Source organism: Uloborus diversus, chromosome 3 (genome assembly GCF_026930045.1).
Source record: "Uloborus diversus isolate 005 chromosome 3, Udiv.v.3.1, whole genome shotgun sequence".
In the NCBI taxonomy this organism is placed as follows: domain Eukaryota; kingdom Metazoa; phylum Arthropoda; class Arachnida; order Araneae; family Uloboridae; genus Uloborus; species Uloborus diversus.
Window position 1 is genome coordinate 158527571 of NC_072733.1, and position 72089 is coordinate 158599659.

The following is a 72089-nucleotide window of genomic DNA, read 5'->3' on the forward strand; positions in this document are numbered from 1 at the left end:
TATCCACCAGTACACTAAGCATAAAGATTATTTACAGCGTGTAACATTAATTTCTTATCAAACTTAAAGATGGGTATTAGTAATCTGTAAATATTAAAGACGATTAGATGACGTTTCACTCTTTAAGTTAATCTATATAGGCGTTTTTTAATGTAAAAACATAATTTTACACAAAAAAAAAATCTTTTTTTTAAATATCAAGTTTGCTTGAGTTAACGCCTGAAATAATAAAATCAAACCGCAGAAGATTTGTAACTATGACGAAGAAAATTTCACCCTCTAAATAAATATTAAAAACAATTGTCGTCACAGAAATCTAAAAACCCAGAGCAGCATCAGTTTTGGTGAAATGAGGATAATATGCTATTCGTGATTGCTCAATAACCCTATGATAAACCACAGGACTACTGCAAACACAAGGAGTGTGCATAATGACAATATGTTATTTATTCGATGCTATGTCTAAACGTAATATTTAGATGGGATACCAAAATAAGGTGTAAGGCACAAAATTGCAAAAGCAAAACACATTAAAAAAAAAATGCAATACAACCTACCTATCATTTTTGGAGCGCGTTGAATTTTTTTCTTCTGTATTTCGATTTTTTGAAAGATTTTTTGACTAATTTAAGGAAGAAAACGTTTGCTATGGACACCAATAATATATATGCGTTGTGCAACCACAGAGACTCACAAGCTTTCTGTAGGAGCCCCTGCCCCTGGCACCTTCTAAAAATATGGTGCTGTCTACAATGGCTCCGCTGCGAACAGCCCCTTCCCTGATTATGGCCCAGGGTCTTGATATGGCCTTCCCTCAAAACCATTCCTACAAATGAGAGTGGGACGATTTCGAGAAAGGTTTATAATGGCTAACTCATCATTGTCGACGAATGAAACTTTCCCGAGGTTCCCTCTGGTGTTGCATGGCTTTCTCCGATGCAGTCTGCTTCCCTCAGGGGAGCAGACAGATCGGAGAAAGCCATGGGTCTTGAGAAAAAAATAAGCAAACTAAACCAGGGCCTGAAACCAAACTAGCAAGGAGGATGGAGGTCCCAAGTCAGCGTTCCTGTACACAGGCGCGAATAGCTTATCGGCTGGGAAGCGCTTATGAGGTGGGGTGCTAATCGATTGTTTAATCTGTCGCCTAGTGCGAGGTGACCCGGTGGCCCGTCTACGGGCAAGGTCTTTCCGCGAGGAAAAAAAGCTTTCTTTCGGCAAGTACGAGTCAGCGGTTTTAAAGAAGATGGGGGGCTTCCTAGGGTTTTACAATGATTTGAAAACCGTTTACAAAAATGAGTGAACCAATCTTGGATTTTCCTATGTTGCCCAGTGGTTTGATTTTGCATCTTCTAGGCGACAGAATTTTTTCACTACGCGACATTGGTGTCGCGTAGTCCCTATGTTAAAAAATGCTCTGGGTGGTAAGCAACCCTTGGTCTCCTGGTGGGAATAAGGGAGTTTGGTCGCGGTGGGTGGAAGTGGGTGGTTGTGGGTGGCAAAAATGTAAAAAAGTATATGTCTGTCCTTTTCTAACTTATAAGAACTACGGGAAAGATCATAAAATTTTATGAATAGTCTAGAAAACTCCAGAATGTGTGCAACTGTTACAATCGATCTAGATTGTTCTAGAAGATTCTCAATATTTCTAGAATGATCTAGAAAGTTCTAAAAGGTTCTAGAATGATCTAGAAAGTTCCAAAACGTCTGTGAACGTTATAATCGACTTCGAATGTTCTAGAAAGTACTAGAAATTTCCAGAATGATCTAGAAAGTTCTAAAAGGTTCTAGAATGATGTAGAAAGTTCCAAAACGTCTATGAACGTTATAATCGACTTAGAATGTTCTAGAAAGTTCTAAAAATATTCAGAATGATCTAGAACGTTTAAAAAAAATTTAGAATGATCTAGATAGTTCTAAAACGTGGACAACTGCTAAGATCTATTTGTAATCTTCTAGACTGTTCTGGTACTAGAAATTTCGATATTCGATGGTATATAAATCGAAAGTCAGTAGCTTTTCGTCAGTTGAATCGTGCTTACAGTCGCGCAAAGATTAATTGAGTGAACAGTGATCATATAAGTTCAAGTGATTTTGACAAGTGAGAAAGAACAGACTATTTCATTATTCCAGATTGTTCTGGTACTAGAAATTTCGATATTCGATTGTATATAAACCAAAAGTCAGTGATTTTTCGTCAGTTGAATCGTGCTTACAGTCGCGCAAAGATTAATTGAGTGAACAGTGATCATATAAATTCAAGTGATTTTGACAAGTGAGGACGAACAAACTATTTGATTATTCCAGAATGTTCTGGCACTAGAAATTTCAATATTCGATGGTATATAAACCAAAAGTCAGTGACTTTTTGGTAGCTTTATCTTCGAGTACCAATCCAGATATGAGTTTTGAGTAATCATATTACACTGTTTATATTTACAATGCCAAGACGAAAGAAAGTATTTTCAAAACCTAAACTGGACTCAAAAAGAAGAAAAGTAGTACGTCAAACTGAAACAGGAGAACAAAGAGAACAACGTCTTTCGACTATTCGCAAAGGAGTAAAAATAATTAGAGAAAATTTAACTGAAGAGGAAAGAGCACATACTAATGAAGAAACCTGATCTCGAGTGAGATCACTAAGAAATCGTCAATCTGCCGACCAACGTGAACTGTAAAATAGAAGAAAAAACGAAAGAATGTCTGCTTTACGCCAACGACGAGCTGCTACACATCAATTAGGGAGTTTAGAACTCCAGGCTTTCAGTTATGATTGCAAAAAACAGTACAGTGAACATCCAAACATTGTGATCGAAAAAAATGAATACGATATGTGAGTATTGTCATGCTCAGAAATTAAAGGCGAAACTGCTGGTATGTGCTGCTCGAGTGGTAAGGTCAATTTATCTCATCAAAAACAACCCTGTTGTAAAAATTTCCCCGCCAAGAAAACCTTTAACTTTTCCGCAAAAAAAAGAAAACCTGCATCCTAAAACCAAAAACCTTCAGCCATAAAAAGTTATGATATCTAGTTTGCCCACCAAGTATCAGTCAAACTATCATCCTCCCTCTTCTCCTTTTTCATCACAGCTACTTCCATTAGAACCTCCTCCCACCTTCAACTCCTCAGAAATATGGATATATCTTTTAAATTGTTTATCTTGTTTGGCGAGCAGCTTTTTGCTCACCAAGCAACCACTTCACTTTGAAAAGCTTCCCGCCAGACAAGATACACAATTTCAAAGATCTATCCATATTTCTGAGGAGTTGAAGGTGGGAGGAGGTTCTAATGGAAGTAGCTGTGATGAAAAAGGAGAAGAGGGAGGATGAGAGTTTGACTGATACTTGGTGGGCAAACTACATATCATAACTTTTTATGGCTGAAGGTTTTTGGGTTTAGGATGCAGGTTTTCTTTTTTGTGCGGAAAAGTTAAAGGTTTTCTTGGCGGGGAAATTTTTACAACAGGGTTGTTTTTGATGAGATATCACATCTTTTTGCATTGATATTATTACTTTGTCTGTATAATTAGAATTGAGAACATCAAGTCAAAAAACAACTGAAATTTTCAATTGAAATTTCAACAACGCTGTTTTGTGTTTTTAAGGAACAATAATGGCTACCCTAATTTTACGTCAAGTTATTTTCTGACTATAAAGATTCTATGTTCATTTTGTGAGAATTGGGCGGTTTAAATTTTATTACAATTCTTGTATCCTCTCTCTGTTGCAAAGAAAATTTCTTGCATAATAAAATACTATATTTTAAATTATATTGCTTTCGAGTATTTTACATCTTCGCAATAAATTCTATTAGTTTCTTTATTTGACAGATTATTCAACATTTTCATGAAGGTTTCTTTAAATGTTTTACAGCTTGAGGGCTATTTTAATCTAGCTTTTCACTTTTTGTTTAATTGCATTTTTTCTTAAATCGTGGATTATTTTACGTTTTATGGGATAATTTTAATTGTTTGGTGATTTATGTTTTTCTTGATAGAAGTCTTTGTCTTGTTTAATACCTAGTTTTGTTTAAAAGTTCATTTAAAAAACGAAATAACGCATGTAATCACCAAGCAAACAAACAAACAAAAAAAAAAAAAAAAAAAAAAAAACTAAGCCATTAAATATTTTAAATTTGAATGTGTCAGAAGATCTATAAAACTTTACTCGATGTCAAATCGCGGATATCTCAAATTTGCCATTGCGAACGCGCATGTTGCGTGCGGACTAAGCTCATTAAAAGTCTTGCTTAAAATAATTGCAAAAAAATTTGCAGCTAACAAATTACTGCAAAGCACGGACATCCATACACGTATTTCATATATTTTCAATTCATTATGTATTGTTTGTGAAAAATCCATTAATTTAGAAAATAAGCAAACCAATAAAAAAGTGCTATTTTTCGCTTTCAATGAAAAAGATATATGTGCCGTATTCATATGCGTACAGTTTCATATAATTTGTCACTTAAAATATTGTAATGGTTTAACCCCAGTTTCGCGCCGACATTTAAAATTTCTTCCCTCCATAAATATATCAAAACTGAAAAACAGAAAGAAAAGAAATTTTGTATCGGCGAAACTGGGGGGGGGGGGAGGACAGCATTCTAATATCATTCATTAATTTGTTTCTCTGCTTAAATATAAACAAACAACATAGAATCTGAAAACAGGAAGCCCAATGAGCTAAGTCTGCGCGCATGCGCAGTCGCTGTGGCAAATTTGTGATATCCGCGATTTAAAGTCTAGTTGCAACTGTTGGATATGTTTTAGTCTTGATTAATTTCATTTCCTAAGACAACTTTGAAATAACTGTTAGCTCTGTTCTAACCTTGCAATTGCAGTCAGAGATTAACAAACCCTATGAGCTGAGAGTAATAAGTACATAAGAATTTAGGAAAAACTAGTGATTTTCAAACTTCAATTACTCCAGCCCATGATGTCTCAGGGGGTTGAATTTTTGTATATTTACTCAAATGCCCCCCAAGAATATGTATACAAAAAATCATTACCGTAGCCCCCGGGGGGGCTGTGATAGAACCATGGGAAGGTACGATTTCGGGGGTATAAACGAGGGGGGAAGGGGAGGGGGGGTCAAATGGCACAAAAGGCACATCAGTAGGGCACAAGGAATGTGTGTGCGAAATTTCAGCTTGATTCCTTTTTTCGTCTGGGCTGTAGCCCTGTCAAAGAAAGCGAAAACTTTTTTGAACAGCGATTTTATAACTTTAATACCTCCTCCCCCTGAGGGTCCAGGGGATTGTATTTTGGTTTACGGCGTCAGGGGCCACTAGAGATTGAGTGTACCAAAAATCAACTCCGGGGGTCTTCATGGGGCTGGGATACAGAGGGGTGAAAAACCCAAAAAACCCCAATTCGTTCTGTCGCGTAATCTTGATCTTGGTCGCTTTTATTTCCTTTCGTCTTTGGCGGTGGATTTGCTTCTGTTGGCTGCTGACGTTTGGTTTCCTTGGCGGGGCGGGGCGCTCCCGCGCCCCGTGATCGGCATTAGATGCACCACCACCACAACTATTCGAATATATGACTGGAAAAACATCAGATTCTAATCATTTTCTACAAAATATACGTCGATACAACTGTTGTTTTCAAATGACTTCATTTGGATGTTCATTAATATGCCATGAAGAAAATTTCAGTCCGGTTTTAAAGGTTCAAGGTCAAATTTATCACCCAGTAGGCTCACTTCTGTCAATGTCCGATGAAACTCCAAAATTTCTTCAAATATATTTTATTGGAGATGAAAAAACTTGAAACAGATCAACGTTGCTCTAATATTCAAGGACTACGAAGCGATATTATTCAAAAATTACAACGTTTACTTCATAATCATAATCAACTAATCAATGTGTTTAAGACTTCTTTAGACCAAATCGTAGCAGATAATTATAAGATTGTCATTCGCGCAGATAAAAAACCAGCCGGTCAGCATGAAAGAAGGTTCAATGCACCCCAAACGAACGAAGTTGCCGTTGTAATTGTTGATAATGAATATAGTCATCGTGATATTATTATTCAACGTCGAAGTAATAAATTGCAACGTATTGCTGAAACACATCGCAGTTATGATGCTCTACAGTATCCGCTAATTTTTTGGCAAGGGGAGGATGGTTATCATTTTAATATTCGACAAATGAATCCAGCGACAGGTGTCGAAACTACCAAAAAAGTATCAGCTATGCAATTTTATGCGTATCGAATTATGATTAGAAATGGTGAATATAATCATATTTTAAACTGTCGGCAATTATTTCAGCAATTTATTGTAGATATGTATGCGAAAATTGAGACGGAAAGATTACAATTTATTCGCCATAATCAACGTAAGTTGCGTTCAGATGAATACATCCATTTGAGAGATGCAATAATAAACGATGGTAACGTCGATAACATGGGAAAACTGGTCATCTTGCCATCGACATTCACTGGAAGTCCACGTCACATGCAGGAATATGCTCAGGATGCGATAACTTATGTCAGAAAACATGGCAGACCAGATATATTTATAACATTTACATGTAATTCTTCATGGACGGAAATCAAAGCAGAATTACAATATGGACAGACGGCCAGTGATCGGCATGATATTGTTGCTCAAGTTTTCCGTCAAAAACAAATTAAGTTTATTGACGCTGTCGTGAAAAATCAAATATTTGGTGCTGTTATCTGCTGGATGTTTTCAATTGAATGGCAGAAACGAGGACTGCCACATTCTCACAATTTAATTTGATTCCAAAATAAAATTCAACCGAATCAAATAGATGATATCATTAAGGCTGAATTTCCAAATCGGAAGAAGATCCTGATCTCTATAGCATAATTGTAAAAAATATGGTTCACGGCCCGTGTGGTGAGCTAAATAAAAGTTCTCCGCGTATGAAAGATGGAAAATGTACAAAACGTTACCTGAAACCATTTTTGAATGAAACAGTTACAGGTGAAGACGGTTATCCGAAATATAGACGTCGATCTCCAGAACAAGGCGGATTTACAGCTAAAATTAAAATTCGAAGTAATGAGGAAATTCAAGTAAATAATCAATGGGTAGTACCATATAATCCACTTTTTTTCTAAAATGTTCAATGCCCATATTAATGTTAAATATTGCAGTTCTGTTAAATCGATAAAATACGTATGCAAATATATTAATAAAGGCAGTGATATGGCTGTTTTTACGGTAACTAATGAAAACCAGCATGATGAAATAGCACAGTATCAAATGGGTCGTTACATTAATACCAACGAAGCAATTTGGCGAATTTTAAGTTTTCCAATACACGATCGAGATCCACCTGTTCTCCATCTATCCCTACACCTGGAAAATGGACAACGTGTCTTTTTCACAACAGAAACTGCACAAAAAGTTGCAACGGAACCACCAACTCGAACAACTTTAACAGCGTTTTTTGAATTGTGCCAGAAAGACCAATTCGCTAAGACTATACTTTACTCAGATTTTATGTACCATTAAACATGCAATGTATTTTAACCCGAGCAACGCCGGGTGTTGCAGCTAGTACTTTATAAATGAAGAAGGAAATAGGATTATTTTCCTTACGCATGAGTAATTGCTGTTATTTTGGAAAGAAAGAGCATAAAACAGTCCAAAAGTCGTTGTTCTACGAAGGAGATTTTCTACCAAAATTTGTAAGTAGAACTTTTCTCTTTGATTGAAGTTTTGTTGATGTACTAACAAACATGTTGAGATCTTTCTTATCTAAATTTTAAAAAGAATGGTTCAAATATTACCTTAAAACTAGAAACCGATTTGTTTCTAAAAATTGTATTTTGTAGATACTATGAAACACTGGAAGTGGCCCGGTAGCCTCCTTTCAGATTTCAAATTAGATACAAATTTCTATTTAGGTTATGCAATGAATTTTGCTTTACCACGGAATATGCAACCTTCATTTTCCTAATAGCTCAGCGATCGAAAAATCTATTGGTAAACTAGAGTTATTGTTGATTATCGAAGTAACGATGGTAACCATCTTAGCCGCTTATTGTACACTTTGATTTTTGAAAAGACATACACAGGTACTACCATGGAGAATTTCACGTTTTCCCTAAATCTTCTCTTATTCTGAAAAAGTATACTTTAAGTCTAATTTGGTAAGTATCTTACTTTGAAACATTGTTTAAATTTGAAAATGTTCCCAAGTGATGTATTCGGATAGCCCTTTTTTTTCCTAAAAAAGAAATATTAGTTCAAAAAAGCATTTTAGATAGATTTAAAATGTAAATAGAGCGTTTTTACAAAAATATATAACATTTATGAGAGATTAAGTGGAAGATAATTTATAGCACAAAAAAACTATTTTGAAAAATATTTATAATAATAAGGGGAAAATAAAAGGGAAATAAATAAATATTTAAATAAAAAGGAAAAATATAATGTTGAAAAAAGCTCCAGAATCGGTCTCAAAACATCTTGGAATCAGCAACTCATTCTCCCATGTTTTTAATAAGTACTTAACAGGAAGTGTCATTTTTAACAGTGGTTTTTTTATTACAAATTAACTAAATATTTTGTAATGCGCATGACCATATTTTAACTTTAATTTTGACGTTATAAATGAAATCTATATATTGTAAACTATTGTAATGCTGATTTCAAGATACATGAGTTATTTCCTATATCTTCAGCATTTTATAATCAATCCTCTTTATGATCACGAGACTAAATGAAATTAAATTGTATGTTTTACTCGGAAGTTATTTTATATACGAGCAGCCAAAGAGGGAAAATGGTTCGCCAATTTATGCCAAGAATACCACTTTCGACAGCTGCTTAAAGAAATTTGACGGTGGTGTAAAAACTACTTTAATCATCATATTTCTATATATATATATATATCTATTTATATCTATTAAATTCATCTACAGCTTTATCTTGATAACATTTCTAAATTAAAATATATTTAGATCCCCCACCTGCCTTTGAAAGTATGCCAAACATGTAAAAACTGATGTTTTAATTTAAAAAAAAATAGGTTGTTATGTATATATATATTTTAATCGCCTGTGGTGAGAATAATTGTGTATTGACACCAAATGTTCGTGTAAAATTTTTTTGGTAATTAAAATACATTTAGATCCCCGCCAAAGCCCTTAAAATTTCGCCAAATATGTAAAAATTGACGTGAATTTTTTTTTTTTCATTTCTTAAATTATTTTTGAAATCGCCTGCAGTGTACACAGTCGAGTAGCAAGAATCTTTGCTTGTGAAGAAAATAATTGTTATATTATTTTTACTGCCCCCGTTAGGCTTTTGAAATTTGCATAATTTGCTATTTTTTTGTTCTCTTTCTGCTCAATTTTGGCGACAGATTTTGCGGTTCCGCAGAATATACTCGATTCCGGTTAATAGGACCACATTGAGACAGGAACATTTTCGTCCTAACAACCACCTGGTTCGATTAAGGGAATAGGACCTGTCTAACTAGACCGAACATGCTACAACCCAAATTCAAAATAATAGAATATCAGAACTGTTTAAACAAAACTTTTCCTTGAGTCGGAAAAATGAACGCATGCAAATTTAAAAAAGTAAAACTCGTTATTCATGAATGAGTGAATCAACTTAAACTATTTAACTAAACTAACTTATTTTAACAACTTATGGATCATTAACACATTGGAAAAACAGATAGATTTTTTATACGGATCAAAAAATTAGAATAATCTATTCATTCAATGTGAATTTTAAAAAGTCGCGAAAATACATTGCATACCTGTTAACCAATAGTTTGTCACAGGTATGGAGCTTGGCGCCCGGATAATTTTACGCTCTTTTAAAAGCCTTTTATTGCTCAAAATGGGTCGTCAAGGTGATAAATAAGAAAAAAACGAAGTTACATATTGTATCATTTCTTATAAGTGTTGGAAATAATGTATAGTTATCTTGTCCACGCTAACTACACTTGGACGGTTGCTTAAACTGCAGTTTCAATTGCGGATCTACGAAGTAAGACCAAAGATAAACATGAAGCAGAAATGTGCACTACTCTCCTGAAGCAAAGAGAAGCTCATACAGGGGTAACAAAGTTGAAAAAGTATTATATTGTGTGATGAATATTTTTTTGAAATATCTATGAACAAAAAAAAGGTGTCCGTGTTTAACGTTTAAAAAGAAAAGCATATTAGAAATCTTGTGTAAGACGTTCTCTCCAATTTTGAAGGCTGCTGGAATTGGGAAATTATATGTATCTTAAAATAAAACAATGCGTGACTTCTGCTGTTTATCAATAAACTGCATGATACTTCATCTGAGGCACAGCTGTTACACATTTAGTGACACATTTAATCTTTCAGCGAGATTCTACTCCGTATCATGTCTCTAAATCAACTCATATATTTCAAACAAAAAGTGGAATTTCGGTATTAGACTAGTCAAGCAACTCTACTAATCTCAATACGAAAGAATTTGAGGTAACGTGAAATCTAAAGAAAGCGGTCCAAGACCTGGTACCCGCCAAGAAAATTGAGCAAATTAACTGTACTGCGTTTTTTAATACAAGAAAATTAAGAACTACAATACTAATGAAAATATGCATTTAATATAGATTGTAAGTACTTATTCATGTTTTACAAGAAAAGATAGCTAAGGAGCCATTCAGTTTTTTCGTAACGGCCCCGATGGGAGGGGGGTTTGGAAAAATCTCTACATAACCTTAATTTGGTTCTGGTCTGTGTGGGTGTGTGGGGGGGGGGGGAGAGGGAGGGTTCAAACCAATTCTTACGCAATATTTTACAGGTCAATATTTTATATTAGAATTCGCGCAGTCAAATTGTTTGGCAATGATCACCTTTCTTTGGCGTCAGGAAAAAAAAAAAAAAGAAAAATATGATGTGCCTTTTTTTTTAAAACTTGTTTTACTAAGAATGAATGAATAGTGTAAAATATAATAAAAGAATTGCACTATGTATGGCATGTTTTAATTTTAATTAGCATCGCATCATATACAAATAAAATGTCTATAAAACATTCAGTCTGGAATTTGAATTGATCTCGTTTTAACTGTTTTAATTTATTTTCTTTGGAATTTATTAAAAACTAGTCGCCCTTATTTTAAAAGTGTTATTGGTTTGTAGATTGTTTAACTGATTTTTGTTTAATATTATTTAAAAACTTACTTTTAGTTATTGTATGGTATTCCAAACACTAGATATAATGTAATGGTACTATGTAGTTGACAGCAATAAAATAATATAACTTATCTGTTGAACAACAAAAATATTTTGATTTACGTCCCGTTGGGAGTAGTTTTAGTAGTAAGCTTACGTAAGAACGGGGGGGGGGGGGTTGAAAAAATTTTACGTACCCTTACATGGGAGTAGAGGGGGGGGGGGGTCAAAATGAGCAAAATCTTCCTTACGTAATTAATGAATGGCCACTAATTAGTTTTCATATTTATGTTTTAGGACTTTCTCCCACTGTCTCAAAATTACATCTGTCGAGCTATTTTCATCGAACATTCATTATGCTGCATTTCATGGATTAGTTCCGGCTTGAGTCAAGTAAATCAACTTGATGATGCTTGCTTTATTCTAGAACCGATATGGGAATCAAGATTTATGGACGCGATATCTCGTTTGCCCCCTCCAGGTGGAACGGACATCTTGGATATTTTTCGCCTCCTCATGGTGACATGCTATCATTTGTCAGAGAAGCTGAGCAAAGAATTCGAAAGTCTTCCCTTCTTTTCATTACGCATTAATATTATACTCGATGCAGAGTACGAGGCTGTGATTGGCAACTCCTTAGATATTCATGATATTTTGCTGTGGAAACTACAAAAAGTGTTTCGGAGGAGTAATTTTAATGTAGATTTGCTGGAGATTGAAAAAGGTGAGGCATTTTTGTGTGTGTGTGTTTTTTTTTTTTTAAATCTTGAGATATGCTGTTTTAAATATTAAAGACTTACAACTCTTGCCTATAAGATGTTTAATGACTAAAAAAATGGTAGATGTTATACATTATGTTTTGTACCTGTGACTAGAACATTACAGGAAATAATATACCATATAATTATTACGGATTATACTGTGAGCGGGGGAAAAAATCTTCAAAACAATGGCTTCTGACACCATTCTTGCTGATTCTTATTTGAATTGACACCTTGAATCCAAATCTGTGTGACCACCGTTCCCCCCTCTTCATCACCTACCATTTTTTGGATATAGCTACCCCTATTTTTTTCAGTTTTCGGCAGTTTCATTATTCATAGCGAATACTTTAATTTGGAGGAGAAGGAAGCATTACATTAACCGTTAACATTATTTTGAAGGGCTGGAGAGGTTGAAAAGTTCAAAAACGTTAACATTTGTAGCAAGGAGGTTGATTGCACTTAGGGGCCACTTTAGTAGACTTAGGGGAAATTTTCAATGTTACAGGTTCTCACCAACTAGAAAGCTAGTAAAATTGATTTTCACTATTTACAACAGCACACTAACGAATAACACAACAATTAGTTTGGTACATTTGAGGTAAAAAGTGCTAAAAATAACATTACCTCTATAAAATAAAAAAAGTGTCGTCAAAGAAATTGAAATTTTGTCTGGGGCTGTCTCATATACAGGAGACTCCATAGCACCTACAGCTTTGAAATTTGGTACAAAATTGCTTCGCACTCAAAGGGTACCGTGGAGCGTTCTTTATTTTTAAAATTTTGAATTAGTTTTTTTGTAATTAATTTTTAAGCTAAAATTTGGCATCAATTACCTAGTAAGATACTCGAAGGAATTCACGCACTTTTTAAAATTCTACGTCATTAGAAAGAGCTTTTTTTCCTGCACAAAATAATTTTTGCATGACTTTTCTCAATTAATTAGAACTGGATATATAAGGGTTTCGAATTTAGAAAAAATCCTACGCTAATATTAATTCAAGCTGTAAGATAAAGAGCAAAATGTTACTGGAGGCCATTAATTTGGAAACTATTCTTCAAATGATTCGTACAGCTGTTTTGCTATCTCCAGAGCCCCATCTTTTCCCTCCCACAAAATTAGAGCTAGGATTACCATAGCAATAGGGCTCCTACTGGAAAAGGGCCCGGGATGAAGAGAAAGTGATTAAAATTTCCTTTTGTACACCTATTGACAAACGTGGGAGAAGCCTGTGGCGCGATCTGCCAAGGTGGCCCTGTATTACCCCCTGGTGGGGCTAATATCCGACTTTCGGTACAAATTAATCTGGATTCCAGGGTGTGTGCACTTCGAAGCATTTTTTTTTTTTTTGATTTTATCATGCGTAGTTTATTTAAGCTCTTTTGATTCTTCGAGTTGGAATAATATTTTATATTTTCTATGGTAGGAGCAGAATTTTCATTCTGTTCTAATAATGAGTAGTATTTTAATCATTCTTCCTACTAGGAGATTTAAGTTTTCAAATATATAAGAATAAAGTAAGTATTTTTTCGCCAAAATAATATTTATTTCAGCGTCTAGCGGTAACTTTCTGCTGAATTAAATGGTCTTCTTTCATGCATTAAATTAAAGAGTAATGTTTCGGGCGTTTATATTTTATCGCCAAAAGTAAAACTTTCTGCTGTAATGCATGACGTAATACACTTTGATTATTTAATGGTAATTTTTCAGTAACGGAAATTATGAATCCAATTAAAAATCATGCCAAATTTCTCGCGGTAATATAACTTTTTAACATACAGAACTTCTTTAAGTCCTTGTATAATTTTTTTTTTTAGCCAAAACGTATTTTTGATATTGTTTTGATGTCTTCAAAAAGGCATATTTTAGGACAAAAACTAAGTTAGAAATAAAAGCATTAAGTGTGTCTGATCAATGAAATACGCTATCATTTTGAACTGTCAAGTTTAATTTTCAGTTAAAGCGTAAGATGATAGCCAAATAGGTACGATTGCAAAAAATCGTAGGCAGAAATTGATGAGCACAATATAGTTCTACAAAATACGCCAACAAAGTATAATAAAGTATTATTGTGAAGCGTACCCTCAAATGTTATCATATTATTTTATTGGTATTGTCGTATTATTCGCCAAAGGTCTCGTGACATTCTTTTTCGTGATGGAGTAGCGGTAATGCGTTCGCTTGGCGATGAATAATTTAGTTCACCTATTTTTTATTTTACATTTTAATAAAACTTCATTTACTTTTAGTGGATTTTTTTTTCATGCAGGTTATTATAAATTTTAATGGAATTTTAAATGGTTTTTGTGGCCTAATTTGTTTATTTGAAATATTTAATTTTTTTAATATTTTAATAAAACATTGGACGGGCTGTTTTCTTTCTTTTAATTAATTAATTATTAATTAAGAAAATAATTTTTTCATGCAAGTTTTAAACAAGTTCCTTGTTTTTTTCAAGTGGGAACGAAATTCCTGTATTGTTCTAATAAAAAAAAGCGCTTTAGTTAAATTCTATTTTCTATAATAGAGGGGAGCTGGATTTTCATTTTGTTCTGCTCGTAATGCGTATTCTAATTAAATTCTTCCAATTAAAATATCATGTTGATTTTTAACTCTTCGCGAACCAAATACGATTTTGAAGCAATCTTCAGGGATTGGTGAGCAGTAACGAGCAGGGGACAGATCCCCTAAGGGTGTTAAAAATGCTAATGGTGATGTTCGGTGATGGTGAACGCAGAAACATTCAAACGAGTTGGCCTCTGCTTTCTCTTTCCTTGCACCATCCCAGTATTGGGTATAGTTCCGCTAAAATGAGGTTGTGATTGATGTCACAACCGAACCCTGGCACAACCGTACCCAAACTATCGTATTATTTTCGCGAGAATAACTCAGATGTCGTAAGAAGCAGTAAGAAGCAAAGGGATGTAAGTGACAAAATTAAAAATTTGGATACAACCAGTACAAATGGTAGGTTAACCTGTCCTCTTTCTTGGGGCAAGAGATAGTACTAGGTATTAGTGGCCCTGGTAAGTGCTGCTATACAGCATGATTTGAAATGAAATTTCAATGAAAGCCTACCTCAGACCTTATCTTTATACGCGTTTTACTCAAAATTCAAAAGTGTCCACTTATACACCCCTTTGCTTCTTACTGCCTCATATGTAGTCATTTGTTTTTACCTAAAAACATTCTTCCTGATTATTATTTTGTTTCTTCCAACAGGAAGCCTAAAGATATCTTTTCTTTTAAAAAAGAAAGGGATACAACCCGTTTTCGAGACAGAAGTTGGACACCTTGCTATATTTCAAGTGCCAAATCATGTAACAAAAGAAATGCTTAAAGTTCAACGGAAATCAGGGTTTATTTACCATAGTAGAAATTTGTTTTCACGTATTTTAAGACAGTGTGAGTTTGCTATGAGCGAAAAATGTCCTGATATATTCTTTTTTATTATAACAAATTTTGCAACCAACACGGAAGTACAGATAGACCATTACATTAACGATACTTTTTCAAAGGAAATAAATGCTTTATTATTTGATCTATACTATTTGGACTTAAAAGAATTCAATTGGATATTTTTAAATAAAGATTTATACATGAAGGAGAATGTAGAGAAAGAAGGTGAACTAAAGAAAGAAAGTTATCACCGACGCAGTCGTAGAGATGTTCCCAAAGAAGAAAAATCGAATTTTCAACTAAAGTTTCGTTTTGAGCTTAAAGAGCCAGGAATAGAAAATGGAAAAACAGATGAATTCCTCCATCATCTGAAGTTGCAACTTGCAAGAGTAATGAGAGTTCCTACACCGAGTATAAGAAATCTGGAAATTTCAGGTAAACTCTGAAATACGTCTGTAACTAAAAATTTTAACAATTAGCAACACAATAATTTTTGTGTATCTGTTTTCTTTTTTTAAGCTTTTATTATCAGATGTTGAAGTTTACTGATATTTAGGAACAACATTTAGGTGTCATCCTTCAAACTAGGAAAAAAAAAGAACTTCACGACCTCTTATTTTATTTATATTTACCCTAGGACAAATTATAGAGTGAAAAATTAAATATGAAATAAAAATTATCAGTGAAATAGTCAGTGAAGGAGTCGATTTTTCTGAGTGATTACTAAGTAGGAAAATAAAGCAATATAAATAAATACTTAAATTAAAGTTTAAGAAATAAATACGAATAAAAGCTATTGAGGGAAAATTGGCGTTGGTTACAGTCTGTGTCTGTCTCTCTTTTGTAATCAATTTTTAAAAAATGTCTAATTCTCAAAGAGGCATTTCTGTTTGTTATACTTTCATTATGTGAAAATTTTTATTAGATTTTTTTTTTTTTGAGGTTTAACCGTTAAAGGGAAATTTTACTCTTCAGGGAATAGTATTCCTTTGAAACGCACACTTGATCAAATATTCACACTTCAATCAAAAAAAACTTTATATGATGGACTTTTCGCCGAAAAAAAGTAAAAATGCACGTGGCAAAAATATTCTTCGTGTGTATCAATATATTTATTCATTGTGCGTGCATTTACGGAACGAACAACAAACTGTTGGAAACAAAGGATGACTTTATCACCATGTTTCATAAAAGACTAAAAATAAGCTATAGATTTTGCAAATAATTTCATGGGTTAGGTACAGTTATATAGGTAATGTATTTTTAAAATATATCGTGTATGTTTACGAAAGTACGGTTTTTTTTTTTTCGAAAAGAGAAATATTGCCCGTGAATCCGAAACAAAAACATTGAACATTTAATAAATATGATCCTTTTAGGGAATTAAAATTTTTACTGAGCATGAGCAAATGATACAAATTTTTATCTTTCATAGTTTTGAATCCAAGTAGGAAGCATGACAATTTATTAAAATAAAAATATTAGTTGACTACCGGGCGAACATTTAGAAAGATAAAGAGAAAGAAATAGAAAGGAAATGAAAAATTGCTAAGTGTATAATTTAATAGAATCGAATTCTACTAGAGTAACAAATAAATAATCAATAAGAATCAAGGAAAACTTAGAACGGAAAGACATTTCAACGAAATCAATTACAACTAAGAAAAGTGCTAAGTCCCTGTAGGAGAGCGGAGAAACAGTTTTCTAAACCATTTGTAAGAAAAATGTACTGCACGTGACCAGTATACGCATGAAGGAAAAATTGTAGGTTGTTGTAAACCAAATGAGCAAGAAGAGTTTTCATGTTTAAGAAGAAAAAATAATTACGAACTGTCTAGATGATGATATGCTAGAGCATAATTTTTTAAAATAGAAATATATGAACAAAGGATAAACTTATTTCCAACTTTTCATTGAATATGTTTTTAAGTCGATTTGACTTTGAAAATTTTAAATGGCAGCAAAAAGGATAAATTGATACATATTTTTAAAATTTGTTCAAATTTTGTATTGGGTCCATGGCACTGATGGAGCGCAGTGCCACAGCCACAACCATATCACAATGAATACAATATGTAGCATAACGATCAGTGTTCTGGCAAACGATTCTGTACAAGTAAGCACATATATTTATCTATTTTGAGCTGTCTTAAGTTTTTGTTGTTGCAATAAAACCATCTGATAAAGCTTACCCACGGAGAGATGGTGGATGACCTTGAAGCGGTAATATCATTTGTAATAGGTTGTTCGTTATTATTTTGTAATGGATGTGCGATCAGCGAGAACGCACTTCTTACTACTCGGCGCTTTCTGACTGATTCTACCTATTACAAATGATACAAATGTTTTTGTTTCAAGGTCATCCGCCATCTCTCCGTGGTCAAGCTTTAACGATAAAGACAAATTGATATATTTTGTAACAAAAGTAAAACAATCACCAAGTTTATCGTTCTAGCTTCATATCTCTTAGATGTTTGATTAATTCATCACTATCTAATCCTTGCCTGCAACAAGTCGTCAACTGGTAAAAGCATTAAACTTATTAATCTGACTTAGGGCATTGTCAGTCCTAAGAAACAATTAATGAACTTTTATTTTAGAGTGTTGATATCGAACCGGTAGTTCTTTTTCAACCATGAACTTTTTTAAAACAAAGCTTCAACAAACTCTTGTTCCTATCATTGTAAGCATTTTTCACACACGAGGAAGGTGCTCCTTTCAGCCGATCTTAATGGCAACCTTGAAAACTTTGATATTTCAAAGAGGGATGGGAACACATTGTTATTCAATCTTTAATCTTTTGTGTGCACCCATTTTTCAAACTAAAAATCGTTTAATGACATGTAATGTACCGACAGACTGATTGGGACATCCAGAGACTGCAGTTTCACCCCTTTTTATGGACTAATGACAAAAACTTTTTTAAAGCAAAGCTTCAACGAACTGTTGTTCCTACCATTGTAGGCCTTTTGCACATATGAGGAAGATGCTCCTTTTGGCCGATCCTAATGGCAACCTTGAAAACTTTGATATTTCAAAGAGGGATGGGAACACATTGTTATTCAATCATTAATCTTGGGTTTGCACCCATTTTTCACACTAAAAATCATTTAATGACATGCAATGTACCGACAGCCTGGTTGTGACACCTAGATGCTATTTTTTCATCCTTGTTATGGACTCACGATTCTGGAATAGTCAATAACCGAGCTGGAGGCAGATGTCGTCTCATTGAAGCCGAGAATGCCGAAAAACTGGCTCTGACTTACTGCTCGTTTGCTGGTTCAATGATTTTAATGAGTCATTTGCTTAAATTATAAAATTTAATTAGTCTCAATTTCATTTTATAGATCAAATAAGCATATCTATGAGAACGTGTATTGAAAATTTTATTTATTTATAATAACCCAAACAAGAATGCGAAAAAAGTTTTTCTCATGAATAACTTTTATGCCACTAAGAATTTCTTATTTAACTAAGAGAAAATATTTCCCTTTAATTCTTTATTCCTCGACACCATTAAAGAAAATAAGTACAAATGATAATAAAGGAAAACTTGGATCTTGGTTTGTTAATTTCTTTAGATTACAGAAATGCAACGAATTTCTTATTAATTATACTTTCAAGTAAACATTTTCTCTCAATAGTTCGTCAAAAGATTTTTATTCTCTCCCTCTCATCTTCAGTTTTTTCCACCACTGCCCCTAAAATATTCAATAAACACTGAAAATTAATTAGGTCTCTGTATCATTCAGTTCTTTTTGTCCCTGATGTACTAAAAATTTGCTTTCGTACTGTAAATTTTGATTTTTTTCGAACCGCAGCTTTTATATATATATATATATATATATATATATATATATATATAATCATCGTTTACGTTTCCTTACCTGCTAAACAGTAATTAATTTTAAAGATATATGTTGTGCCAAAAAAAAAAAAAACGAAAACTATCACAAAAGGTCTTTTACGAAAACAAACAAGTTTTGTAAATGTATCCATAAGCTTGCTTCGTACTAATGTGACAACGATACTTTAAGAGCTTCGTTTCGTTGTTTAGTTTACACGACTATTATCTTGCATCATCACCGAAAAGGAAGAATAGTAAAATTATTCATGAACCGACAGTAAGCAATTTAAAAAGTAAAATGTTTACAATGAACAAACTGAGTTTATTATCAGTGCAAAACTATTTTTTTTAAACATTGATTAATAATATCTTTAATTTTTAAGCGTTCTGATCTCCAATCTATTTTTTTAATTTATAGCATTGACGGGGTAAAGGTTTAATAAAAAGTAATAACAAAAAATCTTTGTTTCGAAAATAGTTATTCAGTCGCTCATTTAGTCGGAAAAGTAATGCCGATACGTTTCTTAAACAATAATATCTTTTTTTTCAATTGAAGACATGTAGTTTTTCAGTTTGTTAATAAGTTCATTGCCTTGTGTTAATATGAAAAAGGCGAAAAATCTCTGGACACCATTCCTGTTGATTCTTATGTAAAATGACTTCCTGATTTCGTGAGAGAGTGATAAACAATGGAGGCAGTGCAGCTCCAAAAATATAAATATACATTTGTGTGTGCTATATTATACGCATCTTAAATTCATTTTTAAATCTTAATTATGAGTGAATGTAACATCAATAAATAATTAGGGAACTTTCCTTACTAAAGATCCACGTTGCGACTCGTATGCAACGTTCAACGCTTTCAAGATTATTAAATTTTTTTTTAACAAAGTAAATTTTTTTTCAGAGGATGGGATTCATAGAAGAAAGGCCAATACTCTGATTTTACACCGAAACATAAGTGAAAAAAAGATCGTTTTTGATGGTTTTTTAAATATTATTAATGAGGATACAGACATGAGTCTCCTTATTTACTACAAATGTAGATGGGTGATTCTCTAAAATCCTAACAATATTATGTCCCAGTAGCCTAACACAAAAATTGTTCCCTCCTCCTCAATCACCATGGTATCCTTCACCGGTTAAGCTAGAAATGGCAGGTACGAAGGTATCATTGGTTTAAAATAAAAATAAAATAAAATAAAATAAAATAAACTCGGAAAGTGTTTTCATTTTTTTTATTAGTTAGAAATAATTTATCTGATGTTATTCTACTTTTATTAAAAAAATAACTCATTTAGTTTTTTCTACAAATTTTTTTAAATAACCAGAAAGTTACACTTTTGGCGAGTCCCCATCCGTTTTTCAAATGGACTTATATTTAAAATTTTTACATTAACATTCCACAAATTCAATTTGTAGTGCAAAATTAAGCATACCTAAAGGTGTAAAATAGCATTCCTTTAAATAAATTAAATTATTTATATCATCAAGGTACATCGTTTTAAACTTGGTCCCCAGGTTTTCGTGACATTCTCCTGTCCTAGGAATGAATTCAATTATTATAGATAAAAAAAAAAGAATTTTTTTAAACTGCTGAACTATGAAACTGTTTATTATCACCAGTTTGTTGGATTGATTCCTTGAGTATTTTGTTAATATGATTTGTCTGCTATTCTCATTAACATTTTGAAATTCAATAATACGGTATGTAACATTTTCGCTGTCATTTTCCGGGACAATATTTCTGTTTAAAAAAAAAACAAAAAATTTTAACTCTACTTATAGTGTGTGGTTGAATTAAGAGGTTAGAGTAGAAAAATAACATTATTTACCTTAAATATAATCCTGGGCCTACGTAACAGGCAAATTGTATGGAAAATGTCATACTCCTGTCCTAAAAAAAAAACTCTCCCACCATTATTTCTCAAGCACTGGTAATGCATCCCGTAGAATAGAAGAATTTATTTCCAATACATTAGTAGAAAAATAAGATTGATTCAAAAAAAGAAAGTTAAATTTGGCAAACGATAAATAAAAAATGTATCAGTAGAATAGTTCTATTTATTTAATACTTTTTTGTTGTTGTTCAGACGAATGGTTCCAAAAGAGATTTATAGGTTAGATATTTTTTTATTTAAATGTTGCTGGAATAGGTTAGTGAAGTTGCTATACATTCCATAGTTGCTTTAAATTCAAAGTAAAATATATGTTATTAATATTGCCGATTCCCTTTTTGTTTTATGTTTGTATTTCCTGAACCACAAAACAATTCAACAAGGTAATGAGAAGGTAACTTTTCTTTTTGTAAATTTTATCATACTGTGTATGACTAACTTAAAGAAAGTTTTAATGTAGCAATGGATTTTTTTGTTGTTGAAATGAATGTCCGTTAATCGGAGTGTAAGCTATTCAGAGTGAATAATACGGAAAAATCTATGCGGGACTTGTACTCGAAGAAATTAGGGGTGTCCTTTAAGGAAGGTTTTACATATATTTTGTTTTGTCTTTTAATAACCATACTTTTTGATTTAGGCTTCAGTTATTTCTTTATTACTATAGTTGCATTTTCGATAACCCATGAAGAAACTCATTTTGTAACTGTCATGTTGCTGCTTGTCAGTCTCTTGCGGTATGAAAATTTGACCCCCCCCCCCCCCACTTTTGCGGGAGTAACATAGTTAAAGTGAATTCCCTCTATTTTTCTCTTAATAAGTTCCTAACAAAGAGTAAGTATAATTTTTTTCAAATTTTTTTCAGCATTTTTATTTTATAAAAATGTCAGGTGTTTGGAGAATCACCCAGATACTTTTGAGATTTTCACCTCTCTAGACCTCCAGACCATTATGACGACGGCTTATATAATGCTCCCTTCCCCTATAAATAAACATAATGGTTAAGAAAACGAAAACAAGGTGTGTGTGTGGAAGGGAAGGGAGAGCACTGTCTCCGACAAATGGTGGGGCAATGGGGGAAATGGTGGTATTTTTTAGATTCAGGAGGTCATTTTACATAAAAATTATAGGAAAATTGACGTCAAAAGCATTTTGAGAGGGAATTTTGTTACATAAACACTAGGGTGTCCCAAAAAAAAAAGAAAGTTGATGTTTCAAGTCGCATACCCTCTTATATTTTTCCTTTTATGTCAAAACAATTTAAATAATAATTAAACAATTTCACATAAAATGAACAACGGCAACCCGTGCCGACTTGCATCTGAAGGTGTGAACCAGTACTGTTTGCTAGGCCGAATCGAAAAAAAGCTTTTTTGGAAGTTCGAAATTTCATCAATTGATAAAATGTTGCCCCTATAGCCCCACATGTACCACAAACATATTTATCCAAATAGAAAAATTTCTCAGCCAAAGGCCTAAAACTCCTAATTTTCTTCAAAAAATTGACTTTTTTCTACATATTTTTTAAAAAAGTGTAAGGTAAATTTTAGGAAATAATTAAACTGAAAATTATAAACAGTAAAGTAGGTAATAAGCTTTAAATAGAAATTTTTGCTCTCCTGCAATATTTAAGGCTCCCACATAATACTCAAAAATATTCATTTTTTCAAGTTTAAGTTAAATGCAAAGGTAACACTTCAGATTACTAAAAGGTTTTTATACTTTTTTAAAAGCAAATATTTCGTTTTTGTGCCTAAACTTTGGCGACAGCAAAATTTTGATTTTTTAAAATGAAATCTTACTTTAATTTCTATGAATTGTTTCCAAATTCGAAACATTAATTTGTAAGATTAAAGTGAAAAACCAACGTAAATAAAGCACATATTTTGAAGAAAATAAGGCATATAACTATTTCAAGGCTACAATGGAGCCTCTTCATCAGTGCAAAAAGCTCACCAACACAACCAAAAGTCGCGAGAGAACAGTTCTCTCGCAACTTAATAACAACAAAATTTAAAAAATAAAAATATTAAATATTTATTTATTTATGTTTATTAATATTAATAACAATTGACAATAAATTTGCAAACTGATTATATTAAAATAATAATTATAAATATTTACACATTTTTTAGCACTTACAATATAACTAGACCAATAATAATAACAAGGAGAGCGGCTATGGGAACTGTTCACTTGTGCTCCTAGATCCTGTGTTCACAAGTGCCCCATCATCTACTTTGGAGTTAATTCGCAAAAATCAAGAATTTTAATTTAATAAAAAAATTTCAACATCGTCATAAATTAACTTGAATGTTCGTACAATGGTTCGTAATCGTTAAATTTAGAGTAGCAGTTAGTTTTAAAAATGTTATCACGTGAAGAAAACAGTGATAAATTTTTTTCCTCACTTGCGGAAACAAAGAACTTACCACCACTGAAACATAAAATGACTCATTGCTCTAAATGTTAGACCAAGAGGTGCAACTGATACTGTCCTTAATTGAGAATTTTTTCCAGATTTTTTGCTTGAAGCGATCTTAGTAAAACATACCATGTTCCCTTGTGCCCCATGTTCACATCAGCCCCCTTTTCCCCTAATTTAGAAAAGTGATTAAAAATCGAATTTAAAAAAATCTCCAATAAATTTCCTTCAAAAAATCTTTAAAAAAAATTATTTGAGCTTATCTCATAGATATATATTTGTTAAAAAAATGTAATGGACAAAATCTGAGACATGAGGCCCGGCCGAATATTTAATTTGGGTGATTTGTCGTAGAATGATCCTGAGCATTCCGATCTTTCCAAGGAAAACGTTAGACGATAATACCCACTCTCTTGCCTTCCTCCGCAGAAATAGAACGTAATTAAAAACACATTGAACCAAGAATAAAAGGAAAATCCCACTTTCTCGTCTCCCGTGGAAAAAAAGAATTTAAGTGAAATGTAGAACGCAATTCATATAAAATAATCATTCCGCATTCCATAGAAGCAAAAAAATAAATTGAATTAAAATTTGTATTGCAAATAAAGCCAAGTGAAAAATAAAATCAATTAAAATACGCAAAATTAATTTAACCCAAAATAAATACAGTAAAGCTTCCTTAAATGGTTTGAAAAAAAATTAAAATAAAGTAAAATACTATAACGATAATACGTTTTTCCTAAATGTTTAAAAAAGTAAAGAAAATTTCGTAAGTAAATTTCAAATTTCTACACTTCCTGCTTAATGTAAACTAATGTGAATCGAGTGGAGAGCCTCTTGAATGTGCCCTCAGTTAGAAGCGCTTATATATCCTCTTCTAATTAATTGAAAGAAATGAAACAATTTTCTTATACAGAAAAAAAATGCTTCTAACCACCCCCTTCCCATTAGATAAAATACGTGAAATTTCAGCTTTAAAAAAAAATCTAAATTTAGCAAAAGAGCATCAAGGTACCCCGGGGTATGTTCGAATTTCGGCTGTAGGCGCTATGGAGTATCCTGTGCATTGCGCACAAAGAAAGAAGCAAAGAAATAAACATTGCCGCCTTTATACATAGAAGCACTCATATTTAAATTTTACACAGACAATAAAACATTAAGTTTGCAATAAGAAGACATTAAAAAAAAAAAAAAAACTCGATATGTAAAAGGAAGGAAGAGATGGAAACGACACTACCCCCACTTTCTCTTGGTTATCCTCATGAATGTTTCATTGAAAATATTTTTACTTAGCTCTTAAATAGGCAAGTGAAAAATTAAATTTGTTAATAAGATTTTATTTTAATTTATTTAATCTAAAGTCTTTTACTGTTGCAGGAAATGATGTTATTTTCACATTGTCTGACTTTAATGATGATAACAATGTTATGGATGATCAATCTATTCTTGAAGCGGCTGATTCACTGAAAACAAAAATCAATGGGCAGAAGCTTGACTTATCTGATTTAAGCGGACGAATGTTGATGACCTCAGGCAGTACTTATGTTTATGCCGAAGGTAAAGTATTTTCTTTCTAATGATATTCCATGATATAATTGGGTAAATTAGTCACTAGTTATAAATTAATAGGTTGAATATACTGAATAATTTTCTGACAATATTTTTTATGAATATCCTTCTACAACTATTGCTGAACACAAGTCGCTTAAGAGTGAAATGCAACATGCCCAGAACGAGTTGGAATTGTCTACCTGTCGGTATTTTTCAGCACTCAAGGTTATTTTTCTTAGGCCTCCTTCATAGGAGGAAACTTGGTTGAATCACTTTTCGAACAGGCGGTTATCAGGAAATGCAACCAGGTAGACAAATGAAGGAATCGCTTGGCATCCTTCACACGACAGTCTACCCGTCAAGCACGCCAGGCACATGTGTCTCTACCATTCTCATCCCGATGAGTTGAATCAACTGAAAGGACATTGCCAAGCTTTCGCTCTACACACGAATAAACTAGTTGAGTCAACTCAGTTCAGTTTTAAAGGCATTTTGGAGCAACTGCTCGAATAAATTCGGCTTAATCCGGTGGTACAGGACACGAATAATATATATTTTATGTTCCCTTTCTTTTCGAGAAGAAAAATTGATTTAAATAAGTTATCTCGTGTGAACGCAACGAAAATGCCAGTCAACTAGTTGACAGGCAACATTTGCAAAAAGTTGATTCAACTAACCGCCTCGTGTGTAGATGGTCTTAGAAGGGTTCAGCACTCCCAGGATATTTTTCTTATACGAGTTAGCACTCTAAGGCATCTTTCCCACGAGGCGACTTAGTTGAATCAACTTTCGAACAGGTGGTTATTAGGAAGTGTAACCCGGTAGAAAAGTGAAGGAATCACCCGGTATCCTTCACACAACAGTCAACTCATCAGCCATAAATGAACTAGTTGTGTCAATGGCGTTCAGTCAGTTCTGACAGCGTTGTGGAACCGCTGCTCTAATCAATTCCTTTTAGCCTAGTATTGTGAGTTATGAAATTATTTTTTTTGTGTTCCCTTTTTGTTCGAGAAGAACAGTTAATTCAACAAAGTTGTCTCATGTGAACACAACGAATAACACCAGTCAACTAGTTGACAAAGAAAATTTTCAAAACGTTGATTCAACTAATTGCCTCGTGTGTAGGATGCCTCAGGTTTTTTTTTTCTGAATATGTGTTCATACATGTTCTTATTAGTTCATGATATTTTGTTTTAGGAAGTTCAAATACATTTTCTCTGGTGATCCTGGTTGTGCTCTGTGTAACACTATTGGTGATGATTTTGCTTGTCATAACAATAGTTTATTTAGCAAGAAAAATGGTTTATATTCGACGTACCATTGCAAAAAACAGAAACCAGGTAACTTCCTTTATTCAATACTTTTGTTTGCTATTATACGTTTATTGGCAAGCCAATTGATATATTACGCACAGACTAATCATTAATTTGAGCCACATTATTGTATATGGTGACTCAAAAACTGGAACTTCACTTTTACTTACCAACAAAACAAATTTATGTTGTAAATTTAAGGCAAACAAGCATTAAACATTCATACGTAATTAAAATTACGCTGGTCTACAAAGAAATACAAGTTGTCTCTATCAAGAATAATAATAGACAATTCTAAACAGTTTGAAATCGAAGAACAAGAATATGACAGGAATTTTTTTTATTTGGTCTTGCTTTAAATATGCAGCTTGTCCCCGTTTAGCCCCGACCACTATTTCTGCAACCGTTATTCCTGGATGCATACTTCCAATTGCAAAAATGGTCAAAATAAGGCTCAGAGTTAAGATATTGAAAGTTTGAAGTAAAAAAGGAAATTAGTGAAAATAATCGAAATCTAACTTTTTATAAGGACCATAGGTCCCCTAACTCATATTTAGGGAAATGATTACCATTGAAAAATAATTACAACACAAAAACTGAAAAATTTGCGACTAAAACTCAAGGAGATATTAGAGTTCAAAATTTTAAGGGACCGTGCAAAAGGTGAGATTGAAATTTATCGCTCTTTCAAAAGAATGACAGGTTGTCGAAGAATAAAAACAAAATATTTATATGTTTCATTGATATTCAAAGATAAATGCAAATGTTAGACTATGATACGTAAAAACACACGAGAACCGCTCGTACATTTTGAATAAAACGCACTCTATGCAAACATATAATGTTAAATCCTTATTAGCCGCTATATTTCTCCGAAAAGATGTTACGTACTGTCAGTCGTGTGAGTCACAAAACGCTGCGTTTCATGTTTCGGTGAATATGGGTTGTGAAAAATTACATTTTGTGTCAATGTGTTTGAAAAAAAGCGTTTTTATAGGATATAATAGAACTCAGCGTTACTTGGAGAAATAAAAAAATATTTGAAGGGTTTTTTTAAAAAATTTCTTGAAATATAGGAATCTTTATTTTTCAGTTTATAATTTTTAAGTTTAAGATGAGGAAGCGAAACTGCATATATAATTTTGTGTTCAAATACGGTACAATTATTCTCTTCTTTATTGTTTAAAAAAAAATCATTCTCGTTGAAAACCAAGTAGTGAGAGGTAATTAAGGTGGAAAGATAAACAATTCAGTATAATAGCCCAGCTAACGTAATTGGGGTTAATGGATCCTTTTGTTTGAACCGAAAATGCTTCTGAAGTATCGATATAATACAAGTAATGAAGTTGATAAAACCTTAAAGAGCAAGCATTGTTTCTGTTTTGGATTGAAGTGACCAATATTTTTTTGAGGCTTTTAACTACTATGCTATTGATTTCAGTTGCAGAAAAAAGGTTTTTAATTTTGAGACTTATTCTGTTTAGTTGGTTGATTGTATTTTCTGACTCCGCTTCATTCGATTTTGTTTTTTGAAACAGAAATACATTGAAATCATTACAAGTTTTAATTGCTCATTTCCATAGCTAGAGAGCTTAATAGTTGCGTTCTATAATATTATAATCTTTTGGGAGGAAGCTCGTTGATTTAATCTTTATCATAAAAAGGTAAGTTTTGCTGTTTTTTTTTAAATAAGCAATGCTTATTAATAGTGGCCTGTGCTATGATAAATAGCATCCTAAAAAATGTTTAAAAAATAATCATTATGTTATCAATAAGTTAAGAAAAAGCCTTAATCTATGGACATTTTGCTAACCCTTTACTATTGTTCTTAATTAAGATCCTATGGCTGTTATCAGTCAGCAACAGTCCGAAGAGTTTTGCCGTAATGTTAACAAGTCTTACTTTCTAATGCGGCTGCGTCAGAGGCTTTACGTTTTGCAGACTTAGTGCGATCCCCCGATAGGGCATCCATTCCTTCATGTGCCGCCACTATCGGTGAATGCCATTTCAATGAGAATTTTGACACCCAGTTTCCCGAACAGAGAGAGAAACCTAGGCTCTCTTTGATGCGAAACTGCACTAGGAATTTAATTTTTCCAAGAGAACTCAAAGCCAAGCGATTACTCGAGGGATTTTTTACATCTTGCATAATCATATGACAAGGACGCTGTCGATTTCCTGCGTTTTGTAAATCTCCCGACTGGAGCCGGGTTTGAACCTGTGCCATTGAGCGTAAGAGGACAATGCCTAACCACTGCACCACTCTGTCAGTATAATGTTAATAAATAATAAGTACGCTGAGTAGCTTCTCATGGTAATCTGTCAAGTTTTAAAGCCAACTTTTCTCTCTAAAAGTCTTCGATATCTTTACAACTCTAGTTTCAATTAAATTATATTTCTTTTAATTAATAGTGCAATTTAATTCTATAGCCATGAACAATACTTTTGGTTTAAACAAAATCACACCTTTCACGGGTTGAACGAAAAGGTAACGAAATTTGAAAACCAAACGAGAAAGCAGTAATGCATGAAATACTTTATATTTTTGAAAATATTCATACATTACAATCTGATGTAAAATAACAATTTGATTTGTACTAAAGTCTACGAACATGGATTTCTCAGCCTTCTGATATCAGGTCAGATCTAACTCATGTTCTAAAAATCAGGGAAGGGGGAAAAAAAAGAAAGAAATGTGAATAACGTTTTGCTGACAGTGATAGTACTAAACTTCTGACGAGATTTGGTTTAACCTATGAACACATTCATACTCAGTTAAAGCTACTTATCAACAAAAGAAATATTTTTTGCGGTATTACAATGTAGTTATTCTATATTTTTCACTTACTGCCATTTGTGGTAATTTTGTGCCACGTGAGTTAACTTTGCCACTTCAAACTGTTGGGTTTTTTATAGCGTTAAGAAAAAAAAGTGTCTTGTGAAGACACACGAAAGAAGCGAAACTTCAATTTTTTCTTTTTTTTTTTTTTACATTCTAAACTGTCACTTCACCCGCACGTTTTCTCTCCCGCCACGATCTTAATCTTTCTACTCTTGATTTAGGCATATTCACAACAAAATTGTATACTCAATGAAGAAACTAGATTACAAAACAACGAGAAAACTACACAATACTAGAAATCCGATTTTTAATTGTTGCAAAAACAATGAAAAATATTAGTAATCACAAAGTTAATTTTGCTAAAAAAATTTAAGAAACTACTTTCAAAACTGAACTTAAGCAATGCGGAGTACGCCTTAAACACTGATGATTGACTTGAACTTAATGCTTGCTTAAGAAGGTCCATCATTTCGAACTTTCCCAGGGTGGGTCAAAGGGTATATACTCGATGTAAGTTATAACGAAAAACATCAAAAACCACACCCACTTATATGAGGCAGTGAGAAGCAAAGGGATGTAAGCGGACATTTTCAAGTTTTGAGTAAAACGCGTTTAAAGATAACATCCTAGGTAGGCTGTCATTGAATTTTTTTTCTAAATCATGCTGTATAGCAACAACTATCAGGGCTACTAGTACCATCTCTTGCCCCAAGACAGAGGACAGGTTCACCTACCATGTGTACTGGTTATCTCCAAATTTTTAATTTTGCCACTTACATCCCTTTGCTTCTCACTGCCTCATATGTAAATACAGTTAATTAGTTTTGTTAATAAATTTGTTAAATTGCATTAACAAAACTAACTTTACAATTACTATTCATAGTTTTGCGCGAGAATAAAAAAGCGAAAGTATTTTAACTTCATAATGACTATTATTTTTCATTGTTTTTGGTAGCAACTAAAAACCAATTATGTCTCTTTCGTCACACAAAAAGTGAAAGGATTAGAATTTCAAAGCCCTCGCACAATAAGTATCACCTTGAAAACCGTAGAAGGTCAAATGCTGTACTCTCCTGGCGAGCTTAAGTACATTTTCTCTTCCTCATTTTAGAAGAGAAAGTTGACAATACTGTGCACAACTAATTGCATTATTCAATAATTTTGAAGTTACTATTTGGGAGCTATTTTTGGAGTTGCTGAAATAAATTTTCCTACATTGTAACATTCCATGCAATATTACAAATGATAGGAATTTTGGGATGTTGAACTAAAAAGATAAAAACAGAGAACTTTTAATGTTTTGCAGCTTTATTTTTTGTCTTAACGTTGGAATACTTTTGTTAAAATAATCTATTTTGGATCCCATTTCTGACGTGGCTCAAAGTTACCCTTAATGGGAGGATAATTTTGAACCAGGCAAATAATTCATTTGAAATGATTTAAAGAATTATTATTTCTTAATTTTAGAATTTAATCATAATTTCATGTTTTATGCCAACAAATGCAATGGAACTAAGTTATTACGTGAGGAGGGGCAGTTTTAAATAGTGAAATTGTAGGTCAAATATACCATAAATCACTGTATACGGGGTGCATCTGAAATGATTCAACAAACTTAGAGGGATGATAATACTCAGCAAGACGAACAAGAAATGCAATTTAACCGCATGTTGCAAACGTAATGCAAACGCACTAAATGCACACGAAGCCAGAAACAAACGGATGTGAAACAAGTCAAAAATTTGTAATACAAAGATGATTTTATACATTTTCAATTTTCAAAGGTTTAGAGCGGTTGTTTAAAGTTGTGGCATGTAGCTCTTAAACACTCGTTGAAAATACAGCGATCGGCGAAATCTTATCAAAACGGGTCGTCATTGGGACGATTGGTATGTTGTCATTCCAACGCATGCATTTAGTGGTGCAGTGCGCACAGTTCAACAACTGCTTCTAACCTTATTCAAAAACTAAAATATTGTGTAAAATCTTCCTTGAGTATTAAATTTGAGACCTGTTTTGCATCCGTCAGTTTCGTGTGTATAAAGTGCGCATGCATTACGTTTACGACCCCATGTTCCTTTGCATTTTTTTTTCGTCTTGATGAATGCTATCCTCTAAGTTTGTTGAATAATTTCAAATACAGCCTGTATATGTATAAAAAAATGGCTATGCTGCGCCTGAAAGTAATTATTCCCTTCTAAAACCAATGACGAATTTTTACTTCTATTTTATGTTTAAAGGCTTATCGTAAGATGGATTTCGGTCGAGATTCCTCTCAATCGCTTGGAAAGTACTCTTATGACAGTGGAGTATGGCTTGGTCCTGGTCCAGAACCAACTTTCACAGTACCCGATGCACCATATTACCGACCACCAACTGTCGACCAAATTGCTTCGACTCCTCGGCCAGTAACAGCAGTGGTAAAATCCAAGTATTGAATATCCAATCATGTTAATACTAGCATTTGTAATTGCTGAGTTTTTTTGGCACATTTTATCATCCCTCTAATATTTGAAATTAACTTTAAACAAATAAAAAAAAGACGAAGAAAAAAAAAAGGCAAAATTTCATCCGTTTTGACACACCTCATTATCTAAATGAAAATATGAAATAACCATTAAACAAGCAAGCATAAAACCACACACAAGTATTACTCCAGCTACCTCTTGATATACATCTATTAGTATTCGAACTTGAAATTTAATGGTAGGCTAATCCACCATATTAATAATAATAATTCATTAAAGTCTATTTTCTTGTTTATTCACTCTTTACATTGTAGCGCTCCCTCCCTCTTTTTTTATTTTTTTTAAAAAGAACTTATGATTTTCTGAATAGACTTAATGTAGTCGCAGTAAGAAGACGTGCCTAAGCATTTGCAAAAGCTGGTTAATGATTATATAAGTTTATTCGCATGATTTGAAAACTTTAATTGCACGAATCATTTCCAAAATATTATTTACTATTTTATCTTGTATAATGCATTGCCTGATTTTGTAAAATATACTTCATTTCCTCAGTTTATATAACTGAGGAATACTATTTTATATAACTGAGTGATACTATTTTAATTAGTCTTAACACTTTCAATTTATGTATTTGAAAGGAATTATTTCACCTTGTTTGATTGAAGAATTTGCTCACAAGCCTATCTCAACAAACTAGTATATAGTCGGCGTTCAAGGAAAAAGTCACTAAGTAGTAATAGTCTATTTTTGAGAAATAGTTATGTTTTTGAATCGTTATGAAAAGCCGGAAAGACTATTATCTTTCGTCTCAATTTACATTACAATATTAAACTTTGGATGACCGGAAAACTGTCGTTTTGTCCCGCACTTGACGCTACATACATTTCATTAAAACTAATAATTTAAAAGGGTAATGAGCAAAATTTTGTTGCTTAAGAAATCACAAACGTATGTGTGACATCTTGAGCAAAACATTTCGTCATTACCTTTTAAAATTATTTCTTTTCTTATGAAATATATGAACCGTCACACGTGTTGGACAGAATGACAGTTCTCAGTGAAATGGCCACATACATAATTTTTTAAACGGTTTAAATTATTATTTCTTAACAAATAAGACATGTTTCCTTTACGTTGGAACCTTAGCTTTCAAAACCTTCTGTTAGTTTCGTTATTGCTACATTAATAGAGCAAAAATATTAAGTAATGCATACACCAAACAATAATAAGTTGACTTTGGATGTTCCGCACGTGACGCATGCAAATAAATTAAATTTTAAGTAACAAAATTATTTAATAAAAACAAACCTCTGTCTGGAGTATTTTTGAAACAAATGTAAATATTAAAAAATGTGCTTACTCCTGTTTAATTAAAATTATTGTGATCTATCACAAAATGTTGGTGAAATTATCGAATCGACCCGCACGTGACGGTGGAATGACCCTATTTATGATTATTGAGGGTATGTTGACATTAAATTACCTCACAGCCAAAATCAAATTTGATCATGCATGATTTTTTTTTTTTTTGAATAATGTTTTATAATTTTTTTTCTTCTTTTTTCAGCGTACCCGCTTAAAGCGAAATTGGAATGTAGATGCTGATCGCGCTTTAAGTACCATACCTGATGATTTTTCCAGACCTTTCATTCACGGAGAGAGAATTTCGTTGCATTGAAATATTTTTCTTCGTCACACCTATTTTCGAACCTTCATTGGATCAATAAATGTTTCGTAATGTGCTTCTTATGTCTAATTTTGACGTGAGTTTAAGCACTAAATAGAAAAATTAAAGAAATGTTATCGTGATTGCTTTACAGATTGGATAAAAAGTATCTTTTATGCATAGTTTATAAAGCTGGATTTGTGTATAGCTCAATTTATTGCTTGCTTGCCTAGTGAAATCTTATTTAATCAACGATGTAAATTATCGAATGGTTATGAATTTTAATAACTTATAAACTATGTTTCTTCTTATCATAGAATTAAAGTTTTCTTCGAAGTTTTGAAATTGTAAACATAAGTTTTCAGTTAACTTAATTAAACTAAGTTTTTTATGCAAAGCATACATTAAACAAAACTATAAATGATCGATTCAAAGTATTTCGGGAAAAATTTCATTTGATTTTAATCGAAAAATACTTGGATTTCGAACTGAAATTTAGCAGGGTTGTTAAAAAAGACTTTGAATATGTTTATTTTGATTTAATTTTAAATTACAAACTTCAGCGCATTTCTCATTTATTTTTTCCTAGTCATTGACACAGTAAAAACTCATTTTTGAGAAAATTAAAGCAAACTTTGTTGGAAGGTATTTGTGTATTGCTCGACTCTAGCCCTGTACTTCTTACCGATCAACGATCGAGTCCCTCATCGCGATAATTTAAGACAACTCTGCAGAAGGAGTAAAATGTTTGTATACATGACGTTATGTGTTTTGTTTTATTTTTTGCTTTAATTAATACCCGACTACGCACTGCTTCTGAATTATCTTTGGTTCTTGTGGAAAAGAAAACTTTCTGTCTATTTTAAATCTGACCATTATTTGTTGTAAACATGAATAAAAATATTTTATTCGTTGTTATCTTACTTCTCCTTTAAAATATAAAAACGTTGAAATAAACTAACAAATAAATAAAAAGAGTAAGGAGCGTAAAAGTAAGCTTAATTTTCATTAGTACGCATAAATGCAAATATCAAACCAACTAAATCAATAAATGAAGCAAAAAATAAAAATCTTGGAAGTAAGCTTTTGAGATAGAGAAGTGAGTTTTTCTATTTGTTTTTACGTTTCTTTTAATTACGTTTATTAATCCCCAATCCGAAACTTACAACCTGATCGCAATTCGAAAATTTTCTATTTTTTAAATTGTAATCGATTTTTTTTGTATGAAAGATTTTGCAAAGATCCCATGATATTTTGCGTCCCTCCTTTCAATGTTAATTAAAAATAATAATAAGGATTTTCGTGGCGTTCTCTGAACCATGCAAAAGTTTACTATTTCGATGAACAATTAAATGTTAAGTAATTGAAAATGTTAAGTATTTTAAGGTTCAGAGATCTTTTATAGATGAAGGTCTTAAAACTGCAAGAGAAAGTGCGGTGAATCCGCACCTTTACGCTCTGATGTGGAATAAAAGACATTTAGAGATAATGTTAGGGGGTCCAAATATTGTCCATATTTCTAATTTCTACCATTATAATTTCCTAATGACAACACAGATGATGAATCCTGCAAAGTTTACTTACTCATCAGCAACAGAAGTCAACTGTAAAACTTAGATGACACAAGTGCGTTTTATATTTGTGTTGTGAATTTTTTGGTTTTTCTAGCAAGGTGATATATAAAAATACTCTATTTATTATCAATGTAGATTGTAGTAATTAACAGCATTGCATTGTTTCACTATTGCCATGTAAAACTACGAGTAATGGCCTATTGGTTTTAAAGTGTATTGAGTTTGGGTTTTCAGTATGGAAGCAAAGGCAGCATGTTTGCTTGGTGGATTGTTCCTAATTCTTGTAAGATTGTGTAAAACAGATTTTCAAACAGTTGAACATAAATAAACAAGTTTAATACGAAACATAGGGACGCACATACAGCAAGACATGTAGAAAAGTAGTGAAACCAGGTAAACAAGACTGGTTCTTTAAATTGAGGGTGGATTTTAGCATCCAATGAACTATCACAAAGAGCAGTAAGTTTTCTCCTAAGTCTGATGGCGGATTAAAGAATAGTTTTTGCAAACTCTGCAAAAAGCTGAAAAAGTCTCTCCAAATAAAGAATAGGCACAATTCATGCCTTGAAACCAATAGAAAGTGATCACTTCCAACCCTAACATTGCCTACCAAAGTGTTCTGATTATCGCCCAGTAGATGATACACAGAACAGATGAAAAAAAGCCAGAACATTCGTGGAACACTTGACAGAAACATCTCCCAGGTTTGATCATAGTAATATCAACCAATATAAACCTTTTCATTACCTTCTACATCAAATTTCAGGGCTGGATCAGCAGCTGTTTTCACCAGTTCTCTAAAAATATCTTCGAAGGAAAAAAAAGTTAAATAAAATTAAAAGGTAGCTCCCTTTTGATAAGTCACAAGCTAATGAAATTAAAAAGGAGCGAAATACTAAAAAAAGGGAATGCCTTCTCTTAATGCATTCCGTTCAGCTGATGACGATGAGTTATCCTACACTTGAACATATGAGAGAGAGAAAGAGAGAGAGAGTTATCATTCACTTGAACAGATGAGAGAGAGAGAGAGAGAGTTATCATTCACTTGAACAGATGAGAGAGAGAGAGAGAGAGAGAGAGAGTTATCATTCACTTGAACAGATGAGAGAGAGAGAGAGAGAGTTATCATTCACTTGAACAGATGAGAGAGAGAGAGAGTTATCATTCACTTGAACAGATGAGAGAGACAGCAGCAAAGACGATGATGACACAAAATGTGGCATATGTAAATGTAAAGGATTTTATTCGTACGACAACATGGTGAAACTTGGTAAAGATGCATGAAGTGTTTTCGTTGGTTTCATAAAAGAGAGAGAGAGAGAGAGAGAGCGAGAGAAAGACACGGAGGTTTGTATTTCCTAAGATAGTAGCTTGTTAGCTTACTACATGTTTTTAAAAATATATGCAAATGCATGTAAAAATAATAATATTTGATCTTAAATTATTTCCTTGATTTTCCAGCGCTTTCTTACGTCGACGATATTAAGAAGATTGGTGGGCGCTATTAGGAGCATCTTTTTAGAAACTGAAAAATGTTATTGTTTAGATATTTTTTATTTACATGACAAACATGCTGATGATATTAAAATTTTATCGCGACAATATCTATCCGTATAACGCCACAACAACTTCAGATCAATTTCATTCTTATTTGTGACATATTTTTACCTTAGGGAAGCAAAGTACTTTAAGTGGGCGATATTTGGGCCCCCTACCTTATTTCTTCGATAAAATTTAGTCAGTATAATGCCCTATACATTTGAGAGGCAATAGTCGGAGTTCTTAAGTGTTTGTGTAAATAGTAATTTATTTTTTGTCATCCTTGACAAAATGATCGTTTTGCTCCTGGGGTGAGGCAAAACCGTCATTTTACCGTTTACAATCTAGGGTTATAACACAAACCATGAAATGTTATTAATAAACTAAAATACAAGGTCCGGCTATTGATTTCCAGGACTGACGTAAATGTAGGGGAAGGAAAAGCCGGAAGATGGCGCTAATGATTGCATATTGAAGAGTTTTCTTGCGCATGAGCAGTGCAATTCTAAATTAAGTGGTTCTCGTGGAAAGGCGCATTAAAACGTTGCTCTCAAATTCCTGTCGTCGAAGTGAAAATGGAGCAAAAAATTAACATTAAATTTTGCTTGAAATTGGTCAAGACAGCTGCAAAAACATACGAAATGTTGAAACGTGTTTACGGCGAGGAAGCGTTATCTCGCTCAAGAACTTTTGAATGATTTAAACACTTTCGGGATGGGTGCAAAAGCGCCAATGATGATCCACACAAGTCGGCCGCAGTCCGTATGCACGCTAGAAGCGATTGAAAAAGTTGCATTATGGTGACGACAGGAATTGGAAGAGCTACGTTTTAATGCGTACTTTCCACGAGAACCACTTACTTCAGAATGGCACCAATTGCACCGCACATGCGCAAGAAAACGCTCTTCAGTATGCAATCATTAACGTCATTTTCCGACTTTTCGTTCTCTTACAGTTACGTCAGTCCTGGAAATTAATAGCCGGACCTTGTATAATAATAAAAACAGTGAACTCATGTAGTTACTTACTCAATGCAATATTATTAGCTTTCCTAATATAAAATAGTATCGTTATCACCTTAAAATCAGACAAAAAGATTGGAAAATTTTCAAGAATTTTTCACATCTTAATTGATTAGCCGACAGACACTAAACACAACTTCATCCACTTTACAACGGTTATTTTAATAATTGATACTCTTTTCATAACATAGTAGTTCGTTGTACGATAAAAAGAGAGGGGTCGGTTTTCCCTCATTTTCTCCTACTCATACTTAAAAAAGTTAATAATATATAGGATGTTCCGTTTTAACATGCAAGACCTTTAATTTCGCAACCTTAGTCCTAGGTGTATACTTCCAATTGCAAAAACGTCCAAATTTAGATGAAGAGTTAAGATATTGAAAGTTTGAAGCAAAACTATAAATGAGTCAAAAAATACAAAATGTAACTTTTTATACGGGCCCCAGGTCCCTTAACTTATATTTGAGGAAATAATCTCCATTAAAAGATATTACTAACACAAAAAACTTGACATTTGTGTGACCAAAACTCAGGGAGATATTCCAGTTTAAAGTTTTAAGGGACCATACAAAAGATGAGATTGGAACTTACCGCCCTTTCAGAAGAATGACAGGTCGTCAGAATAAGTAAAACAAGGTATTTATATTTTACACTGCTATTCAAAAACAAAATAAATGCAAATGATATGCCGTGATACGCAAAAACACACGACAAAACCTCAAACAATTTGAAAAACCACACTTTATGCACAAGTATAATTTTAAACACATCTTAACTGCTATATTTTCCCCCAAAAGGCGTTATTGATGGCGAGTGAAAAGTGGTGTAAGTCACAAAACGCTGCGTTCATATCTCGGTGAATATTGGTCGTACTAATTTCAAACTTTTTGTGTTGGAATTTTTTTTAATGGAAATTATTTCCTTAAATATAAGTTAGGGGACATGGGGACCGTATAAAAAGTTAAATTTTGTATTTTTTTGACTTATTTTTATTTTTACTTCAAACTTTCAATATCTTAACTCTGCATCTGATTTTGAAAATTTTTGCAATTGGAAGTATACATCTCAGACGAACGGTTGCGAAAATAAAGATCTTGCAGGTTAAAATGGAACACCCTGTATATCGTCGCCTACGAACAACGGTAAGATAACTTATTGTTATATCTGGGATTAGATGTTGTACTGTTACTTTGAGGCGACGATATAAACATTGGTTGTCTCTGAAGCGAGTTCCTTTAAACTTAATAATCTTTTTCAACTTTCACTTATTCACTCAGACCAGCATAAGCATAATGCAGAAGCAGATAAATTATTCTATGTATAAGATAGAATATAAAATTACATTGCAATATTTTTTGAATGAGCTGACAAAAGTTTTAGACCATTTGAAAACTTGTTTTACAATATAAATATTAGTGAAATCAATTAGTACATCATGCACCTCAATCATTCCTTTTAAATTTCATAATACGAGTAATAACGTAAATACGACTGACGAGTAATACGTAATAATGACGTTCGCATTTCAAAAACATTTAAATGCAATGTTTTAAAACTTCGGAAAACAACTTAAAATGATAATCTTATAAGACCAATCTATCTTCAATTCTTGCTTTTAAATGTAGAAAAAAATCTTAATCTTCTTTTCTTGTACGAAAATTTACATTTAGTTTTGACAATCTCATTTTCATAGGACATTTCCTAATTCCATTACAAATTTGATTCCTGTTCTCTCGCCTTTAAATCTTAAAAGCCTTTTAGTATGTGCTGAAAAAGGGATTCAACGAAGAAAAGCATTGTTCCACTTTAGGATTTGAAATATTAACTCTTGATAAATCCTCTTACAAAAACTCGAATCTTAGGGTTTTAGAAACGGGATTGAATCACTTTTTAAAGGTTTTTATTTTGCCAAACGATGAAAGGCAAAAGATTTAACATTCGGACACACTTTAAATGTCAAATCTTATTCCGAAGCTTCTTTCTTATTCTTAAGAATACTTTGAGACTTTTCACGGCAAAACTTAATTTAATTTACACTATCAATAAATGTTTACCACAAAAGATGTTTAAAATCAAAGAAGGAACTTTTGTGAAAATTCTTTGGAAGATGACTCTTTTGTCGCTGTATCTTTAAAAATTGTTGATGTTAGACTTTCTAATAAAGGAATAATATTGTTTTTCCTTTTTCAAACTTTACACTAGGTTTAAAGAAAAGCAAAATTATAGTGCAGTATTGTATAGAGAAGAATAAATAGACTCGTTTTCTGAAATTCGAAGTTTAAAAGCAATACATCGTAGTTTCGTGAGAAATTAGAAATAAAATTTCTGACTACAAATTATTTTTGCAAACCGTACGCTTCAGGTAAAGTTGAATATGCATTTTACTTACTGAAGAAGTTAGCATTTAGTCCAACGTTGTTTCAGTGTTTAAAACTAAGGGAAAAAAAAACTTGTCGTGCTATTCTGCTTTGGTAATTTGAAAAGTCTAATGTTTTAAAATCCTTAAAAAAAAGGCACTTTTCACTTCATGTATATATTAATAATATGACAAACGTAGTAGATTGTTTTGAAAGGGTTACCATATATTGCCAATGTTTGGTTTTCAATACAGTATGGGACCCCAAATCCGGAATGCTCGGGACCACGACCTTTCCGGATTTTGGATTCTGACTCAAAAAATAGTGAAAACTCTCTTGTCGTGTGGTATTTGTCACGTTGTACCTGGTTTCGCTAATGTTCTCGTTAAATTTCTTTTAATTTTTGCTCAGTCTGGATGAACGTATACTTCATTTTGCTAAAACAAAAGCCGGAGATAATTTGCTGCGGCTTATAGTCAGCAGATGTTGCTTTTTATTATTACACAATGTGCCGATCGACACTAAATAAATCATATTTTTACTGAAAATAATTTTGTACTTTTGTTCAATAGGGTGTGTATTGCATACTTATGAGAAGAAAAAAAAAGAATTATCGTTACTCGAAAGTGGATGTTAAAAGATTGCTGCATAATTACAGCAAAACGCTTATTTAAGTATAACACATGGCATCGAAATAAGTTAAAAAAAAAAAGCTGAACTGACAGTACTGTGTTTTCAACAAATAATTGCAGAAAGTTAACAATTTTAAACTTTTGAAACTGAAACGGGAAAAAAATGTAAAAAGGATTTTTTTGGGTGTTAAAATTAAAAAAGAAAAAAAGTTCCGGATTTCGATTTTTCCGGATTTTAGGATTCCGAAATTAAGGTCTATCATACTGTACAACATTTTTACTCAAGCGGGCCTCTTGAAAGTATGAAATCTTCATCACCTTAAATTTTTTCGAGCCTGAAATCGCCATGCAAAATATTAAAATTTAACTATTTTTATTCGCTTTATATCTGTCATTTGTTTATTTATTGAATATTACTGCAATCGGAAAGGTAGAGAACCAGTTGAAAGATAAAATAACACGCACTTTTAACATTTTACTTTTCAGAAGAACACTGCGCATAGTGGAAAGAATTCTGATTCTTAAATATGCTGTCCCAGAATATTCTTTTTGAAAAACGAAAAAGTTTTGGTATCAAAATTTAGACAAAAAACACTTGACTTTCAATTTCCAAATATGAAACCTTTATTGAAAAAAAATGAGCTTGAAAACTTAAATTTAGTCTGTCCAGTAATAAACATTGTCCGTTTTTAATCTTCCCATCACTAACGTAGTTTTTATTAAAATTTATCTAGAAAAAGTATAAGATTAACGTCAATGAGTTAAAGATATTGCACAAAATTGCACAGGTATATTCTGTCATTTACAGGTAAACGGCATTATTTGCAGAAATTAATTTTCGAGATATTTGAAGAAACGTATTTTGGATTCAATATTAAACAATAGGGAAATGTTGAAACTAACAAAAATTTTTAAGTGAATTTTCAAAAGCTCTTAACTATTTACACATAATGACCACACTTCTGCTCAAAAATCATGACAGAAGCATCGTCAAGTCAAAGAAATCATACCTCACTTGATTCTGAAACAACTTTGAGTTTCTAGCGCAGTTACAAACTGTGTCAAATGCTCGATTTCAGACTCATCAAGTTTTCGTATTTGGCAAAAAACAGAAAAAAAGTCATTCATAATGAAGCAAATGTTATGCAGAAAGTGCTCTAAATTCATTCAATTCTTCTTTATTTCAGTTTTATAAATTTTTAATAAGTCCGCGCAGTTTTCAAAATGCATAGGTTTTTGCCTCTATATGCAATTAAACAGTACGGAAGATTAATACGTTGACATACTATACACTGCGCATATGGAAGGCATTTAATCTATTTTAAGCAGAAACAGGTCGTTGTTTTTTAAATCTTAGCTCTTTGAGGAAAAAATATTTTTATATTTTTGTCGTGAACAAAGAAGAAACATTAAAAACAGAGATTAAAAAGAGAAAAATTTTTCCCTCAAGATGAACAATGCAAAAACAAGACAATTTCTTTCCTCGATGACACGCATTTCAAAATTATACGCTGTTGAAAAGTTTTTTCAAAGATAAAAACTTTGAAGATGTGGAGTACTTTTTATTTGTGGTTTACAATCCATTCCGAGAAAGAATTGATGACTGTGCAAAAAGAATTTCCGGTCTCAACATAAACCGGATACTACGATAAACTTTTATTTAGGTTTACATTTTTTTTGCTTTTTTTTCCCTAAAGAAACTTTGCAGTTATTGATCAACACAAGGAGAGAATATTCCATAAGGTTTGTTTTGGGCTGTTTTTTTCTTCTCGCCGCATAATGTCACGGCATGGTTTTCATTTGAACAAGCAGTTTCTAAAAAGTGGCACTTAGGCAAATTGGCCAAAAGGATAGGACGAATAAAGGTAATTTACCAAATGCTTAAAAAGAAAAACATTGTTTCCAACAACAAAAAAAATTTTCGTTTTTTTCTAATGTTATTGCAAATTATTCTGTTTCAAATAATTTTTTTTATAAATGCTGTGTTGAAGAAATGTATAAATGTAAAGAGCAACTATGTAATGTAAAAGGCTGAAATATATTTTTTGTTAAAAATAATGTATTTTGCTCACTAATTTGTAATGAGAGTTTGTAGACGAAGTAAATGTGATGAGAATAGTTTCGGAGCTGTACGACATAATCTTTTCTAATTTTCATAAAAACGGAGTATTACACAGGGGTGCCCACTAGGGTGCGTCTTATTTTTAAAGGTGTTATTTTTTCATGGGGCACCCTCTCATTTTGTTCCTTTGGATGAAAAAAAAATTCTCATATATGAAAAATAAAAATTGAATAATATTTAAAGGGTGCTACCACTGCTGCAAAATTTGTCAACTCTCTCTCTTTTTATTTTTTTAAATTTATTTATTTAGTCTGGATAATAAGTAGCAATCAGTGAAAAGTTTGTATTGTCATATGGAAATAACAAAGAGAAAAATTACAATATTGCTGAATGTAAAAGACCGAAAGTGTAAACCTGTGTTATGAATGGCATTACCAAACTTTCAAATGCTTTTTTGACATTATTACATAAAATGACAACCATGAAATGCTTATTATTTTCCGGTATATGTAAGAAATAGGTATTTGTGTTATGTTAAACCCAACCAACCTAATTTCATGTTCATTAAAAATATGTCATGAGTTGATTTTTACACCATTTTTTTCACAATGAATGTAATTTTAATCACTGGTAGCACTCCCTAAATTATGTTCAAATTCTATGAAACTTTTAAGTGTATATTTTTTCATCAAAAGGAAGCAATTTAAGGTGTGCCCCCATAAGAAATTCAAAACTTTTTAAAAAAGTGCATTATAAGACACACCCTAGTGCCCACCCCCTAAGTGCAAGGGCGCACCCACCTAAATATCGCGAAGATCCCCCACAAGAGCAAGAGCCCCCCTCCTCAAATGAGAAAAATACCCAGCAAAACATCCTCCCTAAAAATTCCAACTGCGCAGTCAGCGCCACGACGCCCCCCCCCCCCCGATGGGCAGCCCTGCATTATAAAAAAATAGCTAAACTGAGTTAAAACTAGCAACTCACAAATTTCTAATTCAAACTCGGTAACAAAAGTAATACTACTAATCAGTAATACAAAAGTAATAATAGTAACAATAAAAATGAACTGAATAATGAATGAAATAAATTTTTTTTGGCAGGAGAAAATGGAGGAACAGTTAACTAATAGAGAAAATTTAATTGATTTAGCGATAAAAAATATTTTTTCTAATAGTCAATAAGCTTAAAATTCGTTGAAGTATTTACATATTACGATGAATATCAACTACGACGTTTTTCTTATGAGAGACGACAAAGTCAATTCATGAAATTGTAAGGAGTTACCTTCTCAAATTGTAAAAAGTTTTTCACTAAAAATATATGTTTTTTTGGAGTATTTTGATTCACATTATTTTTTTTATGATTGTACGAGCAATAATTTGCTAACTTTACAACTGCCTTTTACGCGTCTCCTCACACTTAAGTAAATGAAGAATAAATAGTAATGGAATTATAAATTTAGCACAAAGTCAAACTGAAACCATTTTTTATTTTACATTTCATCATAGATTTTCCTGAAGTGGAAAAGTGAGAAAACTTCATTTTACAAAGCAGTAGGAAAATACTTAACCGCTGAGAAAAAGCTGAAAATTTTACAATGGCTCTTTGCAAAATTAAAGTGTTTGCAAAGCGATTGATAAAGGACTGAATATTAAATTAGAACATGATTTTCTTCTGCATATCATTAAAATCTTCAGTAATTAATTAATAGTTCATTAAAATCAGTAAATATGAGAGAGAGAGAGAGAGAGAGAGAGAGACTATGTATGATTCTACAGATTTTTAAATACATTGACGGATAATGAAATTCGAACACCAAGAAGTTTTGCTACGTGAGCAAAATTTATGGTGCACTTCTTGAAAACCTTTTCTTTCGGAGGTGAGTGTCTCAAGTTACTGTTATAGGTATATAGATTTTCCTAAGAAGATGGAATCAGTAGGTTACTCATTTTGAAAGAAGCCCTATAACAGATCTGTGAGACAGGATCATCGTTTCAAATTTCCCGTGGGATGGGTGAACGTACTCAAAACATGCAAAAAGACAACACATCAAGAAAGCGAAGGCGAGCGAAGCGAGCAGTTTGCTCCACCCTATGCTCGGTTCGATCACAAAACCCACGTTTGTCACTTGCGGCTGCCATGTAGGCGGCGCTAAAAACGGAATCAGAAAATGACTCGTCTATGAAAGAAAAAACTCACTGCGTTCTTTAACTGTGGGGGTTTGTCTGTGAAAAGGTGTCTGCACAATTGTTCTCAATAATGACACATCAAAGGAAATAAAACTGGATGCTATATCATTGTTAACAAAAGATATGGTAACTAATACCTAGTGCCGAGGAGGAATTGGGGTCGAACCTGAAGAATTTTTAGTTTAAACATATATTGTTAGGTCTAATACAGCAGTTTTCAATGTACGAAAAATATTATCATCAACCCCCTCCCCCAACCGCCAGAAGGTAAATTCGGTCCTCGCTAGTGCCTGGTTGGAAGTTAATTTCGTCTAGATCTTCAAAGAACTACGAAAGTTGCACACTAGGGTGCCTCGTTTCGTAACTTCTTTTTTGGAGTGAAATGTAATTCCTGCCATAAGTGACCAACAGCCATGCATATACAGCCATGGAAAAAATTACAAGGACAAATAAAAAGTCGCCAATTCTAGGCGCCACTTGGTTGGATACAAAAATTTTTATGATAAAAAATACACGAAACAAATCATTTTCAAACAAGCTTTTATTAAAATTGTTTGAAAATTATCAAAATGCATACACTTTTAAGGTTTTACTAGTTTGCCACTTGGAAAAAATTATAAGGAGACACATTTATTTGGGGAGCGGGAACAAAAATTTGCATATTTAATCGTATATGATTATTTGCAATAATTCAAAACTGTCACGCAGTAAGATTGTTCATTTTATCTCGTTCTTTATCAGGCCGAACAACACAAATGTGAAAGTGACAAATTATTGCTTTAAAAAAAAATGTAGAATAAGTGAATAAGTGGATGTGAAATTGCAAGGAAGATAAACAGATCTGAAACAGTAGTTTATAATTTTTTGAAGAATCCAAAAGAATATGGGAAGAAAAATTAAAAGAAATATTAATGTACCTTGCACTAGCCGAACGTGCGCAATGTTTTAGAAAAGAATTCCTATGTTACATATGATAAACTACGGTCACATTCACCATTTACAAAGCTTCAAAGTAAGCTTTGATTGGAATTCGCTAAGAAAAACGTTCCTTTTTGGGTCTGGATGGAAATATGTCGCATTTTTTGATGAAAGTAATTTTTATTTGGACGCACCAGATGTTTTTCACCATTACTAGTATGATTTTCAAAACGAAATCTTTTTTATAAATCTCCAAACGACTTATTCGTAGGCGGTTTTGTACATTTTTCAAGAACGCACTATTAAACTAAAAATTTCATCAGGTTTCATTTTGATGTTATAGAACCGTAGTATGGATTCAATAAGAAACATTCCTTTTGTGTGGAATGAGTGCGTCATTAACCAATGTGGTTAAGTTTTTTTTTTCCAATTTCTGATGCATCCTGATTTTTGTTAATCTGATTACTTTTAACGGAGTAAATATTGTTTTTCTTAACTCTAACTGAAACATTTACAGCATAACAACTACACCCAAACCTGTTTTTATGCGGTGGATAGGGACCGCATTTAAAAAAAATTGTTCAAAATTTCACGATTAGCTATTAAAAGTTGTTTTCGCAACACAGTTAATTTTTTTTTATGCGGTAGATAGGAACCACATAAAAAAGTCTCACGTATAAAATAACCCAAAATCTTACAAAATAGCTAGGAATTGTTTATCTTTAAAACAAATCTAAGTATCAAATCTTCCCGAGTAAGGAATTTTTTGGGAGGTCACAGTGATTTCCTACGTCGTCACTTAAAGATACTGCCTCGCACTCTTTTAAAAATAATTTCGTCAATTGAGTCCCAATTTTGATTGAAATTTTCATGTACCGCACAAAAAAGACCGCACGAAAACAAGTTTGCGTGTACATACTTTTCTATTTTTTTATTTTATGAAGTGTAAATACTTAAACTAGTTTAAGGAATACCAGAAAATATCATTATTAATTCATTTTCTTAAATGTTTTAGACTTAACCGCATTGACTTCCGAGCAACTTATATAATTAGTATTCTTCTCGATTACTGTAACGCTTTCTGGAAGTCAAGAGTAGGAGAAGCTTAGCGGCACATCTACTATATCGTGCTTTAATACCCAAGAGAAATTTAACCCCTATCAACAAACGCAATTTTAAAGAAAAAAGTATCAATCTGGAAAAGCGCACTCATAAATAATTCGTTAATCTATTAGACGCGACTTAATACACTAAACATGGTAAGTTCTGGGAGTCCCGGAAATTATTGATCCCGGCCATCTCCACGATTTACCTACCTACAGATTTCTAGAATCTTACCGCAAATTTTAGCCATGTCTTATTAATCTTAGGCTAGAATCATAAATGATTGTTGTGGGTGGAGTACATCCAATTGGAAAGTATCAGCATAAGGGAGCATTTTGGTCTGATAAGAAATGTTATAAGCAGAAATTTTAAAAATTACGTGGTGTCTATATGAACGGGAATAAAACCGCTTTAAATTTGAACATTTAATTGAGGTTTTAAATATTTTTATGAAAATATTTGATTTTTTAAATTATTGATTTCAATTGTAAGGGAATCGCGTAAACATTTTGAAACTTAAGAAAAAATCGATATTGAATAACTTTGGAAAATTGAAAGTCACGTTTTTCTGTCGAAAATTTTAGAAACAGTCAAGGTAAAAAAGAGCTGAGTTATGGAAGTATTTCATTCATAAGGAAAATTTTGAAAAGAAAAACAAGTTTATCTTACTACGGGTATACTACTTTTTGATGTTTTACATAATCCAGGTATTACATTGTATAAGTAAAAACATAATTTATGAAGTTGGCTCCCTCTATTTAGTTTTGCTACACGTATATTGTGTGGTCTTGAAAATAAACTATAAATTTTAATACGAAGTTTTGGAGGACTTTTGCATTCAGTATTTTAATTAAAAATTTAATCAATATAAGTATTTTTTTAATATTTTGTTATTGACAATTTAAATTTATTACTTTTAAAGGATAGGGATTGTAAGTTATAGTTTTAAATAATGCATAAACTTTTTGATGAAAAATCGTCAACGAAAATGATACTTTTCTTATTTTGTTTATAAGACGTGTAGGGTAGGGTAGACCGGGGCACATTTACGAGGATTTTTTTCAATGAATTTTCTAATTTTTATGTTTGAACTTGGGAAATTTTAGACACTGTGGTTTTATGAAGTAGTCATCTTCTTCATCACTGTTAGATTTAACTAACAAAAATAAAGTATTCCTTTTCAAATACTTGTCATGGGACTGAGTTTTGACATTCAAGACAATGAACCCTGTCTTGTCCTTTTTTCAATTGGTTGTGTGATTTCAAACAATAGATGCAAGCACAATTTTCTACTTCGTAAACAGAATCGTTCATTAATTTCCTTTTTACAGAGTGTACTAACTGTTTCCCTGTCGCAGGTTTTAGTTTCATACTTTTTTCTTTGATGTCTTCTATTTCTGCCTCAATAGAAACTTGTAACTTTTAAAGTAATTTCTCCCCCTCCCCCCTTTTTTGTTCTGCCTATTTTGTTTTTCCTTTTGTAGCTTCTAACTGCTTTTGTCTGAAGGCTTCTTTATTTGGAGCATCAGTTAGGAAAAAAAAGAGGATTCTCACAATCCTTTCCTGATTCCTAAGCTTTGGTCCTACTTTTCAAATGGTCTCAGTTGGTGTAGTCCATATATGACGACGTGGAAGGCTTAAGTGGGAGAAATACTTGGATTATCCCCACAAGGATGTCACGTTAGATGTCAAAAAAATGATAAGTCTTTTCATTATTTTGACATCTAACGTGGTTCTGTTAGTGTTTTGAACGTATTGTCTTACCACCTTTAAAATAAAGAAAATGTATTACAGGCTGAATAGTTTATAAAGTTAAAGCTGAACAGGCATGAAGACAACACTATATGATTGTAAGCTAGAAGATACGAATCTGTAACTTAATTAAAAATTAATGATGATTTTCAATACTAAAGGTTTGAGACAGTGCAAAGCGAAAAAAGCGTCCGGGGCCCGTTTAGAAGTAAGACAGAGTAGTACGACAAACAGTAAGAACGTGCGTAAATGTGCCCCGATGAAAATGCGTAAACGTGCCTCGTCGGCAAGTTTGGATTTATTTTTAAAGTGCAACAAAATTTATTAACTTTTCTGTCCATAATTTACTCAGCTCGGTAGAAAAAAGATTTTCCTATCTGCATGCTAAACTAAAGCTCGACTGATGCTCAAAAACTCGTGAGAATATTTGCTAGGAAATAATATCAAACTGGTAGGACTGTTGGCTCTCCATTTATAACTCGTTTCGAAAAAAAAAAGGCACTGCGTAAACGTACCCAATGCATAAACGTGCCCCGGTCTACCCTACCCATAATGAATTTAAAAACATATTTGCTTTACAAGTAAAATTAGCTCTTTTATAAAAGTAGTTTGATGCCTTCTGTACGAGAAGATTGAAGTTGAGATATTAACTATTTAATAATGAAAGGGAGAGTCATTCAGAGATTTTTAAATGATTCAAGATAATTTTAAAAATCTTAAGCTTTTTTTTTTGCTCAAGTTTGCGCGAACGATTTTTTTTTCACTAAAGATAACTTAAGTACCCAAATCAGAACTTTAATATGAAACTATATTCTCTTTCTCTCTCTTACAAACATGTATGCACATATGTATGCGTGTGTGTGGGTGGGTGTGTGCTTGAGTGTTTTCAAATCACTGTCGAATTATACGTTAGTATAGGTAGTCATTTGAATAAGTAATTTTGAAGAAGTTAGAAAAGACGACAAAAGAAGAGCACTATCCAAGTTTCTCTATTTCTCCCCCCTCCATACCTTTAACTTTTATTAATTACTATACGTTAGCTATAAGAAATTTCGAATAAAGGAGTATCTGACATGACAATATAATGTTGGATGAGAATATTTTTTGAGCTCAATAGCATGTAAAACTCTGTTGCACTTATTTTATTTTAATGAAATATGTTTCGAGTTTTTTAAAAAGTACTTTTAAATTTAAAATGTTTTAAACATTGAATAAAAGTAGGTCTGTACTTATTGTATGCAAACGCACGGCATTTTTTGGATTTTCAGCCGAACTAATAACGTTATGTTCAGTAATTTTTTCTTACATTGAATTCACGTTTGTTAAAAAAACAAATGATTTAGTATGTTTCTCAAAGGTATATTAATAGCATACATTCATTCTGAAGCTTGAGTGTAAAAAAAAATTGATATAATAAATGAATAGTAGAGTCAGGTGAGATAACATGAACAGTCTAAGTATCTGGTTTTAATTGCAAACGTTATTGCTTTAATGGCATGCTGATATTTTGCAAGCTATTTAATCATAAAGAATATTTACTTTAAATATTTATTTTTAACTATTTTTTTTTATTTGGCAACATTTTTTTTTAGCGTAAAGTGATAGTATTTCTGATTTTTCGTTTGACTTTGACAAAGAAACTATGAAGTTTACTTTCCTGCCATCACGTTTCTCATACGAAGTTCCAAGTAATTTCAATGTACATAATGGGTGCCCCCTAAGGGCGAGGGCGCACCTCCCTCAATATCGCGGAGACCCCCAAAAGCAAGAGCCCCCACAAATGAGAAAAATACCCCTCAAAACACCCCCCCCCTAAAAATTTCATTGGCGCTATCTGTGCCATGATCCCGTCTAGGTGGGCACCCCTGTGTACATAAGCATCTTCTATTAACAAAGAACGCATTCCTACTTCTAATGATGTATTCTATGTCTAAAGTGAGGTAAAATGATCGGTGATCATAGTAATTAGGCTTTGCTATTTGTGCATTTTGGATGTTTCTCTCTCTCTTTTTTTGAGAAGCAGAGAGAGTGAAGAAAATTGTAGCTGACGCTTTTTTTCTCACATAAATCGTTTTTTGTGTTAAAAAAATATTCTGGCGTTGCTTGAAGTTAAAATGATGTAACTGTTTTTATGCATATACCATCATTTCAGCAGCATGAAAAAAGATAAGCAATTAAATTAATTTTTTTATCACCATTTCAAACGTTGTTGAGCGTTTGTATAATGCTTTTTTTCTATTAAAATAAATATGATTTTGTACCCCAAAATATACAAAACAAAGGCCTGAAATCAAAGAACATAATGAATGGCTCAACAAATTAAATACATAGTATGATTTACTGTTTAGAACTGGAAGCAAAGTGGCCTGGTACCTTAGTATGTTCTGATTTAAAAAGATAGGTTAAATCAGCGATTTAAGCAAAATTTTGCAGTAGAGTCATGAGTTTAATGTGAAACGAAAATATTGATTGTAAATACACATTTTGTTTCGAATTTCAAACTCTATACGGTTACATTACTTGTATGGAAAATGTAAAATTTGTTTTTGAGATATTGCTATAGTGATGGGGAAAAAACATGTTTTTGTCCATAAACCTGTGGTCTCTACAGTTCGCATAGCAGACGGTTGAAAGCTTAGAATATTCATTGACGTAGAGGGGAATGTGGGACAAAGTGAAATGGTTAAGATGACTGAGCTTTTTCATTATGAACAAATTTAAAATTTGTTTTGAAATTTACAATACAAAAAGGAAGAACATTGAATTTTGTAATCAACTTTCATTGCAAGTGTTTTTTTTTTTTTTAATTTTTGGAAATAAATTTGCGCTTTCAAATAAAAGTGGTGTTTTTTCACTTTTTTTTCTTTCATGGGTCAAAGTGAAAAATAAAATATATTTCTCATGAAATATTTTCTATTCGGTTATGAAAAGTATTTTAGATCAAATGAATCAGTAAATAACAAGTTTAATAAATAAATGAAAAGATACCAAAACAATCAACAAAAATTAAAAAAACAATAAATTAATTAATATATTTTCTTTCATGGGTCAAAGTGAAAAATAAAATATATTTCTCATGAAATAGTTTCTATTCAGTTATGAAAAATATTTTAGATCAAATGAATCAGTAAATAAAAAGTTTAATAAATAAATGAAACGATACCAAAACAATCAACAAAAAATTAAAAAAAAAATTAATATATGGGTCATTCTCCAGAAAATGTAACTTTTGAACGCAAATATTTTTTTATTTCATAACCTTTTTTTTTCTTTTTTTTTTCACTCTTACAAAAAAGTGTTACCTATTAAAAAAGTAACCATAAACAATGATCCAACTAAGTTCCAATTATTTTGTTCATAAATAAAAAAATAAATAAAATAAAAAAATGCCTTGTTCACGGAAATTAAAAAAAAAGGAAAAAAAGAAAGGAAAAAACTTTTAATTTATAAAAATCGAGGCCAATTTAATATCAAAGTAGTAATTTTGTTAATTGTGCAAACAATGAGCTATTTGAATGTTTAGTGTTAAAAAAGTAGTATAGTATTATAATATATTTTCAAATTAGAAAATTTGAGAATACACTGGTAATTTATGATTTTGATAGACTGTCTAAAATTGATATTTTTCATTTTCAACATTTATTCTTACCTCAGAAATAATGTCATTGTTAAGGTTTGCCATGGAGGTGAGGATTTTTTCATTAATATGGGCCAAATGGATACATTTTTCAGGGAAATAATTTATTTTCTTCGTCGCTAAAATATGCGTATGTTAAAAACATGAAAAACATGTTCACTTCTTTTTTTACATTAATTTACATCCTTGAAATTCAAGTTCACGGAGGTGAGAGTTCACAATAACCACACTTAGTTTTACAAACGAAATCTATCTTTTTGTTTTTCGACAAAAATCTCACAACTTCTTTATGGCTGAAAATAAATAAGGCTCCCTTGTATCATGGAAAAACATATGTGATGTCATTACTGCCACGTTTTAATGAGAAACGGCGTTTTGTGTTTAGGTAACGAAGGTGACAATTTTTTGTGTGACAAAACGAACTACCGAACCTACTAAAACGAACTAAAACACAATACTAAACAATTAATAATACTTACACAGTTAGTATTTGAGACAATTGGGAAAGGAATAATAAATAAATAAGTATATACTTTTAGTTAAACAAGTTATTAAGCAACATAAACAGTCACACCAGGTGTGTGACAATGCCACGGAGGTGAGAATTCACATGTTGTGAACCAAAACAAAACAAAAAAAAAAACATATTAAAATAAAAATTATTATTAAAAATTTTTTGCAGGTTTAAAAAGATATATTTTTGATGAAATGAAAAGGATTGTTAAATGAATTGTTCCTTAAAGTTTTTACAGTAAAAGGCGTGTGACAGAAAAGTTACACATTTTGAAGAATGACCCATATGAACAAAAATAAATGAATTAGTATATGAGTCAATGAATGATAAAATAAGTGAATGAAATAATAAATACGTAAATTACTAAATGAAGAAATGTAAATGAACCAATTATCAAATGAATACTAAAGTGATTTACTGAATTATTGAGTAACTAAACAAAATAAAGTATTTCACTTTGTCCCATTCACTTTGCCTCGCATGTACTTGACTAATTGTACAAAACATTTAAAATACAAATAAGCTTAATATCATCTAAATAAATAGGTCAGCGAATATAAGAAGGTTTCAATTAATATTTAAAATGTTAATAACAAGAACTTTATCATTTGATAATAACAAAAATAATTTTTGACTTACAGCAAAATATTGCAATAGGAGTATTAATTGAAATTTGCTTGTATTATCATATGCTTTAATCTTCGGTGGTATTTTTTTTTCCTGACTGGAATAGATTACATGTGCTTATATATAGTTAAAATATTAAATGATACGTGGCGCTAAAAACAGAGTAAATATTTCACCATTTCTCCTTTGCCCTGCTATTTTACTTAGCCACACATTCCCCTATTTCAGGAGTTTGCCCTAGACAAGTTTTCAGGGATCAAAAAATTGAATTCAATAGTTTAAGTGTATGTTTCTGTTGATGCCTTACAATGTTTTACCTTTTTAAACAACATTTCAAATTTGAAAGCAGATTTAATTTGTGCTTGTCATTCGTTGATCAAAAATATAGTCTCAAACTTGTGGTAGTAATAATAGTACTGCATTATTTTTAAATGATCTCTTAATAATTAAAATAGAAATACTTTCTTTGAATGACATGATCGAATTTATTTTTCGTTGCCTTAAAAAGCTGTTCAAAACAATAAGAAAAGGTTTGGCGCAATGTTTAAGTTCAGCAATAGAATGTAATGTGTTTTAAAGCTGGAAATGACTTTAAAAGAGCAATTTGTTGTTAACGTCTGATGAAGACAATAAGAAAAACAGGTATATATAAAATGTTCATAAAACAAAAAGGTTTTTAACTGACTGAAATTTTATTTAGTGCTTAAAAAAAAAAAAAAAAAACACGAAATTTAATGATTCAACATCACGTAAAGAGATCAAAGGAATAAATTTGAGCAGAATTGTTTTCTAATAATTTAAGCATCGTTTGCCTATAATAAGAAAAACTTCATGCTTTTAATCTGTAAGTAAATTTGTAACGTAAAAACAACTCACTGATGTTAAAAGAAAAAACAACTCTCAGAAAACACAATACATTAGCAAGCTTTTCGTTGCAAGCAAACTTCAACTTTATAAATTATTGGTAAGTTTCAAATGAAAAATAAATTCAGGACACCTGCATGCGCTATTCAGTGCGACTTTGCATTGATTTTTGGAAAGTTTAGCAGATATTTTAAAGAGACTGAAATCGGATATTGTGCTGAAATTCAAACTAGACTTCCTTTTTTAGAGTCGAAAAAATAACTTCAAGTTCCAAACCAGCAAGAGTAAAAAGTTGGAGATTTTTCTCAAATGCTTTTTTTTTCCTCTTGAAGTTTGACACTTTGAGTTTCATAGTTGGTTTTGATATTTAAATAAAAAATATTCTGCACTTTCAAGAAGAAATTCAAAATATATTTATCGTTTTTAATAGCATGTGATAAAAAAAAAATGTAGGTACTCTAAGTGAACATATGAGTTTGAATAATTGAAAACTACTCACATTATTGTAATTACTCATTAAAATATGGCTTGATACTGAAATTTTGACCACCTTGCTCTAATGAGTAAGATACTGTTTCGGAGCAGTAGCGGCTCTAATTCTTTCGAGGCTTTGGGTGTTTTATTTTTCCGGGGCCCTCTTTTATAAAAGAAAAATGGCAGTGACATAATTACTGAACATATGAATTTAAAACAAAATATGTTCTTTCATTAATTCATAAATTAAATAATTTACTCGTATTTCTTACCAAATTTAAAATTAAATAATCTTTTTTCTTTGTAAAATCCTTGAGGCGAATCACACACCAGTTTTACGCAGGGGATGCGTTTTTGGAAACGGGTATGTGAGCGAATTTTCGCAAACAAACTCAACTATTTTAGAAATTTGTAAGCACCCATTGAAAGATTTCAACTCATTTCTTAACTTGATGTTACCATTTTTTACATAAAGAACTAAATTTTTGCTGTAGAATCAATGGGGCATATGAACGAATTTTTTACAAACATGCTCTATTATTTTAGAAATTTTTAAGAACCCCTTATACTATCTTAACCCATTTCTTAATTTTATATTACCGTATTTTACATAAAGAACTATGTAGATAAAAAACTATATTACGCAAGGAAGTATGTAACAATAATAAAATGCAGCACTATCATAGTACTCTACAGTAGATACAGTAATTAAATTCGACGCACTTTTTTAATTGCTCAAACGTGTCGAACATCTTCACCTTTTTTTTAACCGTCAGAAACTTTCTGTTTTTCTTTCTATTTTTACAAACAGTATCAAAACGGCGTGCTTACGTGAAATTATATTTCATTAACTTCATATTTAGAATAAAAAAAAAGTAAATCAAAGATGCGGAGTGGTTATTTGTTTACGCTGATAAAGCGATGTTAGTACAGTGTGGGGAACTTCCACTTTTAGTGATGTTAGAGGGAAAATCCATTCACGAAACTAATATTTAGAAGCCAACAACGAGGGCGATACTTAAGTTCCACGACTCTCTTCCCAAAATTTTTCTGTTGCGGGCGAGAAATTTGCATTAGCTCTGAAATTCGTTACTCATGAAAACCATTTCGCGTAAGTCGAATCGCCCCCCTTGTAAGAACGTACATAAATGCTCATATTCAACGTGCAGGATCTTTGTTTTTCCTTTAGGCGATGTAACGGTTTGTAGCTGCCGCAATTACCTACCTACCTTCAAGTTTTTATATTAGCTTTTAATTAGAAAAAAAAAAAAAAAGAAACGGAAAAAAAAAATTGTGTGTATATTCTGTATTGCTTTGAACATTATTATGAATACCAAAAGTTACCAGCCCCAAAATGTCTCACAAATATTTATAAAAGCCTTGACAACCTATAACGAAAAGTATGAAAATATGACTATTGTAGCTCATCTTCATATATACATGTATAATCGCGAATTATCGAGTAACGCTCCTGACGTCACCAACAATGACAGTCCTTCCACGGCATGATAATTTGATAATATTTTTTTGGTAATGTTTGACATGCAGGGAAATGTTTTATTTTGATAAGGCTGAACTTGATCTGGTAACTTAACTGTTCTACTGGTAAGACTGTCATTTTATGAGAATAAAGAAACGAAAAGTGGTCAACATTGAACGTTATCTTCTAGAGTTTAGGGTTAATCCATTGGAGTTAAGATTAAAATTTCCAACTATCAAAATATCACCAAGCAGGCTATGGCTTCATTCAAATGCAGAAGAAATTTTCACCCGTCATACCTTGACGGGCGATTTTCTAGTTATTTAAAAAAGGTTAGTTTAAATGACTGTTTCCCTTTTTTTAGGGTTGCTGAATGGAACTTACTTTCTGGATTGTTTGCGTAGCAATTAATGTCATCTGTGAGTAAAGGTGACGGTGTTAAGCTTGTCATTCGTCGCTCTTTTAAATATTTACTGTAAAATAACGCTCATTATTTTCTGCTAAATTTCCATTCACCTCTATTTATCTTATTTATCTCATCTATTGTATTTGCTTAAAGTTCCGCGTTTCAAATCACAGACTCACAGGAAAAGATAAGCTCACAGGAGTAACAAAATATCGTTCCGTATTAAAAAGAAAAAAAAACAACGTAGAATTTTAAACTGAATTGTTAAGCAATTTTCATACATATTGAAACAAAATATGGTTAGGCTGAAAATGTTTAATCCGCAAGGAACAAATTGCTTTTACTTTTCAATATTTAAAAAAAAAAACATCATATATTAAGAACGCAAATAAAGTTCATTTCAATATAAAATAATACAAAACCGTTTGCAGTTCTTTTTTTTGTGTAAAAAACAAAGCAATTTTTTTCCGAATAATTCAACCACTCGTTCAGCCAATTTTCTCTGTCAATGCTAAACCAAAGAAGAACTTCGTTTTACTTCTACCTTTTCCCTATTTCTTAGAGAAAAAAAAAATAAATGAGTAAATAAGCAAAGAAAAAATATACGTAACCAGAATCCCTGCAATGTATATCCTTCGTACTTTTAGAGGCAAAAATTCAATTTAGCGTCACTGGGCATTTAGATAAAAAAGCATACATTTTTGGGAGGAATGAAGTATTTGATCTGCTGAAAACAAATAATCAACCTACGAATTTAGCGTTTTCTACGAGCAAAATTCTTTCCTATAAAGTTTGCTTGAAGCAAATTTGACAGTTAGACCAAGTTTTAATGGGAGTCATTCAAATTTTCCTGCACAACAGTTAGTAACAAGTAATTGTTAAAAATTTTACGAAAATGTGTTTGATTCAAAGAACGAACACGAGCATGAAATGAACGGGCGAAGATGTTTCAAAGACTTTTTTGCTCGAACTGAACTTTTCTCTTAATTATTCACGGGGGGGGGGGGGGGGTGATAAGGGTGTAGAGAAGGTAAAAAAAAAATTAATTTGAATTTTGACATCTTGAATTCAAATTATGTTTTTCGCAATCACGAGTGTGTGTATGTAGGCGTGTGTGTTTGTGTGTGTGGGGTATGTGTGTTTGTGCGTGGGGAGTATGTGTATATGTGTGTAGACATGTGCGTTTGTGTCTGTGTGCTGGCATAAGTGTGTGGATAGTTGTGTGTATGAATGTGTGTGTGTGGGGGGGGGGTATGTGTATGTGTGTGTGTAGGCATATGTGTTGTATGCAGGCATGAATGTGTGGGTAGTTGTGTGTATGTGTGTGTATGTTGTGGTGTGCATGTGTAGGTGTCTGTATGTATGCGTGTGTGTATGTGTTTAGGTATGTGTGTGTAGGTGTTTGTTCGTGTGTAGTTGTGCATGTATGCGCGTGTGTGTAGGACGTGGATACAACCTGGAGACGGCTTTCGCTGTAGGAGCAGCATCGTGAGGAGCCGGTCGACGGTGATGGTGCGGAGGGTGGCGGTGGGAAAACAAAATGACAGCACGCCAAAAACAGTCAAATGAAAGCAATAAGCAAGCGTGATTGCTATAAAAAAAAAATAATTTGAATTTTGCCATCTTGAATTCAAATTATGTTTTTCGCAATCACGAGAGTGTGTTTGTATGTGTCTGTGTGTGGGGGGGGAATGTGTATGCGTGTAGGCATGTGTGTTTGTGTCTGTGTGAAGTCATGAGTGTGTGGGTAGTTGTGTGTATGAGTGTTTGTGTGCGTGGGAGCGGGATGTGTGTATGTGTGTGTAAGCATATGTGTTTGTGTCTGTGTGCAGGTATGAATGTGTGGGCAGTTGTGTGTATTTGTATGTGTAGGTGTCTGTATGCATGCGCGTGTGTATGTGTTTGTGTATGTGTGTAGGGGTATGTGTGTGTATGGTGGTGTTTGTGTATGTGTTTGTGTGTGCGTGTGTGTTGGTGCGTGTACGTATGTGTGTGTGTGTAGGATATGGACGCAACCTGCAGACGGTTTTCGCTAGAGGAGCAGCATCTTGAGGCCGGCCGACGCGACGGGTGGTGCTGGCAGAGGGTGGCGCCGCGCCGGTGGGAAAAATGATAGCACGCCAAAAACAGTCAAATGAAAACAATAAGCAATCGTGATTGCTCAAAAAAAAAAAAAAAAAAACGTAATGTCAATACTAATTAAGAAATAAAGTCAAAATATAATCGGAAAATGAAAAGAAATTATAAAACTGTAATTAAATTTCATCTTGTGCACTGAAAGACAAAGTAGTCGAACGCTCGCCAAAAAATTTCAGGCAATTTCGTATCTGAGTTTCTTTATTAAATTGGACTTCATGTAAAAATACAATCAAAATTTCAAGCGAACAATTCAATTCAACTTCAAAATAACGAAATACGAAACTTTCGTTAATCGAAATGCATAGAAACAGGCATGCAATCCTGTTAAGGTCAGTAGCGCGCTACTGAAACTCGGTGAAAACAATCTGAATTTATTTCGCTTGACTACTTGAATAAATTAGAAATAAGGATGAGAGTAAAACTGAATTCTATGTTTAAGTGGCCCAGTTTGATGACAAAGTAGTCATTGCTCTTATGGGTACAGACATATTTTCTTTGTTTAAAGTTCCCTTTGTAGTGTTTTCGTCCGCTCAGTGGAATATTATTTAATTCTTTTAGATTACTTTGCCATTTAGGGCAACTATGATCAATGTGGGTTCGTAATTTTGTGCCACTTCAAATGTTTTAGTACGTTTCACTGCAAAAAAAAAAAAAAAAAAGAAAGCCAGAGTGTGCCCGTTCGCAAGGGAATTGAGATAGGCTACTTTATCTTTATTTTAGAAAAAAGAAACAAAGGCTGGAAATACTGTACATAGCTCATTATATCATTCAATGGATCTGAAGTTACCTTTTGGAAGCTATTTTTGAAGTTGTGAAAATCGTTTTTTCTACATTGCAATATTCTGTGCAATATTATGAATGGTAGAAATTTTGTAATGTTGCGATGTAAAAAAAGGAGAGATTTTAAATTTCTAGGCATTTTAGTTTTTCGGTTCAAAGTTACACTACTGTTACCGGGGGCGTGCAATGGTGGGGGGGGGGGAGAAGGGACACCTATTGGCTCGGGCTTGAGCCTGAAGAGAGTCCGAGATATTTAAAATGAGGGTTGAAATATACGTAGGGACGTAGGGGTAAACAATATGGAGGGAGAAGGGGGGGGGGAGCAAAAGTCATTTGTGACGGTCCCCAAAATTTCTGTGCACTTCCCTGACTGTTACCAAAATTTTTTCTATTTTGTATCTCATTTCTGACATGGTTCAAATATACTCAGAGTGGCAAGAAAACTTTGAAGCAATTTACAAATCCATTTCAAATGGGTTTGAATTATTATTTCTAAAGTTTTTATAACCACACAGTACTTTATTAAATTTTCCTCCAGTTTTTGCCCCAAGTAAAGGTGTAAAAAATCATGATTTTTTTAAATAAATAAAACAAAATCGGATGTTTTTGATTTATATCAGATTTTGTTTGGTTTCTTAAAAATTTTTTTAGGAACTTCAATTATTAATCAATTTACATTAATACAATCAATTTAGATATAATTAAAACTTGGAATTGATATTTTTGTAAATTTAAGAACCATAATGTTTTTAAGTACTACTTCATCAAAAAATTTTCATACCTGTGATATGGTTCAAATCAAATTTAATATAGATGGCATAGTAGTTTTCAGAAAAACAGAGAAAGTATGCAGATTAGGTAGAGTAATATGAGATAAACATCAAATGAGAGTTAAATAAAGGAAAAAAAATAATTACACTTATTTCCTTTGATTGAAACAATTTATTCTTTGAATAACATAGGAAGGTTGCCGTCAATGAACCGGTTCCATGACTGGATTTCGAAAATATTTTCCCCAACGAGAGTTTTCTCAGGCACAAAATCAGTTTTAATGTCTTCTTTTGTCTCAAAACAGTCCAATGCAGAATCATTAAAGAGCTTGTACCAATGCATCATATTGTTAAACGTCCAAAAAAGATTTATACTGTTCATTTACTAATTATCGACATTTATATTTTGTTTTTACATGCTTTGAATATTATTGAACAACTAAATGGGAACATTCACTTGAAAGAGTACATCTTCAAGTACAGTTCTCCATATTTAAAGTTTCATCATGAATTGTCACAGCAGTGACAGCTATGAGAACATTTAAAATGTCGCAGTTGCTATCATTGAACCACTACGTGTTTCTATGAATGAATCAGCTAAAAAAGTGGCTCATTTAAGGAATCTTACAAACATTATTAAGTTTCATCTCAATTATCTTTAAATAATTGATCAATCTTTTTAAATATGTGTGGTAATAATGAAAAAAGACTTTTAAAATAAGTTTTGAAAACTCCCCTCAGTTATCATCATTTTCAACTTAAAAACTTGTGTAGTTGATTCGGTGTTTGTTAAAGTTAATTTTAATACCGTTTCAAGTACGTTTGTTGTTCGAGGAAAATACCAAAATAAGTGAAATAAGGCCAGTGGATAACTGAGGGCATGCAACGTGTTATAGCAAAATCCTTGTTGTCAAGTAAAATCTTTGTGGATAAATGTTTTTGAACTTGGTTGAACCAGGTCTCCTCTAATTCCAAAAGAGGCCCCATGAAATTTTAGCTAAGACGAGTAAGTCACATGTTAGAAAATATGAAGTGGTGAGCGAGGTGTGGTGAAAACAGCTGTGTTGTGTGAGTCCGGAGGGGTTTTATGTTTCTCATGTGATAAAAAATAATTTTAAAAAAAAACAATTTTCTCTTTTTGAATAACTTACTATTATTTGTAGTTTTTATTTATCTCCTGTAATAACTATGAATATTTACCCGACTGCGCGAGCGCGACGCAAAGGAGGGTAATGTGTTTATCAGTCTATGTATGTATGTCCGTTCCTATGGGGTGCTCTAGGGGCTAAACGCATCGGTCAGTTTTGGTAATTTTTACGTCAATCGATTTGTCTTAACCTTGGGAGTGTCACTAAACACATGACAGTAATCAAAATTCACCATACCAACAACCAGTTGCCATATTTTGTCAGTTCGGGATCGGCGCACGTTTGGTGTTTTAGTGTAGCGCACGCTACCTGCGTGCGACAAATGCAGGTAGTTTTCGCTGCATGAATTTTTTTGTTTATTAAGTCTACTAATTGGGATCTCAGTGGCCGAGTGGTTTAAGCGATTGCTTCTCCCACTTGAGGCGGTGGGTCAAGACGCCCTCTCTCCGGATGTACTTTCCCTTCTTTCTGATTTAAATTCTTTCATGCGTTCTTTATTTGTATTCTGTACTGTAATAAAAAGTATATTATGCGTAACGAAGGCAAGACACTCAGATTGTAGTCCTCATCAAAATAAACCCGTACAATAAGAACCAAAAGAAAGTCTACTAATTCGATTTTCATCTCTAACATGTTGCATTTGTTTTTGCCTTGATTCAAGGGACTGAGTTTCGTGACGTGTACTTTCTCGACAGGCTTTTTTAGTTTTGCGAGAAACTTTGACTCAGTTTTGCGAAAAGATTTGATTAACGGACGTTTCCGATTTCGCGTCATCATGAGTTATACAGGCTGTTGATATAGCTGCGCTGTGCTTGACTTAAGTTCGCGCATTTTTGTCGAAAGTCAATCACGTGTAACTTTAAGCGGAGTTAGGTTCCTAGAGGGACTAATTATCAGTAGTTTAGACCACCACAAGTTACTTAATAGATCTCACGATACAAACTCTCTCAATTAAATGACAAGATTGCGAAATGTACCGTATCATAATCATAATAACTAAGTCAATGAAAATTAACTAAAAAGTGTCAAATAAAAAATTATTAAATAAAAACAAAAAACCCGACTGCGTAAAAACCAAAAAGACTAAACAGAAAAATGTATAAGCTCAGTAGTTTAGAATGTTATTAAGTACTACTGAATAACTACACCGTTGAAATAGTTTAATTACCGTACACAGATAAGACAAATCATAAATTCAAAAGCAGAATAGAAGGATCAACAGTCGGGGCTCATTTCTTTCTAATTCAAGGAGCCTCGTAAAATTTGAAGGGGCCCCGATTGTTGATCCTTCTATTCTGCTTTTGAATTTATGATTTGTCTTATGTGTATACCGTAATAAAACTATTTCAACGGTGTAGTTATTCAGTAGTACTTAATAACATTCTAAACTACTATGCTTATACATTTTTCTTTTTAGTTTTTTTGGTTTTTACGCAGTCGAGTTTTTTGTTTTTATTTAATAATTTTTTTTTACGGTTTGATTTTCTTATTTGAGAATGTGGTCCATCGATGGAAACTCAATGGTCCATCTATAGCAACTGCTTCCCATGAATGGACCACATATTAAAATATTTATTTTTAATTTTTATTCTTTATTTAATACAGTTAACATAAAAGCGAATATTTTTATTAAAGGAGAAATATACTGAGTAATTATTCCTATCGTCAATACAAAGTTTGAGTCTGAACTACTTCCTGAAAAAGGTCAAAAGTGTTATGTGGTTCATTGACGGCAACCTTCTCCTATCCAATTTAGAAAAATAAGCTTGACTACTCCTTATGACACTTAATAGTCAATTAATGTCTAACTATTTCACTGTACCCCGTCTTCCCCATCAATTTTTAAATATCCTAATGATTGTCTACACGTCAATACTTTCAGTGTGATAAATAATTATGGTCTCAAATTTGAAGACTCCTTTTTTTTTTTGAAAAACCACTACACATCCAGAACAATAAAAAAATTTGCTTTCCTCCTCAACAGTTTCCATTAAACTTTGACTCTTTAAAGACAATTTTCTGAACTTTTAAATAAAACAAGTAACGACTCTTGTAAATAAAATACAATAATTGTAACGAGTCACATTATAAACGTTATTTACAAATTTTTCTTGCCCAATGGGCGTAAGAATTCAAGAACATTTTTATCTTTTTAAGGAAGAAAGAAGGAAAAAAAAACATATAAATAAAGCTTATCGCAACATCCGGTTCAAGTAGAGACCGGAAATTCTTTTTGCAGAGTCATCAACTGCTCACTAGTGTTGACTGTAAATTCTCTATAAAGTTTTTTAGTCTCTCAAGTTTTTATCTTTCAAGAAACTTTTCAACAAATCGTAATTTTCAAAGTCAGGTCACTGTGGGAAAGTTACTTTTTTGTACAATGTTAGCTTCAGGAAACTGGTCTTTTAATTTTTCTCACTCAATTTATAAACCTTGTTTAAGAAGTAAAGTACGAATTTTATTTAGAAAATGTTTTTGAACAGAAGAACGATATTATTGGTGCATGGAGAATAAGCTTTATTTAAATATTAGTAAATGCGGTGCTTTGAGTTACAGTTGTAGATCTGAACCATTCATGCATCCTTATAAAATTGACAAACAGTATTTATTGCGTTCTGACTATGCTATGGATTTGGGTATCACTTTCAGTATTAAACTCGATTTTACGCAACATATTCACAGCATCGTTTTAAAGGCATATAAGGTTCTGGGTTTTCTTAAGGGTAAGACTAAGGAGTTTTCTAATGAGCAAACGCTTTATTTTTGTCTTGTGCGCTCCAAACGTAAGCACTGTAGTCTTATTTGGGGTGCCTACTACAATAATAAAGTTAAAACTCTTGAGTAGATTCAATCCAATTTTTTTTTATTACTTGCGTTACGGAACTGATAATCACGATTTTCAAACTTATACTTACTCTTATTTATGTAATATTTATAATGTTCCCAATCCTAATCACGCCGCGAACTTTTGTATCTTCTTTTTTTCTATTAAGGTACTAAATAATTTGATTGACTGCTCTGATATTGTTAGTTATATCCAACTTGCTGTACCAAGTACGTCTCTTAGGAATCGTTCTTATTTAAAAATTTTGTTTTACCACACTTAACTATGTTGATGATTTTTGTCTTTTTAAATTTTGCAAACTTTTTAACATTCATTATCGTGATCTAGATATTTTTAACACGTCATTTTACAATTTTAAGTCTAGATGTTTTAATATTTTAAATGTATAATTTGTTTTAATTGCAATTTTTATATTATTTTTGCCACTGTATTTGGATTTTTTCTGTAGCGTGCAATACTTTCAATAAATAAATAAATAAATAAATAAATAAATTATTTAGTCTTTATGGAACAAATATCTGTCTCCAATGAAACAGTTTAATCTTAAGACCAACTCTGATAAAACGTTAGCACAAAGTTGTGCTTCGTTCATACGAATGAGACTAATAATTATGGTATAAAACAAATAGCCAGAATTACTAATGCACTACTTTATTGTCATTAACAAGAAAATTGTGCAACACTGATCATCAGATGCAATTAGCACGCGTCATTACGTTTTACAAATCCTAATCCAAAATTAAAAGAATTTTTCTCGAAGAAGTGGGGGAATTTTGACACGTAATTAGGGTTGTTTTGAGTAGCTTGAAGATTTTCATAGCTTCACACCTTTTCGACTGCTGTAGAAATGCATTTAATATGTGTGTTTGAAACCTTTTCAAATTCATCAACTTAAATTAGATCATCTTGCGAATTTCAGAGTATCTAATTAAAGAGTTAACGATTTGAAACTTTAAATATTGTACTAAAAGTTCGTTATTGACTCTTTAAAGTAGTCGGGGATTAACATTAACATTATTAATCTTTAGTTATTTTTTGTTTTCTCTGTAAACCCTATCGGGTCATTTTACGGAAAACGGTCATTTTGTCTCGAACGTGACGCCTCATATATGTAATTAAAAATAATAGTTTAAAATATTAATGAACTAATTTTTTCTGCTTAACCAATTACAAGCTTATGTATGATATATTGAGCAAAAAATTTCATCATTACCCTTTAAAATCATTACATTTTAATGAAATATATGAACCGTTACGTGCGGGGCAAGCGGTTGACTTTTTCGTGGAATGGCCCTAATCTAGTTGCTAATCAAAACCGATTCAAATCAATCTCAACATTACTGCACTTTAAATTCTACTTCTATAAATTTCAAGTGATAGTTAGCAACGTATGCAACTTTATAGATTGGCTACATTTGTTGCTTTTGACTTTTTTCTAATGGTTTCGTCGTACGTCATTGTGCTAAGAAGCTCGTCTTTTACTTCTGTTAATCTTTATTTAAATATGTAAACTAGTTGTTTTGTCTGAATTTGAGTTCATTATGCTTTCACAGTGCAAATTTTCGAAATGGATTTGGTTCATCAAGGTTTACGCTGCGAACTAAGTATAATAAGTCAGCAGGACTGGAGTCTTATTTGAAGGATCCCAGATCCTCGAGATTTGGATCTTTGAAGTGATTTGTAAAGTAGTAAAACAACGTTCCAAAGAAAAATATATATATTTTTTATCGTATCAGAGGGTTTTAATATTTAAAATGGCCAACAGGGGAATCAATGCCTACACTCGAGGCTGTATGTTGGAGATTTTCAAATATTGATATGAACTAAGACCAACAAGATATGTTTAATTATCTTTCGTATATTAAAACATGGTGCCGATGAAAATTAATTATTTAATAAAAGATCTTGGTGACTCATTAAAGTAGCTTATTCCTTGAAGGATTCAACTATGTTATTTTTTGAGCTGAAGACCTGAACTGGACTTTATGGAGCATGAGTAAATTTTTAAGAACCATGAATATTGATAGTGCATACACTAAAAAATTCAAAAACGTTCCTGGAAAATAATGGGCAGCTAGTGTGCGTAATTTCTACCAGCAACATACCGGCAAAAAATAAGAAAGTTCCTTTCTAAACGTCAGTAACCTTCCTGAAATTAACCTGGAATTTTTTGAAGAATTCATAAATCTTCCCAATAAAAGCCATTAGTTTTTCTGGAAGAAATCGGAAACCTTTGGAGAGAACTTAGATATATATAGTAATAGCCTGGAGCTTTCTTGATTTACTAGGAAAACTCCTAAAGCAAATATGGTCGAATCCAAGGCAGAATTGCAAGTTAACGCCAAACAACTTATTTGCCTACGATTCTAGCAAAGCTACACTATCCAGAGACTGCACTTTGCTCACGTTTGGGGCTCAGACAATCTGGAAAGGCCGCAACTGAGCTAAAACTGAAACAACTATAAAAATGCTGAAAATATCGTCACTATGGTAGCTAAAATACTTTCCACAACAGTGAGAAATCTGCATTTATGAAATTTGTAGCTATTCAGGAAAAATTTTCTCAAATATGCTTGTTTTTCAAAAGAAACTGGTGAAAGCTCGTGTAATCTCGGAACGTGGCCCGGAAATAATCAGCTACGTTTCGATATTTTCTTACAGTAGTAAAAGAAATCGAACAGTTTTTGTACTTGGAAAATATTGAAAAAGTCAAAGTAAGACATAAGTTACTCCACTTTGCATAGTTGGAGCAATTATGATATAAGTTAAACAAGTGATAGAAAAAAAGTAGACACAAAACCAGGAACTGTTTCTATTATTTTATCTGAAACTTTTAATTATTGTGGTGAAAAGACATTTGGCGCCATACTTTTTGCTTGTAGCTGATTAGAATTCTCTTACATGTAATAGCCAAAATTACTAATCGAGCAACGCTCTGACGTCGACAACAATGAAACTCGCGCCATACCACGCGTGATGACATGATTTCAATGCTGGAACACCTACAATTATAATACTCTAAGGCGGTTTCAGGCAGACACATACATTTGTTCCAAGAGGCGCATGAGCAGATGTCATCGAAAGCTGAATAAAAAAAAGTCCGTTTTGAAGCATAATATGTGGCTCTTGAACATTGGATCAGGCTATCTTGAAATTTCAGGATTACCTCACTATTTCATTGAAATACTTCAGCAAATGATAATGGAAGAAAATCTCATTGAAGCCATTTACAGCAAAAATTTTCAGGGCATGGAAGTTGAACAACCAGCAAGGCATGTCATTTTAGCTCCTACAAACAAGAGGACACTGGAAATGAATCGATCAATCATCTTAAAACTCCAGGGTGAGTCTCATACCTATTACAACTCTGACTCACTAATATCCGAAGATCAGAATTACCAGCAAAACTATCCACCTGAAATTCGTCATGGTTTAACTCCTCAGGCATGATTGTTAAGAAAAGAGTGATTATTATGCTGCTCAGAAATTTGAATGGTAACGGCACTCGTCTATCAGTTACTGATCTCCATGAGAATTTCATAAGTAAAGTGCGAAAATTGTGCCTGAAATGCAAACGTAGTGATGTTTTTCTGCCAATGGTTGAGTTAGTCCCCGCCCCCCCTTGTAACGTAAATCTTCCATCCGTTATAAAGCGCCGCCAGTTCCCAATAATTCCAGCTTACTCAATGACTATCAACAAATCGCAGGGACAAAGTTTCGACCATGTAGCAATTTGCCTCGACGAGCCTGTCTTTTCACATGGACAACTTTACGTCAAGCTTCCAAGGTTCACAGCAATCCCACAACACATTAAAATTTACTCCAAGAGGTGCAAGGAAGATTGTTAAGCAACCAAAATTATTTTGTCTGAAATCTTGCTTATCAAGACATTTTTGAATGAATAAAAATGTATCGGTAATCTCATGGAAAATATACGTAAAGAACAAGTGAACAATAAAAAATAAATTATTTCCTGCCGTAAAACCTATGCTTAGTATTTTGTTTTCACTTGATTTTAAACATTTCTCTCTCATCCAATGGCATAGCCAGGATTTCATTTCGGAGGGGGTCCAATCAGTGGCGTAGCCAGGAAGTTATTTCGGGGGGAGAGGAAGGGGTAAGAACATTTGACAAATTGATATGATCTTCTTAAAAGTAAGCAAAATAGGTTTTAGAGATGAAAATTTAATTTAACTGTTATTAATGAATGACAAATAAAAATTTTGAATGCATTTGAATTTAAAACAAGCAGCAAAATTTAATGCAAAACATATTCCCCACTTTTACAGTAAGCCCACGCACTGATAATATTCCAAGAAATTTGGAGGGAACTAGACAAAGGAGAAGTCCCTTTTGTTAGATTCTATACAGGTATATTCTCAGAATTTGGATCTACTTCAATGATATAAGGGAAACTAATGTTTTGGAGATTGCAAAGAAGAATAATTTCGAATACTAGGGAAAAATTGAGAATCATTGCAATAAAGCTCTACACCTTGCAGCGCCCTCTCATTTCGTCTCCCTCTTCCCCCTCCCATTTTACTTATCAAATTTCCCTTCAAAAATTTTTTTGTACGTTATATATTGTACAAAAGAAATATATATGCATATTTTTTCTTGTTCCATTTTTTTTTGCTTGAATAAAATGCTTGTTTTCAACACAATGCATTTTTTCTTCAATCTCGCATTTACACTTAGTCATTTCGGAGGGGGTCTGGACCTTCCTGGACCCCGCTTGACTACGCCACTGCTTTCATCTATATCTATCTTAGAGCCACACTAAAGTAAGTCTAAAGATTGTGATTTTCAGGTTATTAATGCATTGCTTGCAGTCATATTCCGTATTAAGCTATAACAACGTAATTCTGTTAAAATTTTTTTATATTAATTTACCAGTGTTATAAGAGTGCGAGACCCAACCTTCGTATGCAGTAAGCAAACGTTTTTACGCTCTCCTGAAAAGCAGTGAAGATGTGACTTACGTTAGTCTAGCTTTGAGTTTCAGATAGTTAGCGGAAACGTCAAATTTAACGGCCAATCTCTTTGATGAAAAAGCAATTCTCACAAGCCACGCCATGACGGGTTATTTTCTAGTAAATTTACAATAAGGAACTCACATTTGCATGGCAAAATTCCTCTCTTATACAGCCGATCGCAACGTTTTTTTGAATGCTGTCAACTCAAGGATTTTACAGCAACAGAAAAGGTAAACCTCTAACAAAACTTTCAATAATAGTGAATCTCCGATTTTACGTCCCTACATCCTACGTCTTTCTCGCATTTCACGTATTTCTCACCAAGTCCCAGTTTTTCTGTATACTAATAATGTTAATTTAAACCGGATGGAAAGTTGTCCGATTGAATTTCCCACATTTATCTTTTTCCATCGAAAGGGAGAAAAATAAGCAATATGTTTCCTTTCGTGCTTTTTTTAAAGCTAATCCACGCTGTTGAAAGTAAATCTGTGAAAACAGAAATGCTACTGCACCATCCGGTTATATTACGGACTATTATGACTCCACTATTTCGGACTATTTTCACCCTACACAACCGGTGTCGCAACTAAATGTATTAAAATGATCTTAAATGGAATGTATAATAATGTTCTTTTCGTAAAATATCGATATTATACCTTTTGGTTTTTCTATTTGATTTTTGTTTTCCATGTGTTTCCCGTATTTTACGGTTTTTTTAAAACCCAGTTGTAAAATCGAGGTTCCACTGTAGTTTAAATATACTACCGTGATTTATCTTCAAAACATAAAATTTAATTAATCATTTTTCATATTTTTATTTTGCGAAGTCTACCATACTGGAAGAAATAGGATTGAATTTCAAAATGTATTCATGAATTTATTTTCCTTTGAACTGATGAAAATTTATACATTCTACTTTAGTTAACAGCGACAATCGCACTTCGCAGTAATGCTTTAAGAAGCATTAAGTCCATTTCATGACAGCAAATCTCTCCTAAATATCATCAGCAATGCTATCTACTACTGCATAAATCAGGTTTATTTAAGGTAAATCAATTGAATGATGTTAACGGGAAGGCAGCGCCAAAATATGGCAGCCAGTATTTATGAATAAGATATCTCTTTTGCCCCCTCTGGGTGAAACGGTCATTTTGGATATTTTTCTTTTCTCCTACCTGACGTGCTGTCATTTATCAGAGAGGTGTATGGAAAAAGTTTTGCTTTTTTTTCCCTCACCGTATGATATTATTTTTAAGAGACTGATGCGTTTACTTCGAAGTTCCTAAAAAGTAATATGCAAAAAACGCATAATAAAAGTAAACCTTAATTTTCCAGTGGGATAAAAATACTTAAAAACTCAATATCGAATAATTAACATAAATCTTTGATCACGTGATCATAATTTTTAAGTGTTTACACAGCAATAAATATTTAACTGAAGTAGAAGAGTCTAAAATCAATTAAGTTTAAGCCGGATAGAATCTTTCAACAATAGAAAACGTAATGTATATTTCCTCTTTTGTCTTAGTACATTGAGAAATTAGCTGACTTAGTAGTATGCAGAAAAGTAAATTTGTATTCACTTCGTTAGAAAAATAAGTTTTTTTTTTCACTTTATATTATTATCTGCAAGTAGATCAAGATAATCTTGATCAAATTTAATGCGGTTTTAGAATATAGAACTGCATTAAATTCGATCGCAATTCTAGAATAAACTAAAAATTATGATCATGTAATCATACTTTTAAGTGTTTACAAAGCAATAAATCTTTAAGTGAAGTAGTAGATTCTAAAATTATTTAAACTCAAGCCGAATAAAATACTTCTATAATATAAGACGTAATTCATATTTACTTTTTTTGTCTTAGTATATAGAAAACTTAGTCGATTCAGTATGCAGAAAAGTAAATTTGTTTTAAGTTCGTTAGATAAATACGTTTTTTTTTTTTGACATTATATTACTAACTTCAAGTATAGATTAAGTTAATGTTGATCGAAATTAAAGCAGTTCTAGAGTAGAAGAGAAAATACTGTCTCCCACTTTTAGGATTTTTTTCATTAATCACTGCATTGTGAAACCTTAACTTCAGGACTCATTTCAATAATAAGTATGTTGCTGCTATATTCGATACATTATTTATTACATTCCAATTGAACTGACAAGAAGTTTCTGAGAACGAGTGTAGGATTTATATAAATCTTACGGTTTTTAATTAGCTCTAATTCTACAGAAATATTACTTGTGCCAGTAAGCCAGTGCATTAATGCACAGTAAATATTTTGTTCACAATTTTCATTCACTCAAAAAAAACTACATTAGCACAAACTGCTTAAAATTTTGCTGTTCTAAAAAAATGAAATAATAATAATAATAATGATAATAAAACAAACAAACAAACAGCGTGGAAAGTTAGTTCTTTTTTATGGTAACTACTAATTTACGCTATATAGCTATTATCTATTCCTAATGCAAAGTAAAAGGTATGCACTAGCAATGGAACTGTAGTTTTAGTGTGTGTCTGTAGTCTCTTCTTCTAGCGAGCAATATTGAGTCGAGAGTGGATACAGGTTTCAAAAGATTCGTAATTTTTAGGGGAACCTCATACGCCCAGTCTCACTTTTGTACGACTTTTGTTAGCGGAGATATTAGTTAAAATCAGCGACTATTTCCCCGTCGAAACTTCAGAAAGCAGCTGTCATATTGCTAATAACTCCTTTTCTGAACGTGAATTGAGTAGAAAGCAGGAGAAAAGTTGACTTTGGGCAATTAATTCCTGGTTCGAGCGAAAGAGGGTTGAGCGAAACGCGCGTTTTGATGCGAAGAGAAGGAGGGTAATTGCTGCTACTAATTAGTTAATGTCCCTTCGAAAGCAGCGGCGGAGTCCACGAAGTACAAAAACGTAAGAAAAAGAACCCCGCCAAAGGCGGTGTACTTCGAGGTTTCTCCCAGAAGGCGGTTCAATCCACC

The 72089-nt window shown here is 32.5% G+C and overlaps 1 protein-coding gene across 1 annotated transcript; it reads left to right on the forward strand.

Moving 5' to 3' along the window:
• The first annotated feature begins 24899 nt into the window (after positions 1-24899).
• On the forward strand, positions 24900-33509 carry LOC129219447 (low affinity immunoglobulin gamma Fc region receptor II-like). Its single transcript, XM_054853842.1, has 4 exons — positions 24900-25029; positions 26221-26363; positions 31419-31598; positions 33214-33509. Exons 1-4 carry the CDS (start codon positions 24900-24902, stop codon positions 33322-33324), a joined length of 564 nt encoding a protein of 187 aa, XP_054709817.1. The 3' UTR covers positions 33325-33509.
• The last annotated feature ends 38580 nt before the right edge of the window (positions 33510-72089 follow it).

Coding starts and splice junctions, on each gene's coding strand:
- LOC129219447 (XM_054853842.1), top strand. CDS start 24,900: ATGGATGATCAATCTATTCTTGAAGCGGCTGATTCACTGAAAACAAAA. Junction 26,364..31,418: donor TTGCAAAAAACAGAAACCAG/GTAACTTCCTTT, acceptor TTATGTTTAAAG/GCTTATCGTAAGATGGATTT. Junction 31,599..33,213: donor CTCGGCCAGTAACAGCAGTG/GTAAAATCCAAG, acceptor TTCTTTTTTCAG/CGTACCCGCTTAAAGCGAAA.